The sequence below is a fragment of the Amblyomma mixtum genome, chromosome 4 (assembly GCF_055824585.1).
Source record: "Amblyomma mixtum isolate Tamu chromosome 4, ASM5582458v1, whole genome shotgun sequence".
Taxonomy (NCBI): Eukaryota; Metazoa; Arthropoda; class Arachnida; order Ixodida; family Ixodidae; genus Amblyomma; species Amblyomma mixtum.
The window spans coordinates 108,691,095-108,761,628 of NC_143015.1; the positions used below are offsets into that span (position 1 = coordinate 108,691,095).

Genomic DNA, 70,534 nt, shown 5'->3' on the forward strand with positions numbered 1-70,534 from the left:
CGATGGCCTGCAGGGGGTGATCTCCATCCGAGTATGAAGTATTTCAAGACCCGGCCGGCCTACGTGCCTTCTTGAACCAGTGTGCAGGCGGTTAGCAAAAACTCTAGAAGAGTTACTGTTCTGTGCGCGTTCACTGGTACTCACTATTCTGATATACACCCGGTGTCCTACTCTTGTAATACACACTTTTATTACACCCACAGAGAGCGGCTTCGATAGGGTAATGTTATCATTTAGAGGAAACCAGGCGCATTTTAGTGCAGCCGGCCGCTTTTGTGTCCCACAGTTTTTTAAACATATAGCGAAACAGTTGTGAAGCAGCAAATCTAAACTCTGTGCTTCGTTGATTGTGACTGAGCAAGGACTTATTTCACACCATGGATGAACTTGTACTCGCGCCACAGTGGATCCATGGAGTAGTGTTCACCGGGTGACATGGGGCGGTTGGGATTTGGTTGGTTGGTTTATGGAGCTTAAAGCTCCAAGGAGACTCAGATATGAAAGACGCTGTAGTGAAGGGCTGCGGTAATTTCGACTTCGGATGACGGTCCATGAAGCAGAGAAGGGCTGAGCTTGAGAAAGCTTAACTGTTTATTCTCATGACAAATGAAAATAAGAGCTCCGCATACAGGGTAGAACACCTATACACCGCACGCCGCCCAGGGAAGGCGCCCTACCACATGCTCTGGGAGAGCGGTTTCATTAAAATGCAGGATCTTGGCCGAGTGGCCATGATCTCAAATTGGCATTCTTTAGGGGCGCCCAGAGTGTTGCATCAATGGTATAAAACTGGGTGGACTCAGCTAGTGTGGTTAAAAGTTCTGACTACATCTGCTGCTGATCCTAAGGTCGCTGGTTTGATCTCTGCCGCAGCCACCGTATTTCGTTGGAAGCGAAACTCAAAAGGTGCAGTGTGCTGTGCGATATCAGCGTACGTACGTTTATGCACCCTAGGTGTCCCTGGGGGTCCAAATGCCGCTGCGGCATGCTAAACCTTACATGGCGATCACTAAAGGCTGGATGTTTTCGAGCTTTCACCATACTCCCCTAAATCCAACGTGCCCAAATCCACTCTTCCACTGCCTGGGAAAATGAGACTGTGCCATTCTCAAAGTCAATTTTCATCTCTGTAGACTCAAAAATTGAAACTGCACAGCATGTCCAGGAGCAAAGCTAGGCAGTATGGAGTTTAAGCGATCTTTAAGAGTACATTCCGAACCGCTTCCTCGTTGACTGGGCTGCATGCTTGTGTGCGCCCTATCTAGCATTCGCTGTTGTAAAATCGCGTAGAATTGGACGAACGATGGCTTTCGAAAGGTAGTTTGGTGCTAAGGATACTTGAGAAAAATTATCTGGCACTGGCGCTGTGTGACGGAGGCCCGGTATCGCAGTATCCTCCATATTTTTTTATTCTTAGTGGCATTAGGAAAGACTGCGATTGTACAGGAAAATGGGCAATTTCAGCCTATCATAAGCCTTCAGCACATCTAGTTAATGTTCTGAGTAAAAATAGATGACCACGGCTCCTTTTGGATACTAGGTTGCCGGCCGTCGTAATGTCAAAACCAAGATTCAGTATGACAGGCCATTTAGCATGCCATTTATTATGCCATGCTTGATCTATTTATTTATTACAGATACCTCAAGGGCCCTTCGGTAGAAGCTTTTCATGAGGGGCTTTACTGATCGCCAATATGTTCAACACTGCATTGCTGTAGACGCCCCTGCAATTGCACGCCCCTGCAATTGCAGGTGGCTTTTAAATGAGAATGTTAGGCACTCGTGCGCCTTCATCGGGCTTGTGGTGCTCGTCGAGACGGGAGAACTGCTGGCGGAAGTAACGTGCTCGCACTCTTGCGCACAGTGTACACCGGCTGTCGCTTTTGCACGTGCTTCTAGGCTGCTGAAGCTCGTCCTGCACACCGCGTCGTCAGCGAGGATAAAATGAGGATTATTAGAACGGGAAACAATAAAAAGAACATTGCTGCAGCAATGAGACGCATTTCCACCAATTGCCCGTAGAGGCACCTGTACTCCACCTTATGTAAATGGTTGCTCATACGTTTCCAGCCCACATGGTCTGCATTTGAGCCACATGGCTGGGCATTTACGTCATCCACGTAGATGAATATATCTATATGGGGTAGGAGAACCATCATTCTCGCCAACACAAGCTTGTTAGATTGACAGAGGTGTTAAGCAGGGTTTTCAAAGCAGACCCTGTGGCTTGGGAACTTTTGACCACCTCTGTACATCTATAAGGCCTCCATATGGCTCAATTCTCTTTGGACACCCTAACCAGTTTTATTACAAAGCTCACATTACGCGGTCATGTGTGCTGTGCACAGTAGTTGAGAAAAATAAGAACAAAGAGTTTTTATGCACAAGAATTGTGAATTTCTGGTTACCTGTTCGGTAAATCTGGTAAATGTTAGGATAATATAGGCAAAGATGAAAATTAGTTGAACAGAAAAGGTCTGCTTGCCACACATAATTATGCAGTAATGAATAAAGTGAAGGCTGAAACTTTCCCATACTACTCATGATCTACAGCAAGATTGCGCAGCATAAACAGCGCAAATAGAGTGCACACTTACTAAGACAGGCTAGTCGTTACTATTATCCAGGTTTATTTCTGAGTGTGATTTAAAAGTGAGCTAAGTGATAGCGAGTGAGGCCTAAGGTCACTTATGAAAAACGAACCCTGAAGCATTTATACGCGCTCCAATGACTTGGTTTAATGTTATTTAAGTTCACACACCGAACCTATTACACGAAGGCAAATGAAGTGGCAAAGACATGCAAGACAGCTGTTGCTTCTGAACAGTCTTGATATATGCAGTGTTTAGTCCCGAAGCGACACTTGGGCGAGGAGCGTTGTAATGGAGAGCTCCGGATTGATTTCGATCCTCTCAGGCTCTTCAACCTGTATTGCCGCCGTAGAGCAAGCGGGATCGAACCGGCGACTTCAAGATCGGCAGCCGCCACCACGGAGGTTGCTGAAAGTCTTTAATTGGCTGAAACCACTCACTTGTCAAGACCTTATCTGTGAATGAATTTTTTCGAAACGTGACTTGTAACATTGAGCATGCTGGACATTAATAAATTTCTTTCCAGCATCGTTTATAAAAGTAGTGCGGCGTTCCCATTAGATATTTGCGTGCATGGAAAGACACCGTACGGAAGGAGCTTTACTGCCATACAGGACTTATTCCTGTTTAGTGTGCAGAAACAAATCCTATTATGTACAACACTGAATGTGGCACATACGTGAAAGCATGCCCAGCTGTTAGATAAGTGGCTGCTAACAGCGTAGAAACCTACAATGGTGCATTGCAGAAATAGCTGCAAACTCACCTTCGCATTTCAGCGGAAGGCACCGCCGGGCACCATTAGTCGAACTGAGGGTACCACGTTCAGAGGATAGCGCCGACTCTGGAAACGTGTAAAAAGAAATTTGCAGACTAGATCGTACACAGGCTAATATACTATACAGAGTGATTTTCTTTTAACGTTACAGATTCTTCTTTTAAACACAAGCAACAAAAGCAAGTCAGCAAATCAAGCTTGGGTGTGCTATCTTCGTTCCGGCTACTGGCAAATTGCCGTCGATGAGAAAACCGTGAGAAAACCGCTTTTGTGACCCCTGATGGGCTATATCAGTTCAAAGTAATGCGTTTTGGCCTATGCAACGTGCCAGCCAGATTTGAGCGCATGATGGACGCCGTTTTGCAGAGATTTAAGTGGACCACGTGCCTGTGTTATCTGGACGACGTCGATGTATTTTCGCCTACATTTTCATCCCACCCCGCATACCTTTCCCAGATTCTTTCCCTCTTTCATCGCGCCGGCCTCCAGCTTAACTCCTCAAAGTGCCGTTTCGGGCGACGTCAGATCACTATAGGCAACGGGCAATCGTCAGGAGCCGCCACGATCGCTGAACAACCAGCGCCATCTGGCGGGCAGGCGGGGAACATATCGCAGGATTGCTCCGCTGTAGCAGACGGCATGGCAGCCTTGCGCGAGGCTGGTAGAATGGCGGTGGAAAGCGTGCCGATAGTTATATCGGCGGCATTTCGCGATTTGGAAGATTTGAATTCCTTCTTCCGAGGAGCGAACTTGAAAAAGGGCAAGCTTTTGCTTGAAGCCGGTCACGTGCACAACGTGAAAGAGCTCGTGCTTTCAAGCGGCTCCGAAATAAGGGGGAAATGCATGGCGCAGACTAAAATCAACGCGCCGCCGAAGAGCGTGGAGATCGAGGTAAGCTACGTCTGTTCATCGCTTGTATTTTTCTGGCTCGCATCTCTCATTGTTATTTCAGATTGACAACAGCAGGAGAATCATCGCAGCACGTTGCGACTGTCGTGCCGGTGTCGCGGGGAAGTGTAAGCATGCGGCGGCTGTCGCGCTGTTCGTACAAAACACTACTGGAGAATCGAGGACCAGCGCGGCGAGATCCTGGCGCGTTCCATCGGCAAAAAAAGTGTACCCCAAGCATTCGACAGTTGGCGCTCCCAAAAAGGAGAGAGGTGGGTTTTTGGAGCTTTGTTTATCCCTGTAATCAAACGCTGAACCTTTACCAGAGGCGTCAAGAAACAACATAATCCTCTGCAAACGCTCCTGATGCTGTTCTTTTTTTATAATTTTTCAGTGCGTGCCCAAAGCTTTCCAGTCACACATGTGCTGCAGTTTTTTGGTGGCATCGAATGCCCGCTAACAGATATGCTTCGTGCAGAAGCTGGCACTATTGAAGAATCGGCTTTCACACCTATCGCATTTTGCTCAGATCAGCCTCTAGAGCTTTTTCAGTGGGACAGGGACCGGAGGAAGTTCCACAGTTATGTTGTCAAAACTCGCACTGACAGCAAATTAGTTCTTGAAGCAGTTTGCTTCCCGAACAGGTTTGTGCTTCGTTCTTTTGTAATTTTCGTTACCTCAGCTGTACATTTTAGTTATCCAAGAGAAAACAGCTGCCAAAGGCGTCACTACGGCCAGCTGCACTCGGTGCAGCGGCGTGACAACGACCCCCCCCCCCCCCCCCCCCCATGCAATACCTCAGCTTTTAACATAACACTGCTACCTCTGCCCCCCTCCCCATTTGTCTTTTTACACATGCAGCGCTGCATCCGTCCCTTTGGTAACGCTTCTAACAGCATGTAGCATTGATGTTGAGAGAGCTGCAATAATTTGGGGTGCTTTCCCACTTTCTCTGTACTTCAACCTACCTAGGCTCTCAGACTGGGAGAGAGACCTGTACGCATCTCTGCAACCTGATGATGTTGCTGCTTTGTCGACTCGGACATTACACGACAGAAGCGAATGGAAAAATGAGAGATTCCCGAGAATCACTGCAACAAAGGTAATTCGCCGTTATCTATATCATTGCAGACGAGAAGAAAGGAGTACGGAATTCGACACAGACCGAAACCTAGTGAACTATGGAGGAGAACTTGAGCTTGCTTGCCATGTTTTGGCAACAGGACTTATCTCCCCTTGTCGAAACACTGGCAAGCAAATTGATGAGTCACATCCCTCATTATTTGTTTTGTGCTTTGTCCACAATTTTATTCATTACTAAAATTTATTTTCCCAGATACACCTGTATGAATGTGAGCAATGCTTCTGTAAAACTGTAAGCTTGTCTATTTAAAGTAACTAATAATTTATTACGTAAGGAAATGAGAGCTCACAAAAATCTTTTGGATCAAGAACAAAAACAACTGATTAACAAAGTACGTAAAAAGTGCTTCGGGTTCACGTTTGATTTAATTGGGGGATCAACTGTGTTCAGCCGCAGCTGATGATTTTTGTGCATATGCTTGCTTTTCCAGGCACACAGGATTCTTACATGTTGCGATGCACAGCTCTATGAACGAGCAAAAAAAATTGTAACAGAGACTCCCTTCATGGGCCCTGCTGTGCTCTATGGGCTGGCAAAGGAGCCAAGAGCGCGTGTGGCGTTTGAGTGTCAATACAATGTAAAGGTTACCCAGTTCGGGCTTGTTGTAAAGCCTGAAGAGCCATGGCTGGCGTGTAGCCCTGATGGCATATTCAGGTAAGTGGCCTGAAGAGGCATGACTGCATATAGTCCTGATGCCACATTCAGGATTCAGGTGAATGGCCTGAAGACATTTGCCCTCATATAACAAAACAAATTTACCTTCCAGAAATAATGAAGCGGAAGTCATTCTTCTAGAAATAAAGTGCCCATTTAGTCGACGTCAGAAGAAAGTAACAGAGAAGCCTTTGCTTAAGTATTTAGTTGGCGAGAGAGAGCTGCAGCTGAAGAAACACCATCAGTACTACACACAGATTCAAGTGTGTCTGCATGTCTTAGGCCTTGAAATGTGTCATTTTTTTGTGTATTCCAATGTAGACTCAGTGACAATTCCTGTTGCAAGGAATGATGAGTTCTTGGCAGCAGCAGTGCCGAAACTCAGAAGCTTTTATTTTGAACATTATCTAAAAGCACTACACGAGTGCACAAATGTTGGACAATGACAATGTATGAAAGATAGTTCAAGCATGCAATAAAGTATTTTACAAGGAATAATTGTTGGACCAATGCACTCCCAACCGTCAGCGGCACAATACAGCTTGCATGTGATTATCACTTCACATCTTTTCAACATCACAATCACCAGCCTGACTACCCCACTGCAGGGCAAAGGACTCTCCCATATTACTCCCATTAACCCAGTCCTATGCCAGCTTCATCCATTTGATCTTTGAAATCTTCCTAATGTCGTCTGCCCACTGCTACACTTGCCTTTCCTTGGAATCCACTCTGTCACCCTTATGGACCATGTTATCTTGCATTCAGATTAATTGACCTGATCATTTCTTCTTGATTTTGACTAGCATGTTATTAACTCGCATTTGTTCCGCGGCCCATTCAGCATGCTTCCCATCTCTTAATGTTACACCTGCAGGTTTTCGTTCCATAGCTCTCTGCAAGGTTCTCAATTTAAGTTGAACTCTTAGCCTCCATATTTCTTACCAAAGGTGAGGACCAGTAAGATACAGCTGTTATATGCTTTCTTCTTGAGGAATGATGTTAACCTGCCATTCATGACCTGAAAGTATTTACTGAATGCACTTCAACCCAAACCAGTTCTAGTTATTTCCCTTTTGGGATCTGGATCTGCAGCCACTACCTGTCCCAAGCAGGTACATTTCCTACTTACACTGCCTCACTACTCACTGCAAGCTTCTGTTCTTTTCTGGGGCTGTTGCACATTAGTCCTGTGCCTATTGATTTTCAGACCAATTCTGCTTTGCCTGTCTGTCATTAATCATCCTTTGCAATTCGTCTCCTGAATTACTGAGACTGTCCTTCATTCCTTTGAAAATATTGAACTCTTCATATTGGTGATGACTGATAGCACATGAAGGATTTCATCTGCATATGATGTCAACTCTTGTGGGATCTTATGTGAAATGATGGTAAATATTTTTAGCCGCTGAATAACCCTTTCTACATGAATCCTCACAGAAGCAGTTAAATAGGTTACATTCACTTCTGATTCAGTGAATTGGGCACTGGTAGCAAAAGGAGGCATGATGAGGGTAGCATTCTGAGCACCAACCCCTGTCTGAATTCCAGGAAAGCCCTTATCTGCCAGGACTAAGTCTCCTGGCTCGAGCAAATTTATGAACCCAGATTCAATGGTAATTGTGGCATCCGTTGTTCGCCCTCCAAAACCCTTTGACAAGAAAGTCACAAGACCATTAGGGGCAATGCCAATTAGGTATTTTACCGTGTGCCTCCCTTTGTAGTGGGAATACCACAGGTTCTGCTTTGCAACACCAGGTGGCACTTCAGTTTCCAACTCCGTACAGTCTATAATAACCCTGCAGTTGGGGTAGTGCTGCCTGAAGCTTGGTGGCAACGTGCTGAAGATAGCTTTACGTGATGGCCAGTAAATCCAGTCTTTGCTTGCTGAAAAGATATCCACAAGTAGCCCTTTAAAGATGCGAGCTGCAGTTCTTCTGTGCACGCCGAACAAGACACCAAGCACTGAAAATGGCAGTGCGTGCTTCAGCTTAACTAGAAATAGCAGAAGCTTGTCTTCAATTGACAATTCATTCATCTTTCTAGGCACTGCTGGCAGTAAGCTGAGCAACAAGGCAAAAATTTGAAATGTCACTGCTGTCAAGTCATAAAATGCATCTTCATCATTGCAAAGTGCACTGTACCCTGCGAAAAAAGGCTGCTTGCACACTGGCCCAGTGCTTTTTTCGCAAAAATCTGGATGACAAGAGCTGCCAAGATCTGTGGTGCACACTTCCCTGTGGCTGATGTATGAGGATGCATTTCCATTGCTCACTTCAGAAATAAAAGTGAAGTTTGTGCTGTAGCAAACACCTGTTTCTTCGGTCATTGTTGACACCTGAAATGCAAAAGTACACATAAATCACTAAAACGTTCACATTTAACATCCTTCCCCACCAAAAGATTCTACATACATCAACACGACGAAGACCAACTTCCTCTTCTGTTGCCATGGTGTCACAATCTCCTGCCTCTTCAGTGTCCGGCTGGCTGTCATCATGTAAGGGCTCTGCAGGCATATCTGCTTCTGCTGGCTCTGCATGTTCCCCAGTGTCGGCAAGCTTTTCTTGCTCCTTTTGGCGCTCCCACCTCTTCCGCTTCCTAGTCGAGCGTGAAATAAACTTAAAGGCAAGTGCAGACCACTCAAACTTTAAAACTCTCAAAATCATATGCACCAGCTTCAAGCGTACGTCTCTTTATAGCTCTCGTACTTTTTTTCCGCGCGTGTACTGAAATTTCGATCTATTTTGCTTCATCTTCCTTCATCACAAAACCTCTGCAGCAGCACTCAGCGTACGCATTGCCGCACGCATAGAATCAACAAAAAACAAGTGTTGTTTTTCTACCAATAAAACACATCCAGCAAACAACGCATCAACACCTACCTGGCATAGCGATCGTCAGAGAGAGGACCCGTTGCAGACTTGTACACGGCCGGAAATATGGAAGGGTAGTAAGATGGGTGCCCCTCCTCATTCGCTTTCACGTTGCCGACGAAGTGTTTACTGCATATTCTCGTGTGACGTGCTGGCATCCAATCTGTTCCATTGTTGCTGCGTATAGTGATTATTTTATTAGGCTTCATTCTGAAGTTAGCAACGAATATAACTGCAGGATGCAACTTACTTTTGTCGGCGAACAAGCGCGATCCAGCGATCACGTCGGCGCAGTTCGTATGGCTTGCTTGGGAAACTGTAAAAGCGGGTCCCGGGCGAATTTCCATATGTGCTGTTGCAGCCGACCACGCAACAATTCGTATTTGACCCCGGCATTCTTCGCAATAAGAGTACGCAGCCCAGCCGCGGCGATTAGATGGCATGCGGACCTGACTGCCAATGCGTGCGACGGCGAGCGTATCCTGTCTCCGCTGCGCGGCTCGCCGCGAGAGGCGCCTCCGTCGGCGCCGGAGTTACGTTCGCCCGTTGCCTATATTGGGCCATATCGTTGATTTCCAGGGGGTTCACCCTGATCCCGATAAGATCCGGGCCGTGAAAGACTTTCCCTTTCCCCGATCTTGCCACGACGTCCGAAGCTTCTTGGGGCTCTGCTCGTACTTCCGCCGATTCATTCAGGGCTTCGCCGACCTCGCCCGTCTCCTCACCGACCTTTTGAAGAAAGACGCCACCTTCGTCTGGGGACGTGATCAAGAACGAGCCTTCTCCACTTTGATCGCCAAGCTGACCACCACACCAGTTTTGGCGCACTTTGATGTTGCGGCCCCCACCGAAGTCCGTACCGACGCCAGTGGCTACAGCATCGGCGCTGTGCTCTTTCAGTGACAGTCCGGTCAGGGCCGTGTCATCGCCTATGCCAGCCGCCTTCTTTCTGCGCCCGAGCACAATTACTCCATTACAGAACGTGAGTGCTTAGCCCTTGTCTGGGCAATTGGCGAATTCCGTCCTTATTTATACGGCCGCCCTTTTACGGTTAAAACCGACCACCATGCGCTATGTTGGCTCTCCTCTCTGAAGGACCCTACAGGGCGGCTTGGGAGATGGGCATTGCGTCCGCAAGAGTATGATTACACCATGAGAGTATGAGGTTACACCAAGATGCCGACTGCCTCTCCCGTTACCCCATTGGCCAGTGTGACTTGATTGGCACTGCCAATGAAAGTTTTCTATCTCTGTCCTTGCCAACATGGGCGAAGAACAGCGCCGCGATGGTGATTTGCGATCAATTATCGACCGCCTCAATTCCACTCCGTCTGATCCCTCGATGCGGTGCTTTGTGCTCTCTGACGGAATCTTATATCGGCGCAGCCTCAATCCGGATGGCCCCAACCTTGTACTCGTTGTCCCCAAGCACCTTCGTCCTGCTATCCTTCATGAACTCCATGATCTTCCCACTGCTGGCCACTTAGGTGTATCGCGTACATACGGCCGTGCACGACGTCGCTTATTTTTGGCCCGGCCTGTTCCGCTCCGTACGCCGCTATGTTGCAGCCTGCGATGAGTGTCAGCGCCGGAAACGCCCTGCTACTCTCCCAGCTGGTACACTTCAACCTATCGACGTGCCCCCTGAACCTTTCCCTCGCGTCTGCTTGGATCTTCTCGGTCCGTTTCCAGAGTCTACCTCCGGCAACAGATGGGTTGCAATTGCCACAGACTACGCCACCCGTTACGCGATCACGCGGACCCTGCCAACCAGTACAGCTACAGATGTTGCGGACTTTTTGCTATACGACCTCATATTGCACCATGGTGCTCCCCGCCATATTCTTACCGACCGCGGCCGCTGCTTTCTGTCCAAGGTTGTCTACGACATTCTTCGGTCCTCCTCTACTAAGCACAAGCTCACTACTGCCTATCACCCGCAGACAAACGGACTTACTGAGCCTCTCAACCGCACTTAGACCGATATGCTCGCTATGTACGTTTCCACCGATCACCACGACTGGGACCTCGCTCTCCCGTATGTTACCTTCGCATACAACTCCTCCCAACATGATACTGCCGGTTACTCCCCTTCTTCCCTTTTGTACGGCCACGAGTCCCTATTGCCTTTGGACACGCTGCTGCCTACTCCTGCTGCTCCGTCCTCTGAATACGCCCAAGAAGTCATTGCCCGTGCTGACTATGCCCGTCAACTTGCACGTTCCCGACTTCTCGCCTCGCAAGCGTCCCAGCAGGAGTTCTACAACCGCCGTCACAGCACAGACTCTTTCTCTCCTGGCTCCCTCGTCTTGCTTTGGTCCCCATCTCGCCGCGTCGGCCTCTCCGAAAAACTTCTGTCCCGGTATGTTGGCCCGTACCTTGTCCTGCGCCAGGTAACTGCTGTCACTTACGAGATCGCCCCGACCTTCCCGCACGCTTCCTCCCGCCACCTTCAACGTGATATCGTCCACGTCTCTCGCCTGACAGCCTACCTCTCGCCATGCCCCCCACCATCGTCCAGTACACCGTGACGGTGTTTTTCCGGACGGGCGGCCATGCAGCGGATATTCACAAAAGACGATGTGAAGGAAGTACCTGACTGGTGTGCGCGCGCTATTGTTCGGTGCCTCCTGTGTTGTTCGCTCTGCGCTCCGGTCGCCCTTGCTTGTGACTAGTCTTTCGGGCAACGTAAGAATATTAAAACTTAAGTGGCTGCGACCCGTGATGCTGCATAAAATGCTACTTAAACGTCGCGCGGAAGTTTTTGCACACACGATACGCCAAAAAACAGGCAACCAACATGATGCAACATGCACTCACGCATCATGGTGCGACTACTAAAAGAACTGCTTATAGACATGGACTGCGTTTTTTCTGGATTTGATGATATTCGAATGCTTTGAGGTCGATGCTAACGGCTTCCACTTGACTAAAGGTAACCTTTGGGCACTCTTACCTAAAGGAAATCAACTACTGAAAAGGTGCGGGTCAACGGCTTGACACGCGAGGCAAAATGAAGATAGAACATGAAATCGACACCTCAAACGGCGCGACAGCCTTGCTTCCAGTCACCCGCGCTTTGCAGTATATTCGCACTTTGGTAGCTGGCTTGGCGCGTCCAGTTAGCACTACGACTGTTGCTGTAAGGAGCCGCTGTCAACACTCCGTCTCAATGGAATGCGGCGCCGATGTGGAAGCCAGGACTGGCGTCGGTCTGCCAGTGTCCGAAACCCCAACACTGTTGTTACGCTAGAACGGTTTGTGACTGGCTAACGCCGCTTACCTCGGAAATCATGAGGGCTGAGTGTACCACTGAGCCGGAGACGGCCAATCACGGACAAGGGAGGACAGGTTTACGAACGCGGCCTCTGATTAGCATCTTATTAGCTGATGCCAGCCGTAACTTCAGCACCGCCGACTGCTTTTGGTAAGGTAAGGTGCAACCCACAGTCGCACGGCCGTGTCCCGTTCAGAGCATAAAAAAAAACTGTTAAACATGCACGTCATAGATCGCAGTTTGCAGAATTTCGTTTTTTTTTCAGGCTAAAATATTTCACGCGCATATAGAATGTTCAAGCAATTTCTATCAAGGTTAAGCGCCGTTAACGATGCAGCATCATCTTTGCACTCGCAAACGTGCACCAGCGTGTTACTCTTTATAGCAACAGCTGTTAATGGCTTACATAGCAGGATTTCCGCCGATACGAGCCAGAAAAAAAAGAAAAAGACTACCCACGCCTATGAAGCCATGTTCACCGGAAGGTTTTGGCAGCCTTGACAGAGAACCTCTCCCTTTCAAAATATTCTGAAGAAATCCAAGGGCAATAAGCGCTCTGTCATTGGCAGTGCATGAGAAGTTAAGCCCTCCACAAGACTCATTCAGTTTAGATTTGATGACTAAGATCTACGTGGGGTTTAAATGAGCATAGACGCCAAAATTTGGTTGCATGTTTTCCGCCTTGTAGTGGTGCGTTGAGAGAAGCAGCTTGAGAGAAAAAAATCACAAGTTATTTAGCGGCAGTAAGGCGAAACACGCGCGTTGATCCAATCGTCTTACGCATCAAAGCAAAGCAGAAAGCTGGCAACCGAAGGTTTGGTTCTGTCCTCCAATGTCGAAAGCGATGCTTGTGCACACCTGCTCCACTTCCTTAGCTTCGCCGCCGCCGATCGAAGGCAGGTGGCAAGAGCGCACACGTGCGGAGTGAAGCAAACGGCGCACTCGGCCTAAGTGCAGTGGCAGTAGACTCGCCGCCCTCATTTGAAAAAAGAAGCCGACCATCGCGTTAAAGCGATCGATAAGAGGGCGTATAGGCACGCGAAGGTATTCACCTCTCCAGCATCACTCACGTTTAAAAGGCGAGCAACATTGGCGTTCCCAGAGATGACCGCTTCCACTTTCGGCACCAGGTCGGGCCGCGTAAAGGATGGAAATACTTCCAAATCCCGGGCCGATATTGCCGGCGGGAAGTGGAGCTGCATACAGCGGCAAGGCTTCTGCCGCAGTCTTGGCATAGTATCTGGGAGCCCCCTCCGGCTGTTGCACGAACACGTGGTACGCGTCGCCAGGTGGGCGTGGCGCGGCGTACACGTCGCAGCTCTCAACGAGGCTGGCGAAGGCTGCGTCGCCAGACGACGACTGCGGCGAGCTCGGCACGACCCGGTCACCTTTGGCCAAAAGGGATTCTGCACACTGTGGAAGAACACAATGCCTGCAATTAATAGCTCACGCCAAGCAGAGGGAGGGCACGTTGGAAACGAGGAGGCTGTTACGGGTTCAGAAACATGTTCAAAAATTTTGAAACATCTCTAGCCCTCCGCCGCTTAATTCGAACCCTTGCTTATTTCGTAAGCTTCCAGCACGAGTAGGGTGGTACTCAGGTTGAAACGAGACAACTACGGCCAGAGCATTTTCTAGTGGCTTCAGCGGCTCGTCCAAGCCTTTTCCTAACATATGGACTGGAAGTTTGTAATTGGTGAGCCTCAGTACTACGTTACCTCGCTCAATTTGCTGTCGGCTCAAGCATCTATAGTTTCACCCGATGAATGTTTTTCCGAGAGGTACCATGATTTGGTATTTTAACTATAATATAGATTACTGCAAAAGCCCACCTCCCGTATACCCTTCTTCAGACTTATACACCACGCATACCCAACAAGTTTGGACAGAAACATCTTTGAACTCGAAAAAGTTGATCAACGCAATTCACACGTGTAAGATTTCACTATGCCAATGACTATATCCGCAGTTCTGCCGTCGGCAGACTTGCAACTTTTTGCTGGCAACGTTATTGCTATCGTCGGAAATGTTCCCCATTTGTCTTCGGTGGCAGTCTCAACTGCTCGATGCGAGCAATGGAAAAAATTTATAACAAACATTTTGCTAGTCATTGAAAGAATGAACCGTTAACAGTAGCTTATTTTTTCCAAATCCTCAAATTTTTTGTTAAAATTGTTGGACTTTCACTGGTGCAGTGGGATATCTTCCACATCTTATAGTCATGCACCAGCTATTTGTGTCATTATTTTACATTTTTTGTTGAAGTATACGTTCAAAGCGCTGTCTACAGAGTAAAGCTTATGTGCGTATTTCTTATTCGCTACACACTACGTTTTCTTTTTGCGCAGCTCTCAAACGTGGGCAGTGGCTCCTGCGCAACTCCAATAAAGAGAAGACAGCGAAAAAGAAAATAGTGACTCCGGGTCTATAAGAACATGGACATATTATGGGCGTGTTTATAAACAAAAACATGTCTTACAGGCAGGACTACTGAAAGGTTCCTCTGTTCTGCAGTGACCCTAATTAGCACGGCTCATCGCAACGGAGACGGCGACACGAAGAATCGTTACCGCAAAAAAAAAAGACACAACAAGGGCGGCGCAGTAAACCCCTGCGCAAGACTAAAGCGGGAAAGGGTCACCTTTTATCATAGAAATTGGTTTGCCCTTTGCCCAAGGACACAGTAATGGTGCCTGGCAGTACGTCTGTGTTCCTGTGAATTGAGCTAATAACGGAAGCCCGAACTATTGTCCTTTCACTTTCCACACCCCATTAACGCTCTGCAACGCGGGATGGCGAGGAACGGTCCGAGGTGCCCGGCGACCTCATCCGGGAGACCGGGGCCGATGCAACACTACCTCAACCCTTCCCTCATTCCCACACTCCCATCTTCCTCCTAGAGCGCTGGCTAAGGTCGACCAACGGTCTCTCCAGCTGCGAGCGGTTGTTTCCACGAAGGCAGCACACTTGGAGCACAAGTGGGCGCGCGCAATTTTCCCACAGCGTTAAGACATTGCGCTGCACGCCTGCGGCACGGAGACAGAAGACGTGGCCGTCGGAGAAGGAAAAGCTTCACAGAAAGACTGTCGCTGTTGTTACTGCCCAATGCGATGGGCTGCTTCCGATGAATCACAAAAATTGTAGACGCTAATAATGCGATAACATTAGAGGTCCTGCTCACGAAAAAATCCAACGTCTGTCCGTCCGTGTCACTAAAAACCAGGTGGCACACATGTCATGGTGGACAGGTGGCAATTGCATTGAAATTATTTAAATTAATTTCATTGCCACCTGCCACGATGAGCAGGTTGCCTCCGGGCCGTGGCAACTTGCTCATCGTGACAGGTGGCAATAAAATTAATTTAAATAAGTCCGGTGCAATTGCCACATGCCCGCCGTGTCACTGCGCATTAGTTCACTGCTCGAGAGATGGACAGCGTCCCGAAGAACCATCCGCGCAGAACAATTAACCTGGGCGTCACAAGCCCGACCGGTAGCTGTGTATGAAACAATGACCTGCAAGGGAAGTGAGGCATCGCTTAAACTGCACCACTGCCGCGTACTGGTGTGAAAACTCCCCCCCGCGATCTATCAAACAGAAGGAGTGCTTGCGCCGGAGGGATCTCAAGCGCTCTTGCATTGCACTCTGAAGGAAAGGTTTGGTTCAGCTTGAAGCTTTCATTCCAGCAGAAATTGGAGTACAAGTAGTAAAAAGTGGCAGTTTTTGGGCTTAGGTCTGTTGAGACTCCTGAGGCAAAAGGCGTCATTTCCCCGTTTCGCAAGATGTTTGCAGCATTACGAAAGGTAGAGCACTCTCGTCCAATGAGGATGGTGCGCACTACATTAGTGTGTTCCTACGTGCCTGTCGCCCCGCCATTTGCTCGCAGGTGGCTCCATCCATGTGAAAAATGGCGTACTAGTAGTTAGCTTGTTTTTACCTCCAGCAGATGCGCTTCATGTCTTTTTATTCGTTTATCTATTTTTGGACCCGCGGGCACCCGTTCGAAAGGGACTGACTGGCCCCACTTTTTTGTTTTTTTTGCCGCCACCTTTTTGTATCAGTTGCTCTGTTTTTACGTCACAGTTATTTTCAATGTTCCTGTCTAGTGTATATAAATCTATTTCTTCCAGCATTGCCACTACACTGTTTATGTTAGGTCGAATGCTGGCCGGGGTACCCGAATGTCGATGGTGGCGAAATGCAAAACAACCCCATGCGCTGCGCGAAAGCCAGCGCACGAGTGGTCAAAATGAATCCGGAGCACTCCAATACGGCGTCTTCCACATCTCATGAAAAATGATGTGGTTCTCATTTTCGTTATTCTCACTACGACAGTACCGAATGGTCCTGACTTTCGCTCGCAGGTTAGCACGTTAATGGAGCTCATCTCATCGTCCTCAACACAACTCCATTCAGCACTGCTGGTTGTGTCGTCCTCTAGGTTGACAACAATAGCCAGTCCTTGGTCAACAACATCGTCGATGAAGTGGTCCAGTGTCCTAACATATTTTCCTCATTGATAACACGCTGCACGTAATTCTTCCATTTCTCAGCAGTCACTTGTATGATGCCTTGGCAAACTAGAGACTCCACGTTTTTGGAGCTTAAACGTCTTGTTTTGACTGGCCACGAAACCCTTGACATCGCTCCAAACAAGCTCTGTCGGGTTCACTTGGCAGTGGTAGAGTGGCAAGCGCACAACGAGATGGCCAGCAGCTTCGGCTATGCAGTCCACACGGTATCAATCCCCACCTGTGTTCACGTTGTTGACAAGCGTCATGAGCTCGGCCTTAATAACCGTGTCGCTGCTCCACGCAACACTTTGTCCGGACAGCCAAGTATGTATATCCTTTTTTATTCTACTCATCCGACGCACTCTATCCTGCTTCACAGAATGATTTGGCACGTTGTCCATCACTGTAACGCTGCCTTCGGGAACAACATTCGGCCCGCCTTCAACGTCTGCGTTGTCCACTGGTAAAGCGTTCGCTCGCTCACTTGAGTTAGTTTTGCCGTCTGCTTGATGAGCGCATTCGTATTTGAACTGCCCCTGCTCTAGACGCGAAGCACTTCAAGAAGCCAACTGAGATCGTTTGCTTGGAAAAAGAGAGCACTGTCGATGTAGGGCACACAGGCGACACAACTGACTCGGCCGGCGCCATGTTGGAAAATGGCGAAGCATCACTACCTCCTAGCAGGCCTCCGCAGAGCTGTGTACGTACGGGCTATGTCAGTACATTTCATCAGTAGTTGAAGCACTCTCTACCATCTAAATCTACCAATCCAAACTATGTTTCTGTTGGTCTGCTTATTGTTTGATTAATAGTGCTACACTGCTCAAATATTCGAGGGACTATGTTCTGTGTTCATGGAGCCCTGATTGGACGAGAGAGCTCTACCTTCCATACTTCTACCAACATCTTGTGAGACGAGGGGCGCCTGACATTGACTCGTGACTTTCGCGCATGCAACGCGGCAAAGCACACCGCAATTAGGGGTCTTGAAACAAGATAAATGACAAGCATCTGACATCAAAACTAAGGACAGCCAAAACAGGACACAATCTGGAGGAAAAAAAGAACACAGCAAACCGAAGCAATAGGAGCAAAATAAATTGTTTGCAAGAAACATCCAACAAAAGTACACGCGATCAAGGTATGACTCAGGTACAAAAACTGGAAATGAAAGCGAGTTATGATAACTTAAGTTTAAGCTTCACCATCGTTCAATATTGCTTGCCTCGTTTATAGTTAGAACCTTTAGAACTGATATGATCATAGCGTCATCATGATCAATGAGTTAGACAGGCAGAGCAATACGGTAGGTGTTTAACATGCAGAAGATCAGAGTTATGTTCAACAGTCCCGCAAAGGAACAGCAGTTCATAATTGGTAGCGAGGTGCCGGAAGAGGTAAGGGAATACGGGTACTTAGGGCAGGTAGTGGCTGCTGATCCGGATCATGAGAGGGGATAAATAGAAGAATAAGAATGGGGTGGAGCGCATTTGGCAGGTCCTCTCACATCATGGATGGCAGTTTATCAATATCCCCAAAGAGAAAAGTATATAACAGCTGTATCTTACCGGTACTCACCTACGGGGCAGTAACGTGTAGGCTAACGAAAAACGCAGCGAGCTATGTAAAGAAAAATGATAGGTGTAACGTTAAGAGACCGTAAGAGGTCAGAGTGGGTGAGGAAACAAACACGGATTAATCACATTCTAGTCGAAATCAAGAGGGAAAAATGAGCTTGAACAGGGCTGGTCCTTAAGGGTAACAGAGTGGATTCCAAGGGAAGGCAAGCGTAGCAGGGGGCGGCAGAAAGTTAGATGGGCGGATGAGATTAAGGAGTTTGCGAGGGACACGGTGGCTGCAGCTGACAAAGAACAGGGTTGATTGGGGAGACACGAGAGAGGCCTTTGCCCTTAAGTGGGCATAGCCAGGCTGATGATGATGATGATGATGATGATGATCATGGCGTTTAGGCAGAGCAGCTTAGGAATTGCGCTTTGGCGGAAAAGAGGAGATAGCTGAGGTACCCACAACTGACCTAGGACATCTTTTGGGAACATCTTAAGCTTGAATCCGTGGCCTGCAGGCTCCCCCCTCCAGCTGTCCTGGTCTATGTTGTTGGTCTCGGCCAAGGCAGCGCGAAAGCGTTGTTTCGCGTACGGCAGTTCTTAATCCGGCCTTCCTTGCTGCCCTGCAAGCCTGGAAACAAGATGGGCACAAGTGACGCCACAACGGAGACATGTGCTATTTACAACACTGCCATTGCATGACCTTCATTACACCCCACACTGATGTGAAAATATGGTTGCGGTTCGGCAAGCTACGAGTCCTCAATCGTTTGTTAAGTTATTACTTGCTTAGTCTTCTTTATTTTACGATTACTCTCTCAGGAGTTTCGTTACTCTGTTACTCTCTCAGGAGTTTCATTTAAAAAAAAACTGCTTGGACAAGCCTCCCTGCGGGTGGAAGCGAAGCCTTGCATACAGAATGTTCCAGCTAAAACTAAGTTTAAAAATAAAGAGGATTCTACGCGAATACATCCAACCGAGTGCTGTTAGTAGTCGCTGTTAGATGTACACATTATTATTTTTTTTCAGTCAGAATATCTCATTATTAAGTGTGATTACCTAAAGTTTTAACTACTGGCTTCAGGAACAAAGTGTTAGTATGAAAGTTGTAGACAACGTTTGAAAACAAACAGCTGAAAAGTTTACAGCAAGGTATGCTTTGCGTTGCTTTTTTTTGCGTCCTGTAAGAAGCCGCCTGCGAAATAGAAAAACACATCACGTGACCGCATCGCTCCCATGCACGCTCCCAAAGAAGTATATCTTAGAAGCGCTGTTCAGGACGGGCGTTGGAGGTGGCCGCGTGAGATGCGTTGTGTTTCGAAAGTGAACCCGCGTAACGCGTTGCTCTCAGACCGCAGCGGAAGCAGCGGTCATAAATGTGCATCGCGCGTCTACGGGAGGTGGAACAAAAATCTCCTTCCCCTAGAGAAGCTCTTCAGCCTTGCAAGAGATGATAGCTAGCTATTTGGTATTAACTAGCCTGGGTGGAAATATACTGGGCAGGCTAGACCAAGGGACTGACTTCCTACGGTACTGTCAATTTCGGTCGTGCTGAACGCCCCGTCTTTTTAAAAGCCTCGATTTCCTTCAGCTGGGACCCCGTGTAACGAGCAAATGGGCCGTTACCAGCCGTACGTGTTCAACGCATGTCATGAGTTAACATTATCTCTATTAAGGCGAAAGCCTTTAATGCCTCATACTGCCGTTAGCAGACGCGTTGGTAGCCGTGTCGACAGACGCGTCGGCAGGCGTATCGGCAGATTTGTCTGCCTTTCGGCGTGACTGCTTAAAAAGAAACTGCGCCAAGGGTGGGAATCGAACAAGGGCCTTTGGCATTTGAAGCGAAGACGCTACCACTCTGCCGCGAAGGCTCAAGGTTCGAGCATGAATACAGGCGCATCTAGTGAATGCATGGGTTTCATAAATAAAATAAAAGGAATAAAGAAATACAATCAAGAAAATAAAAAATAAAGAATGAAAATAAGAAAGTAAACAAAAATAAAAAGAAAATAGAAATGATATGAAAATCGTAATAAACAATGAAAAAAAAGCAGCAAAAATAAAAAATAAAAACAAAATATGAAAAATAAAAAGTAAAAAAAAACAAACAAACAGTGCGCCAGGAAACACTTTCGCCTTGCAGCACTTTAGAGAGCCAAAGTGCCCCCTTAATTTTTTTACTGTAATCGTTAGTGTCACAGTCATCATTATTTTTCTTACCTTTCCACGCATAGACGCGCACGTAGAGAAAGCGGCACCATGAACATGGCACAGTCTTCTTCCCTGGAGGCTGTCCGAGCTTTGCCGGGCCTCCACAGTAGCTGGAAGACGCCCGCTGCCCGCCACCGGAGCCGCTCCCCGAATGTACCGTTTTCAAGGTGGTCGAACAAGAACTGGTACAGCGGGCCGGTGGAGCGGCTAGGCATCTCCTGCACGATACCGTAGAAAGAGAAAAAGGGACCTCAGTCACCAAAGAGGGAGGGGAAGCTATTTTGCCAACGCGGATTCGATGCTTATGTGCGTATTTGGATTTGATAGCAGTGTCCTTACTGAGCGGGGTGAGCGAGACCTCGGCTGGAAGGTCAAGGAACGGTTTCTATGGAATGAAGTGGGGTAACTACAGTTAGGAGTCCTGTGTACGTTAAGCGATGGCTTACATAGGATTTAGTGTTGTGGCTGTCAACCCGTTACAAGCACGAGACACAGTTGCTGAATGCGATAATGTAGCTTCACAACCAAAGGTTTCAGCGAAATGAGCGGAGGTTTCGCATGTCTTCTACCGTTTCGAATCGCGCAGGATGTCATGGTACCCAGCCTTCCTAACACTCAAACATCGGTTCATACGACAGTGATTCTTCGAATTCGTCCAGACATCTCCCCTTGTGCCATCGCTCGTGCAAATGCACCCCCTTTTTTTCACGCACTGTCATTTATTTCAGGCATAGGAACCAGCTAGCCAGAGAAACAGTCGAAACATTTTGAATTCTTATCAGCAAAGAAGCCTGCGCCAGTCGCACAACTGTGTGAATTCATAGCCAGTTTCTGTCATGGCTTATAACTATGGAAAGAGTTTGCGAGGGGATTCATCCTCTGGCCAGGGATGCGTGATGTATTTTTTTTTGGACACGTGCACTGCCTTCATGGCTGGTGGCAAACATTGCCAAGTGTTATTTGTTTTTATAGTTTGGCCACATATAAATTACGCTCTTCCTGCAACATAGCTGAGTTGAAGGCAGAGCTTGCTCCGTCCCATTTCTTCCCTTAGAGTCCATATGGTCCATCATCATCATCATCATCAGCCTGACTACGCCCACTGCAGAGCAAAGGCCTCTCCCATGTTCCCCCAATTAACCCTGTCCTTCGCCAGCCGCGCTCACCATATTCCCGCAAATTTCTTGATCTCATACGCCCACCTAATTTTCTGCCGCCCCCTGCTACGCTTGTCGTCTCTTGGAATCCACTCTGTTACCCTTAAGGACCAGCGGTTATCTTGCCTTCGCATTACATGCCCTGCCCAAGCCCACTTCTTCTTCTTGATTTCAACTAGGATATCATTAACCCGCGTTTGCTCTCTCACCCACTCTGCCCGCTTCCGCTCTCTTAACGTCACACCTATCATATGGTCCACCGCGCTACCATTATACCACTGTCTGTCATTAATCCTAATAGACTGCGCCACTCTGTCTGAAACACAAGTTCATTGTACAAAAGTTTGCATCCGCTAGCTTAAGTTCAAGAGGCTGCTTTGCTCTGCGAGCGTTGTGTTGTGTGTGCGTTTACGAAGTTCATGCTTCATGAGCGTTTAATGTCCCATATTTCGCCGCTGTGCACTCACCGAGAAGATTCTCGATGCATCTGCGGTCTCGCCGAGTTGCACCGTCTCGCCGCCGAATGACAGAGCTCGAAGGGTACCGCATCCAAAGGAAAGCCGCAGTGCTACAAAGGCAAGCGAAGCGAGTGTTTTAAGCCTAAAGCAACGCATCTGATAAGGAGCAGAGATAGGCTAAGAACTTACTATTAAAAGGACTGTTCCTCAAACTGTCAACCTACAGCGGCACGAGCATTTGTGCCGCTCAACCTACGAGCGGCACGAACCGTGTCACTGCGCATCAGTTCACTGGTCGAGAGATGGACAGCGTCCACAAGAACCATCCGCGCAGAACCATTAACCTGGGCGTCACAAGCCCCACCGGTAGCTGTGTATGAAACAACCCCCTGCAAGGAAAGTGACGCATCGCTTAAACTGCACCACTGCCGCGTACTGGTACGAAAACACACCCCGAGATATATCAAACAGAAGGAGTGCTTGCGCCGGAGGGATCTCAAGCGCTCTTGCATTGCACTCTGAAGGGAAGTTTTGGTTTGGCTTGAAGGTTTCATTCCAGCAGAAATTGAAGTACAAGTAGTAAAAAGTGACAGTTTTTGGGCTTAGGTCTGTTGAGACTCCTGAGGCGAAAGGCGTCATAGCCCCGTCGCACAAGATGTTTGCAGCACTACGCAAGGTAGAGCACTCTCGTCCAATCAGGATGGTGCGCACTACATTAGTGTGTTCCTACTCGCCTGTCACCCCGCCATTTGCTGACAGGTGGCTCCATCCATGTGAAAAATGGCGTACTAGTAGTTAGCTTGTTTTTACGTCTAGCAGGTGCGCTTCATGTCTTGTTATTCTTTCATCTGTTTTTGAACCAGCGGACACCCGTTCGAAAGGGACTGACTGGCCCCACTTTTTTCTTTTTTTTTGCCGCGACCTTTTCGTATCAGTTCCTCTCTTGTTATGTCACAGTTATTTTCAATGTTCATGTCTAGTTTGGTTTATTGGGCTTTAACGTCCCAAAGAAACTCAGGCTATGAGGGACGCCGTAGTGAAGGGCTCTAGAAATTTCGACCACCTGGGATTCTTTAATCTGCACTGATATCGCAGAGCACACAAACCTCTAGAATTTCGCCTTCATCGAAATTCGGCCGCCGTCGCCGGGATCGAGCCCGCGTCTTTCGGGCCAGCAGCCGAGCGCCGTAAACACTGAGCCACCGCGGCGGGGCTGTTCCTGTCTAGTGTATATAAATCTATTTCTTCCAGCGTTGTCACTACACTGTTTATGCTAGGTCGAATGCAGGCCGGGGTAGCCGGATGTCGATGGTGGCGGAATGCAAAACATCCCGATGCGCTGCGCGAAAGCCAGCCGCGCACAAGCGGTCAAAATTTATCCGGAGCACGGCGTCTACCGCATCTCATGAAAAATGATGGGGTTCTCATTTTCGTTACCCTCACTGCGACAGTACTGAATGGTGCAGACATTCGCAAGCAGGTTAGCACGTTAATAGAGCTCATCTAATCGTCCTCATCACAACTCCATTCAGCACTGCTGGTTGTGTCGTCCTCTAGGTTGACAATAGCCAGTCCTTGGTCAACAACATCGTCGATGATGTGGTCTAGTTTCCTCAACACATTTTCCTCATTGATAACATGCTGCTCGTAATACTTCTGTTTCTTAGCAGTCACTTGCATGATGCCGTGCCAAACCAGAGGCTCCACGTCTTGGAGCTTAAAGGTCTTAAAGGAGCTTAAAGGAAGTAGCGCTCGTCCTTGTCTGTTCCTTCTTCGTCCTTGTTGTCTTAGCGCTTGAAAAATGTTAAAGGTCTTGTTTTGACTGCTCACGAAACCCTTGACATCACTCCAAACAAGCCCTGTCGGGTTCACTTGGCAGTGGTAGGGTGGCAGGCGCACAACGAGATGGCTAGCAGCTTTGGCGATGCAGTCCACACGGTATCGGTCCCCACCTGTGTTCACGTTGTTGACAAGCTTCATGAGCTCGGCCTTAACCATGTCGCTGCTCCACGCGACGCCTTGTCCGGACTGCCAAGTCTGTATGCCATTTTTGAGGCTACTCCACCGACGCACTCTATCCTGCTACACAGAATGATATGGCGCGTTGTGCATCACTGTAACGCTGCCTTCGAGAACAACATTCGGCCCGCCTTCAACGTTTGTGTTGTTTACTGGTAAAGCGTTCGCTCGCTCACTTAAGTTAGTTTTGCAGTCCTCTTGGTGAGCGCATTTGTATTTGAACTACCCCCGCTCTTGACTCGAAGCACTTCAAGAAGCCAACTGCGATCGTTTGCCTGGGAAAACAGCGCACTGTCTATGTGGGGCACACAGGCGACACAACTGACTCGGCTGCCGCCACGTTGGAAAATATGGACGCATCACTACCTCCTAGCAGGCCTCCGCAGAGCTGTGTACGTACGGGATATGTCAGTAGATTTCATCAGTGACTGAAGCACTCTCTACCATTTAAATCTACGAGCCCAAACTATGTTTTCAGTTGCTGTGCTTCTGGTTTCATTAATAGTCCTACACTGCTCAAATATTCGAGGGACGATTTCTTGTGTTCATGGAGCCCTGATTGGACGAGAGAGCTCTACCTTCCGTAGTGCTGCAAACATCTTGTGAGACGAAGTATTATATGGCGCCTGACATGGACTCGTGACCTTCGCGCATGCAGCGTGGCAAAGCACACCGCAATTAGGGGTCTCGAAACAAGATAAATGACAAATATCTTGCATCAAAACTGAGGACCGCCAAAACAGGACACAATCTTGAGGGAAAAAGGACAAACCAAACTGAAACAATAGGAGCAAAATACATTGTCTGCAAGAAACATCCAACAACCAAAGGTACAAGAGATCAAGGTTTGACTCAGCAAATAAAACTGCAAATGAAAGCGAGTCAAGATAATTTAAGATTAAGCTTCACCATCGTCCATCCAATATTGCCTGCCTCATCTATAGTTAGAGCCTTTAGAACCGACATGATCATAGCGTCACTCAGTCACTCAGGAGATGAACTGCAAAGCATGATCAATGAGTTAGGCAGGCAGAGCAGTACGGTAGGTGTTGAAGTTAACATGCAGAAGACCAGAGGAATGTTCAACAGTCCCGCAAAGGAACAGCTGTTCATAATTGGCAGCGAGGTGCTGGAAGAGGTAGGGGAATACGTGTACTTAGGGCAGGTAGCGGCCGCTGATCCGGATCATGAGAGGGAAATAAATAGAAGAATAAGAATGGGGTGGAGCGCATATGCCAGGCTCTCTCATGTCATGGATGGCAGTTTATCAATATCCCCCAAGAAATGTATATAACAGCTGTATCTTACCAGTACTCACCTACGGGACAGGAACGCGTAGGCTAACGAAAAACGCAGCGAACTATGTAAAGAAAAATGATAGGTGCAACGTTAAGAGACCGTAAGAGGTCAGAGTGGGCGAGGAAACAAACGCGGATTAATGACATCCTAGTCCAAATTAAGAGGAAAAAATGGGCTTGGACAGCGCATGTAATGTGAAGGCAAGATAACGGCTGGTCCTTAAGGGTAACGGAGTGGATTCCAAGGGAAGGCAAGCGTAGCAGGGGGTGGCAGAAAGTTAGATGGGCGAATGAGATTAAGGAGTTTGCGGCGGATACGGTGGCTGCAGCTGACAAAGAATAGGGTTAATTGGGGATACACGAGAGGCCTTTGCCCTTAAGTGGGCATAGTCAGGCTGATGATGATGACGATGATCATGGCGCTTAGGCAGAGTAGCTTAGGAATTGCGCTTTGGCGGAAAAGAGGAGATAGCTGAGGTACCCACAACTGACCTAGGACATCTTTTGGGAACATCTTAAGCTTGAATCCGTGGCCTGCAGGCTCCCCCCTCCAGCTGTCCTGGTCTATGTTGTTGGTCTCGGCCAAGGCAGCGCGAAAGCGTTGTTTCGCGTACGGCAGTTCTTAATCCGGCTTTCCTTGCTGCCCTGCCACGCCTGCAAACAAGACGGGTACAAGTGACGTCACAACGAAGACATGTGCTATTGACAACACTGCCATTGCATGACCCTCATTACACCTCACACTGATGTGAAAATATGGTTGCAGTTCGGCAAGGTACGAGTCCTCAATCGTTTGTTCAGTTATTACTTGCTTAGTATTCTTTATTTTACGATTACTCCCTCAGGAGTTTCATTTGCATTCGAATGTGCTGAAAAAAAAAACTGCTTGGACAAGCCTCTCTGCGGGTGGAAGCGAAGCCAGGCATACAGGGTGTTCCTGCTAAAATAAATGAAGTTTAAAAGCAAAGAGTATGGTGTACTTCTAACCGAGGCGAATACATCCAACTGAGTACTGTTAGTAGTCGCTGTTAGATGTCCACATCATATTTTTTTTCAGTGAGCATAACTCATTATTAAGTATGACTAGCTAAAGTTTTAACTACTTGCTTCATGAACAAAGTGCAGCATGAAAGTTGCAGACAGCCTTGAAAAACAAACAGCTGGAATGTTTACAGCAAGGTTTGCTTTGCTTCGCTTTTTTTTGGGCCCTGTAAGAAATAGCCTGCGAAATAGAAAAAAATAGCTGTGGCTTAGCTCTGGTTAAGCCTGAGTGATTGCGAAAGCAATAGCTCCCTGGCTGCGCTTGGCTCTGCTGATGGTTTGGCATGGCTTCGCGTTTTGTGCAACTAAATGATTTACTCTGGACACAACATGGTTTCTAGTGTTTGTTTATTCCAATGAACACGCTTTGGTGGTCCGTAAAGTAATGACTCTTGGTCTGAACACTGGTAATTACATTGAAACTACTCTCGCTCACTGAACTTGTAGAACGCCACCGGGCTCGCCATTCTGCTGCATATCCGCGTTGCTTAGCCAACCGCTCTTGCCTTTCCTCATCTGTCTCCTCGGCACGACGCCGGCGTTTGCGCGCATCACATCGCTCCAGGGACGCCTTGTACAACTCCTCAGAGATGACCAAGGGGAGCGCGCCTGCGGCGCCCCGTTTATCCTCTCCTAGCGAGCGCCCTCACGCGGCGGGCTGAGGAGGCCGTCACGTGGTAGCCGCCGCGCCGAGCGAAGGAACGACTACGGCAGAAGAGACGAGTTGGGGCCATGCTCTCCTCTGGTCGTGACGTCACGCTGTCACGTGGTCGTGCGCCGCAGCTGCGCCGGAGCGAAGGAACGACCTCCACCGACGGCAGAAAAGTGCTAGCAGGATTGCTTTCGCAATGAAAACACACCACGGGACAGCATCGCTCCCGTGCATGCTCTCAAAGAAGTAGATCGTCATCTTAGAAGCGCTGTCCACGATGGGCGTTGGAGTTAGAGGTGGCCGCGGGGGATGCGTTGTTTTTCGAAAGTGAACCCTCGTAACGCGTTGCTGTCAGACCGCAGCGGAAGCGGCGGCCATAAATGTGCATCGCGCGTCTACGGGAGGTGGAACGAAAATCTGCTTCCCCCAAAGAAGCTCTTCAGACTTCCAAGAGATGAAAAGCTAGCTATTCAGTATTAACTAGGTTGGCTGGAAATACACTGGGCAGGCAAGGCCAAGCGACTGACTCCAAACGGTACTGTCCATTTCGCTCGTGCTCAACGCCCCGCCTTTTTAAAAGCCTCGATTTCCTTCAGCTGGGACCCCGTGTAACGACCAAATGGGCCGGTACCAGCCGTACGTGTTCAACGTATGTTATGAGTTAACATTATCTCTATTACAGTGATCGTTAGTGTCACAGTCGTCATTATTTTTCTACCTTTCCACACATAGACGCGCATGAAGAGAAAGCCACCCCATGAACATGGCACACTCTTCTTTCCTGGAGCCTGTCCGAGCGTTGCCGCGCCTCCACAGTAGCTGGAAGACGCCCGCTGCCCGCCACCGGAGCCGCTCCCCGAATGTGCCGCTTTCAAGATGGTCGAACAAGAACTGGTACAGCGGGCCGGTGGAGCGGCTAGGCATCTCCTGCACGATATGAGAGAAAGAGAAAAAGAGACCTCAGCCACCAAAGAGGGAGGGGAAGCTATTTTGCCAACGCCGATTCGATGCTTAGGTGCGTATTTCGAGACTGTAAAGCAGCGAGTTGTAGCGAGTTCGTACAAAGTGAATTCTGGAAGCATACCCAGGCAGCACGCCAAGATTGTACCAACAATGGCTCATTGTTGGAATACAGTGGCATCAATATTGGGCTGGCATTGGCATGGGAGCACATTACTACATTTTCCAACCTTGGCCCATACTTCATACCAAGATTGTCCCATTGTTCAGCCATTGTGGCACTGCCAGCATGGGCATATCACTGGCCTTTCCACTCAAACTTCATTGGTCCTGCGAGTATCAGTCCAATGTTCAGCCATGCTGGTACTACCACTATGTACTGAACATCAGCTATTCCGTTAATGTCCCATTGTTGATGCCAATATTAGTCCCATGGATAGCCATTCTGGCCCTACAAATATGTACTGAAATAACCCACTGTTGATGCCAAGATTGATATGTTCAGCCATTTGGCACTGTCAATGCAGACTAAGCACAGGCTTTTCCATTCATGACAGTGATGCATACAACCTGTCACATCAGTGGCTTAAAGATTGGCATGCCACTGCCCTTTTCTATTTACGACTCGCCAGTAAAGCCTATGTTAATTTTTATCTTCAGTGGCCAACATTAATGCAAATGTTCACTCGTAAGCAACCATGCAAATATTCATAAAATGAGACAACCAAAGTATTCATGAAAACATTTATTTTATGAAAAAGTCCAAATAGAATTAATCGTTAGCGGCCGGGAAGGGTGGTGGCAGGGGCTGTAGGGAGGGAGGGCCCTCAGGAAGTGGAAGAGGCCAGGGGATTGGGAGGCACACATGCGGGCAAAGTGCAGGGGGCTGTCCCCGCAATCGCAGGTGGCGTGCTTGGTTGGAGGGGGGAGAAGACTTCGGCAAAGCGTCTCTTCCTTCCATCACATGAACCGGGCAGCCAGCTGCAAATAAAACCTTGTGCCTCTGATGCGTCAAATGCAGTTTTTCGCAAATGGCATCTGCACAGGAAAAGTGAACAAAGAAAATAGACATTATTTCCAAGCACACAAAAATCATGTCCATCATTTTTGAAAATTGTAAGAAAATAAATTCCAGGATATGGCCAATGAGAAAGGCTGTACTGAACGGCTCCTGATTAATTTTGGCCACCTAGAGTTCTTAATTTAAGATGCACCGACATCGCTTAGCACACGTGCTTCTTTGCATTTAGCCTCCAGAGCAACGCAGCTACTATGGATGGTGTTTGATCCCTCACTTGGAATCAGTAGCTGAGCACCTGAGTCAAGAAGGACGTCAGGTAAAAAATATAGTAAACAGATATATTATTACGTGCCTCATAATCAAGGCAACATACAAAACGTGGACACAACTAAACAATGAAGTAAAGAATCACTAGAGGGGCCTCAATCCATTGACACTGACTTGTCGTTGCGATTGACCACCTTGTACCTGCTAAGTGGCATCATAGATGCCCATAAATAGAAGGCAAGTGACTGCAGCTTCTATTACACACCGCAGGTTCGAAGGGCATTTTCAGCTCCAATAAGCTTTCCAAACAATTAAAATAAAACTGTGAAAGCATGTTAAATAAAGGGAACATGAAAAAATAATTACTAAAGCTAGAATTTGTTGCCATCATTAAATACTTGTAAATGAAATCAAAACATACTTCTCTTTTCTATAAAAGGGAGATAACGCATCTGTCCAACTTCCATTTATGAACTGTGTTGCGCTTCAACTGTCATGCACAACAATGAATTTTAACCTGACTCTAAACTCTTTAATGTGGCTTGCAAGGCATGGGGTTTGTCAAGTTGCGAGGACAGTCCACCGCTGTGATATATCGCACCTTGCGGAAAAATTTTACACTGTAGGTGTACTGTCTTACACCTGTCAGTACACCTTACACTGTAGGTGTAAGGTGTACTGTCTTGTTCCCTTATTGCATCAGGCTTGTAGAAGAAATAGGGCTAGGGGTGGGACAAAGGGGTGGTCAAGGATAGGCAGAAGAAATGTTTGCCCTCGGGTGTAAAAGACACGACCGAATAAGCGAGGAAGAGTAGAAAGATATGGAAGGAAAAGAGAAAATAAGGAGAAAAGGACTAGTGTTGAAGCAGCGCCTCCTCTATACTTTCTGTGCCTGGGCGAACGCTCTCCTCAGGCCGTCAGGCGCTGGTTCCGCCGCCGCTCGCGGCTGCCGCAAGGGGGCGCTGTGTGAGTAGAATACGTCGCGCGCGGCGGGTGCCTCGATGCCCGCACTCCTCGAGGATACGAGAAGCTCGGCTACTGCTGATCGGCCGCGCGCAGTACGATTCTTGTTTCTTTTTCAAGGATCAGGCTGGGGGCACTTCTGCCGTGTCATATTCAGCTGCAGGGCCAATTATTACGTTCGCGAAGAACGTTTATTGGTGGTTCATGCTTCACGATATCAGCAACACGACGCAGCCCATACACCAACATTTTCCGGATGCTCGCCAATTCGACGACAGTGCTGATCCGCGGCTTGAATGGCTTGAAGTCACTTTCCCTATGTATTTAGAAGGGCTAAAAAAAAGATCTGGGCATACCCGTGAATTTCTCACAGACGAAACCTATCAGGCAATTCTGATCACTGCCTATTTATTCTACAGTGGCGTGTGTCAAATATCTGCAATAGGATCGTTGCTGAATTTTTGGGTGGGGACGAAAAAGAACTCTTCAGTCTGCATGCTGACTGAAGAGTTCTTTTTCACCCGAAAATTCAGCAGTGATCCTAATGAATCCCTGTTTGGTAGTTTGCGAATGTCATCCGGGTGTAACGACATGTTGGATGTTCGGGCTGCATTGTCACGTCTCGAAAAGCTACTGAATACCGGGATCGCTGCGCGTCTAATTCAGTATTCAATATTGCCCACAAAGAATGGAATGCGCTTCGATGCCAAGACTACCCGCTGACGTCCTTTCTTCTGCGCAACCAACTTCTACTTCAGCTCCGAAGCCTCCTCTGACGTCGACTGTGCAAGGAGCGCCGAAGCTGTCGAGAGCAAGATTGGTGCTTCTGAGGCTTACTACCACAATTTTGCCACAGCACCTGCCGTCGCTTCAGATCTCGGCTACCGCTTATGTGGGCGGTTACATTGCACGAGTTGTTGGCGAGCATATGGATGGCGAGAACTGCCTTACTTTGTGTACAAAGCCGGTTAGCAACCAGCCACTCCTTCAGTTCACCCGCAGCCAAGACCGAGATCGGCTGCTCTATCCGTCAGATCAACTTCTCTTCTTCCTCGACACATTAAGAGCTTTTGCTGACCGCGCCCTGCAGGACGATCAGACCTTGAAAAAGCCTATCACTACATTAGTAGAGCACGCTGTCCCAGCCCTTTGTGCTTCAAAGTTGCTGAAGTGCAAGAGCGATGGCATCGACGAGCTCATGAACCTTATATCGGTTCGTTTCCTGAGGCCGCTTCTCTGCAACTACGCTGTCGCAGACCAGTGGAATGTTTCTGGTCAGGAATTCTCTCGGGGCTCAGCCATCGGCCAACGAAGCCGACACTGGAATTCCAGGAGTGGTATGTTCTAGAGCGGTGGTACGGGTGCGCTGTTTTTTTTTAAAGTGGAGAATGCAGGCATAGCCGACTCGACGACGCCTGTCACGGAAGACTGGCCTTTTGCGTTCCCTCCTGCTCTCCCGCGCGGCGCTCTGAGGGAGCTGAGCGGGTTCATGCGTCCCCTCTGCCCCGTCGTCACCGCGTTGACAAAAGCGCCACAATGATGAGGGAAAGGGAAGAAGTATGCTAGCTGCCGGCCCGTCCAGGTTGCAGAGAGCGGTTGGACAGTCGGGAGGAAATAGGCAGTTGAAGAGGTTGGGTGGTGTGTTTGCGGGCGTGGAGGGCCGAGTTACCGCGCCGAGGCACGCGTTCCATCGCACAAGGCCCGCCGCCGTCGAGCCATCGTCGCATCCACAACCACCCGAACCAGAGTCATCGCCGCAGCCCCCGTATGTGAATTGTCCGTTGGACTTTCTGCTTTTCTAGCTCTAACTTTTTGTATATTACTTCTTTTCATGCCCTGTACGCCTTCTTGTTCTCTCTAGTTGGATTTGTGTGTTCTTTGTATCCCAATCAACCAGTGTACATTCATTGGACGTCCGAGGTATGTCCTTTACTGCATATACGGATATCCGTGGGAGATCCGCCGACGTCCAACGGCTCTCGCACGGACCTCCGACGGAGGTACAAATATAATTATTTAGACTGCCGACAGATATCCATCTCGGATATCCGCCGGCGGATCTTTTGAGGATATTTGCAGGTAATGCATTCTTCACCATTATGAGGCAAGCCAGAACTACAACCACCAATCAGTGCACCTCCCAGGGCCACTGGGCTTATTAAAAGCCCGCAGAGTGTCTGAAATCGGACATACACCTTGCTGTATGTAATCTGCATGAATCTGTAAAGCAATCGACCAAAATGGCAAAGCATATCAGTCGGGATGATTTTATTATGACATAAATGCCGTCTTCAGTCTTCATGAGGAATTCATCAAGCCGGCCATACACAGCAGCAGGAAGGATACTGTACAGACCATGATGAATTTGTAGACAAGCCGGGGACGTCTTCTGCAGAAAACAGTAAACATTAAGTTCAGAATATGTCATTAAAGCAAGCGAATTTGACAGACACCATTCAGTTGTATGCAGTAAGTCCACCGTGCCAAGTAAATTAGTCATCTGCCGCTCCGAAAGCATGTTTACATCTTGAACAACTAGTAAGTTGTAAGCAACAGAGGTGAGAATATTTCTTGCAATACAAAATATTTTGCTTTTCCAAAAAAAACTGCAAAAACAAATGCCAGACTGCAAAGCTTTGTACCAGTTCATGAAAAATGCGTGTACATTGCAAGCTTGAAGGAATTGGTTAGCGCTATAAAAACACGGAAAAGGGATAAACACACAGGACAACTGTTTAATCTCAGAAGAAACATGACTAAATACACACATTTGACTTCATATCATACACACGAGGGAGGAACACACGCGCTGACAAGAATGAAGGAAAAACAGGTAAAAACTATGCGAGCTTACAACAGCCGAAGATTACTATTCTTGAGGTAGGTTAATTCTGTTCCCCCTAACATCACTGAAGGGGAGCTGACGCATTGCTTATCTGGAGCAACGTGCATTGCAAAATTTTCGATAATTTCTCGTTCCCGTCAGTTTCTAGCCCTACCTATTACTTTGGTGTTCTTTAGCAAGGGTATGCATTTACAGTGTGCGAAATGAGGTGCCAGATTCCCGGACTTTGGAAGTTGTTCACTTGATCTTTCGTGTTCCCGGAGCCTCTTGTTAAGGCATCTTCCCGTTTGCCCTGCGTAAGTTTGTTGGCAGCTGAGGGGAATGCTGTAAATGACGTTTTCGTCACACTTTACATAAGTGTTTTCGTGTTTGGTGTTGCACCCAGGTTTCTTTTTGTGGTCTTCATTCTCGTTGACCTTTTTACACATTCCAATGAGCTTATTGGGAGCTGAAGAAACCACCTGGACTCCATACTTGTTAGCTGTCCTCCTTATTCTGTGGGAGATATTGTGAACATACGGCATCACGGCAGGGCGTCCCTCGTAGCTCGTTTTCTTAGTTTTGTGGGACCCAGTAACTTCTCTTAGTAAGCTTTCAGCAGTACAGCAAAGTAACTGCTACGGGTAACCGCTCTCCTTCAATCGGGAGACCTGTTGGTCTACGCTGTGAATTATCAGTCATTCCAGAATTGTAAAGCGAGCTGTAGCTACGTCTTGCCTGAAACCAGCTATAAGAAAATCTTGCCCCCACTCGATAATTCAGAGCGTAGACCAACAGGTCTCCCAATTGAAGGAGAGCGGTTATCCGGAGCAGTTACTTTGCGGCATTGCTGAAAGCTTACTAAGAGAAGTTACTGGGTCCCACAAAACTAAGAAAATGAGCTACGAGGGACGCCCTGCCGTGATGCCGTAGGTTCACAATATCTCCCACAGAATAAGGAGGACAGCTAACAAGTACGGAGTCCAGGTGGTTTCTTCAGCTCCCAATAAGCTCATTGGAATGTGTAAAAAGGTCAACGAGAATGAAGACCACAAAAAGAAACCTGGGTGCAACACCAAACACGAAAACACCTATGTAAAGTGTGACGAAAACGTCATTTACAGCATTCCCCTCAGCTGCCAACAAACTTACGCAGGGCAAACGGGAAGATGCCTTAACAAGAGGCTCCGGGAACACGAAAGATCAAGTGAACAACTTACAAAGTCCGGGAATCTGGCACCTCATTTCGCACACTATAAATGCATACCCTTGCTAAAAAACACCAAAGTAATAGGTAGGGCTAGAAACAGACGGGAACAAGAAATTATCGAAGCTTTTGCAATGCACATTGCTCCAGATAAGCAATGCGTCAGCTCCCCTTCAGTGATGTTAGGGGGAACAGAATTAACCTCCCTCAAGAACAGTAATCTTCGGCTGTTGTAAGCGCGCGTAGTTTTTACCTGTTTTTCCTTCATTCTTGTCGTCAAATGTGTGTATATAGTCATGTTTCTTCTGAGATTAAACAGTAGTTAGAAAGCGCTTCGTCCTGTGCGTTTGTCCCTTTTCAGTGTTTCTATAGCGCTCACCAATTCCTTCAAGTATGTATTTCCAACTCGCCCCAGTAGTAGCTCTTTTGTCTTTTACATTGCAAGACACCACAGCTACTCCCACAGGCAGTCACTTCCACACTGATGGTCAAAAAAATTCAAGTGCAAGAGTAGGGATCCTTACCACATCGTTGCAAGCTAGCTAATGACTTAGGTTGGGCACAGGTACACTCATAGAGAAAAGTTTGCTGGATGTTGATTTTCCGAAAATATTTATTTTTGCATTGCCTCGCCAGGCAGTCAGCTGAAATTTGTTCAATAAGATCGAGTATCCATGTCCCCTCCTGGTTCTAGGCTTTTGATTAAATTGCTCTGGCTAACAGCACAGAGAAAATGTTTCACAAAGAACTCTCATACCACAAATTTTTATCCATTATTGTACAAGTACACTGCAGTATAGCTAGATACCCTCCGCTGCACAGAGCAAACAGAAGGAAAGTATCCGTTATGTGACAGGGTCAAACTTGCACTGTAGTTCAAACTTACCTGAAGGTTGCTGCTGTAAGCTGCAGGTACTGTATAGCTGCTAGCTTAGGTCAGTCACATCCACACTGTATGGACAAGAAAATAAAGTATGAGAGAGCACCTTATACTGCACGTTGTCAATGATGCAGCAAAACACAATCTCTGTCGAAACTACAATGCCCACAGGGTTCACTGATGAATCACGCATGAGGGCACTGACAGCATATTTGATGATCCACAGCTGCACAGGAGTAAGGAAGAGAGGTCTGGTCACAATCCAGGAACATGTGGCTCTAGGGGTGCCATATATGGTCCTGCTATCTGGCTCAGCATTGAGCCCTGTGGGCATAACATGTTTGGCAAAGTTATACCAAAGCACTGCAAGAGCTCATTGCACTCAGTGATTGGGAAGTAAGTGAAAAATGTGACTGAAGCTCGCAAATTTAACACAACAGTTAAGCTTTCCTAAACAACGCTACTGCACAGTGCAAAGTACTGTGTAGTGAGTGGATGGTTGGAGACTTCCATTTGGCAAGCCTAATAAATAAATTAATAAGCTGTGGAAGTATGCACAACTTTTATATGACATTTTCAACCTACCTGTGCTTTCCACGGCTTGGCATAATTAATGTAGGCACCAATACACTCGGTAGCCGGGCCACATCCACACTGCAAAGGCAACAGAAAAGTAAGAAAAACTAAGTCGCGAAGCACTGAAAAACTAACACCGTCCTGGCACTATGCTTTTCGTGCATTCTGTTTCATCGTAATTATGAACCTACGCGCAACTGCCTTAAGATTCACACCATGCAACTACACACCGTCTCCATCCATGGCAGAATTCTGCAGGGGTGGCAACGAATCACCTCCTTTGATGAGAAACGTAGGTCAACTTTTTTTCACAAACACGAGAAACACGTTTGCGGCAGCTAATGCATAGTGCTTGCAACTTCCACTCCGTGGCAAACAAGTAGCGCAACAGAGTACAACTGCGTTAATGCGGTTTAGTCATCCCACAGCAACACCCTGAAAGTAATTTTCAAGCACAGTTACTTACCTCGCAAGTGTTAACACCATGGCCGCTTCTTTCATCCAAAGCAACAAAGCATGTCTCGGCAAGGGGTCAGGCGACACCGGAGCTTTTTCACGAGAGCCTCAGAATCAAACGAACGTCTTTTCGAGCGCGTAGATGACACAACACATTTGTAGCACAGCCAAGCAACCACAGAGCGAACAAACCGCACATTGCAGCAAAAGTAAAGGTCGAAAGGAGCACCACGCGACGAAAACCAACGAGACCATCGCGCCACAAATATTGTCTTGGCTGTTGGCTGATAGATTGGATTGGGTTGACTTTTAGGCTTACCGCTCTGCCGCGGCCCCTGGTAGGAGTTTATTAGGGTTTGTTTTCATGGAAGGCAGCATGCATGGCTACATGCCTCGGTTACCTCGAAGGAGTGCTGCAGGATAAAAGGGCGTTAATTATGAGCACTGGCGCCAGAAAGCCAAGCGATTCGTTTAATTCTGGTTCTTTAACATCAACACCATAGTTGAGTGATCTTAATCAATCTGAATATTAAACTAGTTGGTGGTAGAAATGTGATTGTGTGAATTTTGGCATTGGCAAAATAGAATTTGTTTTAAAATGTTCGTCTGAGGGAAAACAAATTATATATGTCATGTAAGCTCACATCCCAAGAGGGATGTTTACGGATACTCCTCGGACATCCGCCGGCGGATGTCCGCCAGCCATCCAAAAACGAACGTCCCTCGTACATACACAGAATCTCCGATGCGTATATCCGAATATGGACATACGTAGGCATGCCCTATGGACATCCCAGCCTGGCACTGGAGATTCGGACCTTACTCGGATATACCACGGATATCCGTGGTTGACTGGGATTGTCTGTCTCCTACGTGTCGCGTTTCGTGTTTTGTATAGTTTTTCGGCTACTCCTCTGTTTGTTTTTACATGTTTTTGTGTTTTCCTGCATGCGATTAAATATTTGTTTCAAACCCGCAACCCCTTGAGTTCCTTTGGAGTACTGACGCACCGACACACGTGCACCACGCACGGGCTGACCGACCTCAAAAAAATAAATGTTGTACAACGCTCGCTTTTAGGCCACAGGAGAGCGTAAAGCGGCCCCTGTGCCTCAGCGGCTTGCACCAGGCAGCCGGTTGACGGGCGATAGTTGTGACAATAATTGGCGTCCGCGCGACAGGACCGGTCAGCCGCGTGTCGGGGCTGAGGCTCCGAAGGGACTAAGGAGAGGGTCGTGCTAGTGGTTAGATATCCACTGTTTCCTGAGCACGATGGCAGAGGTCGAGTTTGACAAACTGGTCGAGCAGGGAAGAAGCTTCGGCTTCGACGGGAAAGAACTGTTCTCGTGGATTGAGCAGGAGCGTGCTAGGCGCCGAGAGGAGAGAAATGCAGAACGCACTTGGCGCAAGGAGGAAACCGAACGCGAAGCACGTATGAGAGATGAGGAGTTGGAGAGGCAACGAGAAGAATCCAAAATAAGAATGGCTTTACTTGAAAAGTAAAAGGAGGTGTTGTTGTTGAGGCGGGAACCCGCTAGTGTCTCTGGAACGGACTCCAGGTCCGGCTCGGAAGAGAGAGGGGCGGTTAAAGAGAACAAAGTGAACCCGCACAAAGTTATGCCTATTTTTAATGAACAGCGCGATGACCTCGATGCCTATTTGAGGCGTTTTGAGCGCGTGGCAGAGAGCCAAGGTTGGCCACGGGATCAATGGGCCACTTATTTGAGCCTGTGTTTGAGCGGCGAGGCTCTAAACGTTTTTAGCCGGATGTCCGCACCCGATTGTACGAGCTACGACAAGCTGAAGCAAGCTCTGATGCTGCGATTTCGGCTGACCGAGGAAGGATTCCGAGAGAAGTTTAAGGGGGCATCGCCCATGAATGGAGAAACGTGCTCCCAGTTTGTGACTCGGCTGAGGAACTTCCTCGAGCGGTGGGTAGAGCTTTCCAGCACCAAGAAGGAGTATGAGGCTTTGTTTGAGCTGATGGTGGAGGACCAGTTCCTTTCGAGCTGTGCGGCACCGCTGGAGCTCTTTCTTAAGGAGAAAAAGGACCCTACCCTGGAGGAAATGATAGAAAGAGCGGAGCAGTACGTGGACGCTCACGCATGGGAAAATTTTTCAAAACTTGAAGCGCCAAAAAGAGATGCCGTCCTCAAAAGGGTTAGAGCCACGAGGGAGTGGTAGCGCTGCGGAGGCGGACGCCACCGAGGAAAATGGGAGAGCAGCTTCGCAGACAGAGAGGATGACCAGGCAAACGCCGTGGTGACGAGGGGGCAAGCCCGGGAGAACGGAAAACTAAGGGGACTGAGAGTGTCGGTCAACTCTGAAAACGTAAGCCGCGAAGACCTATGCCAAGAGCAGAAGCGTGACCCCACGCTGCGGGCATGCTTTGACCGAGTGGATCGGATGGTACACAGCAGAAAGGGGGATAGCTACCAGTTTTTCTTCCAAGGCGGAGTTCTCCAACGCAAATTCACGTCTAAATTTGGAGGGGAAAACATTCAAGTGGTCTTAGTAGAACGTTAAGTTGGGCGAGTTGGTATAGGTTCATGGTTGAAAAACAGCGCACAAAAGACTAGACACAAGAGTAAAGGCGACGACAGGACAAGCGCTTGTCCTGTCGTCGCCTTTACTCTTGTGTCTAGTCTTTTGTGCGCTGTTTTTCAACCATGATTCAAGTGGTCATTCCCAAGAAATTTCGGACATCAGTGCTCGAACACGCTCACGGCAATGTAATGGGAGGACATCAGGGCCCCAGAAAAACAGTGCGCAAAGTTCGAAGTGAATTTTTCTGGCCGGGACTGCAGGCCGACGCGAAACGTTTTGTCATGTCCTGCGGCTCCTGCCAGCGATCCACTCCCAAAGGCCACACACGAGAGGCACCCCGTGCGAAGGTTCCTGTCATTGAGACGCCCTTTCAGAGAGTGATAACGTCAGGGTAGACTAATGGGCCCAGGCGGGTTGTTTAGATTGCTGTCACACCCTTCTAGTGTCAGTTTTTTGTGTGTGTGTGTGTGTGTATGTGTCCGCTGTCTTGATTACATGCAGTGATCTTTTGTATACCCTTGACTGTGTCCACTGTGATGACGTTGTGTCGTAATATAAATGTAAGCTGTATGCTGTTACGATGTGACACGTGTCATGTGATGCCCGGATTGGACTTCATGTGGACGTCGACAGTGAGTGCAGTGCGGTGCGCGTGAACTGACAAGCGTCCGCGAGATCGAGTGCAGATACTCTTGCGTGTGTGAAGAGACTGTCGTGACTGTGCGGTGGTCAAATGATTGAATAGCCGCTTGTATGGCTGTAGGTTGTAACATGTACGCCACTTTTGAGTGCTCATTGCTTTTTGTGTGTGTTTGTGACGCGGAACAGTTAAAACCTTTTTTCCATGTTCTCGTTGTTGATAGCGATTTGGCGTTGGTCTGTGCCTAGCAAAATATTATGGTATAATATTCTTTAGTGGGGGGCTGTGTCACAGACCAGTGGAATGTTTCTGGTCAGGAATTCTCTCGGGGCTCAGCCATCGGCGAACGAAGCCGACGCTGGAATTCCAGGAGTGGTATGTTCTAGAGCGGTGGTACGGGTGCGCTGTTTTTTTTTTTAAAGTGGAGAATGCAGGCATAGCCGACTCGACGACGCCTGCCACGGAAGACTGACCTTTTGCGTCCCCTCCTGCTCTCCCGCGCGGCGCTCTGAGGGAGCTGAGCGGGTTCATGCGTCCCCTCTGCCCCGTCGTCACCGCGTTGACAAAAGCGCCACAATGATGAGGGAAAGGGAAGAAGTATGCTAGCTGCCGGCCCGTCCAGGTTGCAGAGAGCGGTTGGACAGTCGGGAGGAAATAGGCAGTTGAAGAGGTTGGGTGGTGTGTTTGCGGGCGTGGAGGGCCGAGTTACCGCGCAGAGGCACGCGTTCCATCGCACAAGGCCCGCCGCCGTCGAGCCATCGTCGCATCCACAACCACCCGAACCAGAGTCATCGCCGCAGCCCCCGTATGTGAATTGTCCGTTGGACTTTCTGCTTTTCTAGCTCTAACTTTTTGTATATTACTTCTTTTCATGCCCTGTACGCCTTCTTGTTCTCTCTAGTTGGATTTGTGTGTTCTTTGTATTGTCTGTCTCCTACTTGTCGCGTTTCGTGTTTTGTATAGTTTTTCAGCTACTCCTGTGTTTGTTTTTACATGTTTTTGTGTTTTCCTGCATGCGATTAAATATTTGTTTTAAACCCGCAACCCCTTTGAGTTCCTTTGGAGTACTGACGCACCGACACACGTGCGCACCACGCCAGTCATGGGCAGTATCGAAGATACATGTATCTTCGATACTATCTTTCGATACATTTTGTGTATCGGTATTAGGTATCGCGTGCTGAAAACTAGAGTATCGGAGTATCGGTATCGAAAATACATTTTTAGTGTATCGTGTATTTTACGATACTCGATACAAAAAAAAACCTGTAAAAGCGCTCGCTCAGGCGGTAGTACAAGACGGGCGGCAGCACCTTCGCTGCTTTTTAGCTAACTCCCAAGCTACCACTTCTGGATCAGCGTTTTTCGGAGTTGGAAATGGATTCAGCCGCAGGTTTGACCATCTTTTGAAGATGAAACCGAGTGCAGAAGAGGCAATAGTTGCTGCTGTTCTACACCCCTATTTCAAGTTGGTTGCGAGCAAAAATGAAAGACTTCCGCCGTCATGCTCAGAAGCTTACAGAAGAAGCTGTTGTCGACTATGTCAGCACAACACCCCAGTCAACCACGGATATCCGTAGTACGTACGATTAAGATCCGAATCTCCAGTGCCAGGTGGGGATGTCCGTAGGGCATGCCTACGGACGTCCATATCCGGACATACGCATCGGAGATTCGGAGTATGTCCGAAGGACGTTCGTTATCGGATAGCTGGCGGATATCCGCGGACGGACGTCCGACGGGTATCCGTGAATATGCCTGTAGGGATCTGAACTTACATCACATACATATTTTGTTTTTCCTCATACAAAAATTAAAAGAAATTCTATTTGCAAACGACAAATTCAGCCGATCAAATTTTTATACCGGCAATTAGTTGCATATTCGGATTAATCAATTAACATCACTCGAATATGGTGCTGATATGAAAGAACCTGAATTAAACTAATTGCGGGACTTTCTGCGATCAATGCCCTTTTCTCTTCCAGCATTCCGCCGAGGTAACCGAGGCATGCTGCCTTCCATGAAAACTAAACTCCTACCAGAAGCCGCGGCAGAACGACAGGCCTTAAAGTCGATCCAATCCAATCCGTCAGCCACCAGTTCCGTCGCGGGCGGCGCGGTGCCCAACAGCACGATCTTTGCGTAGTTTTTCGTGGCATCGTGCTTCTTCCAACCTTTATTTTTGCTGCAGTATGCGGTTTGTTTGTTCTGCGGTTGCTTGGCTGTGCTATAAATGTGATCAATCACCTATGCGCTCGTCAAGACCTTCTTCTGGACCCGAAGCTGTCGTGAAATAGCCCCGACGTCGTACTGCACCCGACTCTTTGTTGCCTCGGATGAAAGAAGCGGCGTGTTATAACTTGCAAGTAAGTAACTATGCTTGAAGATTACTTTGATGATGTTGCCGTGGGATGAGCAAAGTGCTGTGGAAGTTACAAGTACGATGCGATAGCTGCCGCAAACGTGTTTGCCCGCGTTCGCGAGCCTGTCGCGAAGCTCCGTAAGCCAGTGCATCGCGCCTCTCTCGTTCTACACTACGAAAAAAATTGAGACGAGGTGTACACGTGCATGGTGTGAATCTTGAGGCAGTTTTACGTAAGTTCTTAATAGCAATAAAACAGAACGCACGAAAAGGATAATGTCGGGGCTGTGTGTGTTTTGCAGTGATTCGCGACTGATTTCTTATTTTCTTACTGTCTTTGTGGTGTGTATGTGGCCCGCGTGCGTAATGTATTGGTGCCTAAGTTATGCCATGCCATGGAAAGTGCAGGTAGGTTGAAAATAATGTAAAATTCGTCTACCTTCACAGCTTATCGACTTGTGTCAACATTAGGCTTGTCAAATGGATGTTTCCAGCCATCTACAGCACAGTAATTTGCGCTGTGCAGTAGCATTGTTTTGAAAACTGAAGTGTTCTGTTAAATTTCCGAACTTCAGCCACATGTTATTCACCTATTATCGCTGCGTACTAACTACAATGAGGCTATGCAGTGCATTGGTGTAGCTTTGTCAAATATAAGGCTCAGTGCTGAGCAAGGTAGCAGGTCCATATATGGCACACCTAGAGATACATATCCCTGGATTGTGAGCAGACCTCTCTTCCTTACTCCTGTGGAGCTGTGGATCATCAGATTTGTTGTTAGTGCCGGCTGGGTGCTTCATCAGCGAACCTTGTGAGCGGGCTTGTTTCAACAAAGGCCATGTTTTGCTGCATCATGACGTCTACGTTATGTTGACAAAGTGCAGTACAGGTTGCTCTCTCATATTTTGTTTCCTTGGCCATGCAGTATGGATGTGACTGACCTATGACCTATGTTACCTGAGAGTACAGCAGCAGCTTACAGGTAAGTTTGAACTACGGTGCAAATTTCTTCCTTTCATATGATTGATACTTTCTTTTTCTTTGCTCTGTGCAGTAGAGGGCATCTGGCTATAGTGCAGTGTACTTGTACAGTGGTGGATAAAAGTTTTCGGGATGCGAGTTCTTGGAAAAAAATTCTGTACTGTGCTGTTAGCCAGAGCAGTTTAATGAGGGGAGATAGATGTTCGAACTTATTCAACAAGTTTCAGCTGACTGCCTAGTGAGGCAATGTAAAAATAAATATTTTTCTGAAAATCCACGTCCCACAAACTTTTCTCTACTGAGCCTTGTGTTAACCACTAAGTCATCAGGTAGTTCTCAGACGTCGTAGTTATTTCTTTAACGTGAAATCCCAGGTGGCTCGCATGTATCTCCGTGAAATGTAATTAACCGCCACATCATGAAAACCAGTCGATGGCATTGGCTGGAGGGCTTTTGTTGAGGGGCATTCGCTGCTGCATTCTTGAATTGCATCCTACTATAGTGCCAAAAGTTCATATTAGATGAAGGGAACATACCAGCCTCTGTTATGTTCCACTACTTCTTCACAAGCTTCTTAATGAAATGTTCTTGCTTAATGCGTGCAAAGCTGTTAAACTGTCTATTTTCAAATTCTTCCAGCCCTAACACTCCTGACTGTAAATTGTCCCACGCCGATTTTCTTTGTGCCTTTACAAGTCTTTTTTTTTTTAACTTCATAGCCTGTTTGAAAATTTATCTTCATTATTACTATTTCAGTAATATGCAGGGAAACATAAATGTAGTGTTATCTTTTCTCATGCAACCGGTGGGAAAAGAATTGCGTGCTCTCGTGTTTTGTGTCTTTTTTTTCAGACCTTTGCAACCCGAAGGTAACATACCTCTGCAAGCCGTGGTTGGCACGGTGACATTGTAGATTATTAGCTTGATTTTGTTGTGTGTGCTATATGCATTGTAAACTCTTGTGCACCTCTTATCTCATCATAGAGTTGCATTACTATGTGGCAGCAAGGCTGGAGAAACTATGGGTCAAAATTATGAAATTCTCTTGATATTGTCTCTCATTAATGTTTTTACTTACAGTATCTCGCACTTAAATATTTGCTTAACCTTTCAGTAAAAGTATTCTATTTGTGTTTTGGTTTGTTTTTCAGAGCATCCCTTTTTGGAATACCAAGTTCAACCATGAGAGTACTGCCTGCACGCAGTAACCTTTCCTATTGCATGAAACTTCTGCCGGTATGACGTGAATAGCCTGTTGTGCTACTGTTCTGCTTTAGCAGGTTGCAATACAGAGCAGCAGTCTACATGTAAGTTCGTAGTGTTAAAATTTCCAACTCCACAAATGCATTTTTCACTTTTTCCTTTGCAGTGTGTCTGTGGATGGCTCGTGAAATTCATTGTTGCAAATGTGCCACATCGTAGTGTGAACAGGTATGTATTAGTTGCAGTGTAAGTGCATGTTGCTCACTATCACAGCCTGTCCACTTGTTCCCTCAGTATTGCTGCACGGACGTGGCCAGCCCATTCAGAGCAACTATGTAATAGTTTGCACTACAAAGCAGCAGTCTACATGTAAGTTCGAAGTATGTTGAAATTAATTTTTCATCTTTTTCTTTGCAGCGTGTATGTGGACAGCTCGTGCAATTGATTGTTGCAAATGTGCCACATCGTAGTGTCAACAGGTATGTATTAGTTGCAGTGCAAGTGCATGTTGCCCACTCGCAACCTGTCCACTTGTTCCCTCAGGGTTGCTGCACGGACGTCACCAGCCCATTCAGAGCAACCGTGTTGTAGCTTGCGCTACAGAGCATTGGTCTACATGTAAGTTCGAAGTGTGTTGAAATTATCAGCTCTCCTCATGCACTCTTCATCTTTTCCTTTGCAGCACATGTGTGGACGGTTCATGCAATTGATGGTTGCGAATGTGTGACATAGTCAGCAGGTATGTTATAGCTATAGTATTTTTATTATGATCTTCAGTGGCAGTATCTTGAATTGCAAAAATCATGTACCCTTTCAGTGACAGTGTTTTTGCATTTTTGTTTGTTTTCTTGGGGAAAACTTTTTTACAACAGATTCAACATGAGAATACAACCTGCATACAGTAACCCGTCCTATTGCATCGGACCTCTTCCAGCGTCAAGCATGAAGAATGCCTCTTGAAGGTTGAAAGCATGCATTAATGCCTTTAATAAAATTGTTTGATTTTACGACAACTTGCTTTGTGTTTGGTTGCTTCCTATAAATATATGCGTACGATGAGGCCTGTGCCTGATATAGAACACTTTGTGGGCTTGTATATAAACTCATTTAGTATATGACAGTTATATTAGTGGCTGCAGTCACCAAGGCCTGCAAAATGCCAATGTCCTCTTTAGATCCGCGGCGGATATCCGCGGATATCCGTATCGGATGTCCGTGGGAGATCTTTTTAGTTATAAATGTACCTCCGTCGGACGTCCCTCGGAGATCCGTCGGAGGTCGGCGGATCTCCCACGGATATCCGTACATCCGTTAAGGGACGTACATCGTACGTCCGCTGGACGTACGGTGGTTGATTGGGACAAGCCGCGCATTCTCAGAAGGCGTTAGTGAAGCTTGTGGGTTTCTACGTGGACACAGGCCACCACCCACCGCGGGTTCGAGCTTCGCGCGAGCCAAGGGCCCCGATCAGCCGTCACCACACACACACTGGGACACCGCGGCGGCGCACTCAACCTCCGCTGGGAGGAGAGCGATTCGCCGCAAAGAAATAGGCCTCCCAGTTCACAAAGGAGACGTTTATTCACGTCGTCCTCCAGCTGATACACACACACTCAATAGTCACCCCGTCCCGGGGGCGCGCGAGGAGCAAGGCTCCGCTGCGCGCACGAAGCGACTCGAGTAATGCGCACCGCTAGCACGCCGCTGCAGGAGAATGTCCCCGCGGCAGTGCTGTGATCTCTCTCTCGTGTCGACCGTTGGGCCGGTTGCGAGAGAGAGTGGGCAATCAACGCAAGGTACGCCTGTCGGAGGTCGCTGGACCCCGCTGGACAGGCTCGAGCCGCTGCAGGTCAGAGGACACGTGCGGGCGAGCTCGAGTAAGCACTGATCCGAACGGCAAAGGCCGGCACGGACAAAACAGTAACGTACGCACCTTACGCTGTCTCGGAGGGATCTCTCTCTGGGCCCCGCTCGGACGGTCGCGCAGTGCGCGGCCACCAAAGCGGGTCCCGGAATTCCCGCCAAAAGGCGCCAATGGCAAAGGCCATTGGGGAGCCGGGGCGGAGCTGTGGCCAAATGACAGTGATTAGTCACCTAGCCGCCTCTCCACCGCCTGAGGCGGGAGCAAGGGAAAGAGGAGAAACAACGCGGTAGGCCGGCACAGCCGCGCAAAGGCGACGGCGGAAAGCCAGATTCCCACAAGCTTCAATTTCTCAATTATTTACAAGATCCTCGAGTTGATGTGGCTATGCTTCATTCTTATCCACTGATAAGAGGCGCCTTCGTCAAGTATAATACTGCGACGTGCTCGTCTGCTCCTGTAGAGAGGCTTTTTTCATTTGCCTTCCTTATAGCGCGCCCACATCGCGGGGCTCTTTCGGACCGGCGGTTCGAGCAAATGTTGTTACTTAAGACCTTCAAGTAAACGTAACGAATATCTTTAGCCTAATAAAAACGTTCAGCCATTTTACTTGTTGTTGTTTTAATTCCAGCTTTTCAAGAATAGTTTCAGCTTCAGAAGTTTGTTATCGCAGTACTGGCAAACTAACTGTTCGGTTCCCAAGGGCACGGAGCTTGCATCATTTAGTTTGATCAAAGGCACAGGCCATCGGGTAAGTACTCTATAGTATCGAACCGAAAACGTTTCAGGTTTATTCATATAGCCAAGTGCTCACAGATTGGTTCGTATAAGGAACTTTGGGTTAAATGATTTTTCGCTAGGCTGCTTACGGAAGCAATCACTGCAACATATACCGGGTGTCCCAGCTAAATGTAACCAAACTTTTAAAAAAGGCGAAGTGTCCAGGTCTAGTGAAACCCACTCAGGGTTGTTCATAGTCACGTGGCCTAGTCTTGAGTATTTTTTCGCTCTTAAAATTTAATTACTTAGTTAAGCTTAATTAGCTAACTTTTTAATTATCAACTTCAGGAAGAAAGTGTCAATGCAAAAGTTTTAGATCACCTCGAAAAACGGATAGTAGTGCTGTTTCCGTCAAGTTACGATATACGTAGCTTCATTTATTGGCCTTAAAAGAAAGTTATCACGTGACCAGCTGCTCGCTCACTTCTCTGCCCCAATGTGCACCCAAAGTCTCATCGAGGAGAGGACTTCAGAAAAAAAACGTAATTTATTCTCTAAGGCGCGTCTTGGGACGTTGAAGTGGCACAGTTGTCTTGTGGAAGCTTTTTCTTATTGTGCGGGTTATGGTTAAAAGCGCGGGAAAAAAAAACTACTTCACGTAAATATTACCTTGCTGCAAAAGTCTCAGTAAGTTGTTTCTCGAAGCGATCTACAACTTTTTCATTCACACTTTGTTCCTGAAGTCAATAAATAAAAAGTTAGTTAATTAAGCTTGACTAATTAGTCAACCTTGAAGAATGAAAAAAATACTGCGGACTAGGTCACGCGACTCTAAACAACCCTCATTTGGTTTCAGATGGCTAGGACACCCCGTGTTTTTTAAAAGCTTGGTTACATTTAGCTGGGACACGTGGTATATGGCTTTAGTCCAAATTAAAGTTCTAACAAGGCCAACTGCGCAGACAGCGGAGCTTCAACAGATCCATGCGGTCGGATTCATTTATAAGTCCTTTCAGGAAAAAGTGCTCCATAGAAATACACTAAAGGTTACAGAAACCACACGTACATTTCCTAAGTTCTCCAATTATATTACCGGAATTATTGGACAGTGATTTCAGTTATGTAAACTTTGTTAGTCGTAATATAACCTATATTATATTTGATATTTTAGTGATGTATCGAAGTATCGAAGATACAGTATCAAGTATCTGTATCGAAAATTGATTTCGGTACTGCATCTTGTATCTGTATCGGAGATACAATTTTCAAAGGTATCGAGTATCGTATCGAAGATACTATTTTGAAGTATCTTGCCCAGCCCTGCACCACGCACGGGCTGACCGGCCTCAAAAAAATAAATGTTGTACAACGCTCGCTTTTAGGCCACAGGAGAGCGTAAAGCGGCCTCTGTGCCTCAGCGGCTTGCACCAGGCAGCCGGTTGACGGGCGATAGTTGTGACATACGCATTCAATGTCAGTGACAAGCATGACGTAGTTAAACATTTCACAAAAAGCCCCTTTCGCGAAAGTACGCGAGGCTCTGAGGATAGCGTATGTTTTACTGCCGTGTAGACTGTATTGTGCCTCCACTGTATTACTGTATTATGCCTCCACAATAAATACTTTTTTTTCGAGTTTGAGTAAGTGTTGACTCACAAAGCACAGATATTGAATATATGAACCTCTATATCTGCGCAGCGTTATGTGCAGGCAGATGATGCAGCGTCTCACGTTACATAGCTGGTGGCACTGACAGCAGGGCGCATTTTTCGCGCGTACCATACACGATCAAGTTGAGCGTCAACGATGCGACTCGAGACACCATGCAGTATTGCAGAAAGTGCGCGGCAGATCAAATGATGAAACCAGTTGGCAAAACTCCACATTTTCTGGCGCCAACTCTGGCTTCGGTGGCGACAATGGTAACTCTCAAAGACTTTACGAAGGAAACGCGGGATCAGTTACCGCTTTACGTGCTACTTACATGAGTAAACAACAGCACGCGACGGAGCTCTTTCAGAGCCCAAGCTTTCAGTATTACCGTATTTTCCGGTGTATAAGACGCACCCTTGTATAAGACGCACCTGCCATATATGCAAGCTGTCACTGAAAAAGTTCGCATATAAGACGCACCCGTGTATAAGACGCACCCCAGTTTACCCAGTTAGGCTAGTGAGGCTTAATTAAACACGCTTGCGCGACTATCGCGAAATGCACCGTACCTGTGAGCAATCCTTAAGCAACGCTAAGTGATCAAAAAAGGCAACACTCACGCCATACCCGTCCACGTTTTAGCAAAAAAAGAAAAAACGATACAGCTCCCCATATGTCCATAAAATTTTATTTCTACTTGAAACCTTCGAAGTCTCCATCTTCAGATGCGCTATCAAAAGGTTCACCCATTTCTGGAAGCAACTCGGCTGAAACATGCACTACGTACACGAAGCAAAAAACGTTGCAAAGGGTGACTAAAAAAGAACGCCGGCTTGTCTTGACAATGGTGAAAAGCACGATTGTCACCATCTTTTGGCGCTTCTCATTACTTTTGCTTGGGGCCTCCGAAACAGCCGCGCGTTTGTGATCCCGGAAGTCGTCATCCCCGCCGTTTGATGACTAAGATCACCTAGAATGTCGCGCACGGCGGTCCCGGTATTGAAGTATTAACCGTGTTACAACTGCGTTATTGGTAGTGATATTTTTTATGTGAAAAAAGCTTGAGCATGAACCGGAGTAATCGATGAACTCGCAAAAAAAGATGAAAAATTCGCATATAAGACGCACCCTTGTATAAGACGCACCAGCAAGATTTTAGAAAAAAAGCCGCGTCTTATACACCGGAAAATACGGTAGCTGCTGCCAAGCACTGCTTTCAAATAACGACCATCAGACAAGCGAACTTAAAGGTGACAGAACAATTTTCCACGCAGTGGATTTAAGCAGGCGCGCGCTGTCATATCAGCGCAGCAGACGACGCGCGAGCGCATTGCACAGCAGTAGCAGCGAAAGACACGACTAAAATGGTCCGGTTACCCTTAGCGACAAGTGCTTCTGAGCTCCCTTTTAAAAAAAGTTTTGATTGTACTTGAAACAACATGAATGCAGCCAAAAACTCAACGACAGAACAGCTGCGAACGGTCTGCGTTTCTATGAGCGACGGCGCGGCAGTGATCCTACTCCGGTGGCGGCGAAAGGCCGTACTAGCCCCGACGGCGGGCTCCCATTGTTCGCCTCTCGTTCTCCCAGGCACAGAAAGTATAGACATAGAGTAATATAGAAGTAAAGAGCGGACACTCCCGTAGGCCCCAGCGGCCGACTTTTGTGCACAGCGCACCTAGCGGACCCGGGGAAACGCACTGGCCTCAGAGATGATTGGCTAAACAGGAATCTTGGAGGCTCTACTGTCAAAACCTGGTGGTGGGCATCTGCCCTTGACGCAGCTTTGTTGCCTCTTTGGAAGTGCTTAGGAAGAGCCGCCGCCGCCGCCTTTAAGGCCGACAGCTGCAGCTTCTTGTTGGACAGTTCACGGGGTGGAAGAAACAACCGTCGCAGCACCACAGCAGTACACAAAACGGACGTGCCCACGAAGCTTGCAGACGCCGCAAAAAAATACAGCCGCTCACACCGTCGGTCCGTCGCACACTGCCGCCTGGGCGTGCTTGCCCGTTGGCTTGACGCACTTAAAAGACGCCGCTGTTGCTGACGTAACTGCGGCCGTAGGCGCGCAGCGCACGTCACTGCAAGCCAAGATATGCCAAGACCATACTCTTTTTCTTTTTTTTATTTGCACGTTCAGTGCCATCTGGCGGAAACGGGGAAGCGCCGAACTCGGCCGCGAAAGGGCCCGAGTGTCCGCTCTTTACTTTTATGTTACTCTATGGTATAGAGGAGGCGCTGGTTGAAGTAAGTGAGTTAGGAAAGCTGAAGGGACAGGTGAGTCCCACTTGGGTGGGCGAGAAAAGGCTTAGGACACGAGGGAGGTGGTCAGGGAACACGAGTAAAAAACAAGTGAACACGGGAAGAAGAGTAGAAAGACTTGGAAGGAAGAGTGGAAATAAATAGAAAAGACTGGTGTTGAAGTAAATGATTTCAGAAAGTTTAAGTGACGTGGAGAGTCCCACGCGGAACGGCAAGGAAAAAAAGGCTTAAGACACGAGGGTGGAAGGCTACTGGTGGGACAAAGGGATAGTGGAAAAGAGAAGAACGATGAGAAGAAATGCGAGCGCTAGAAAACACAGTGAGCACGCGAAGAGTAGGAAGATTTGGAAAGAAAAGAGAAAATAGTGAGGGAAGACTAGATTTAAAGTGAGTGAGATCGGAAAAAGGCGAAATCAGGAGACGCGAACCACGTGGGCGGGCGGCGAAAGGCCTAAGAAAAGTGGCAAAAACTTACTTTTGCGGCCGTCGGTCCAGGCTCCTGAACAGGCACGAGGATAACCACACCAGGTAGTTGGTATGGTGGAAGGGCCGAGGAACACTTGGTTAGGAGCGGTAATCCAAAACACAGGGCTCCAGGGCACAGGGCGCACACGATCAGCGTAGGCACAAGATGGCGGAGGGCCGCAAGGGCCAGCGGCACACGCCGCGGCCTCGAGGCGCGCACGAACTCGACGGAGCGAGCGCCGCGCGCGACCGACCGCGTTGACTGCTAGGGCGAGACTGGCAGCGAAAACGAGGCAGCAAGCAACAGAGAAGCGAGCGACGCAGTTCCGCTCCTTCCGAAGGCTCCGGGAATAATAATAGTGATTATTGTCGCGGTAGTGCGCTGGGGGAAGGGGGGGGAGAAGTGTGGGAAAGCTCAGCCTGGTAATTGCCTCCACGTGGGGGTCACCTCAACCGGGCTTTGCTGGGAAGGGGATAATAGAATAGGGAGAAGAAGCGGGTCGGGGTCGTGACTGGGCACAGGGCAGGAGAGTCCGGCGCGAGGGCAAGGCAGAGGCTCCGGAAGACTGGAAAATCGCACGCGCAGTCCGTGCGGCGCCAAACGCGACCGCATCGCGATAGGTCATCGGTCGTATGACGTTTACGAAGAAGAGCTAATCAGAAGGCCGAAAATTTGTTTATTTTTTTGTGCTCCTCGTTGCTCTGCCCTCTCCCCCTGATTCACGCCGAAGGAACAGTCTTTTCTGAATACACCGAGGACCCGTCGAAATTGACCAAAGGGTGACCGTCAAAGTGACGGCTAGTTTTTACAGTGCAACTGTAAGAAAAGCGCATAACACTAGGACCGCTGATAAGCTCCGTTTACATAAACGCGAGAGCAGCGCATCATGTCAACTTTCTCGTGCATCCCACTCATGTAAACAGGGAAAATGCGCCAGGAAAATGCATTATTCCCACAGGCAGGGCGCAGATGGCCGGGCGCCGCCGCCACGATACCCAAGTGAAGATCGGCCCTAAAAGGCCTAAATTTTGCCCCACCTGTGTGCGAGAGGTATGCACAGGTAGCTGACGACTTCGGGAAGCCAGACACGGCTGGGTTGACGGGGTTGCAGTCGAAGATACGTGGCTCCAGCCGAAACTTGGCGGAGCCGATGCACTGACGTTCTCTCGCTCCGCGCGCTCACAGCCCCCCCCCCCCCCCCCCCCCCCCACCGTACAGCTGGGAGGAACGCCACCACCCGTTCGGCGCGATGCCTTGCCCTTTGAACGCAACGCTTTTTGAGGAAAGGAAATTCTCTGTCATCTCGGTGGACACCCGAACTGCACCGTACAGGAATCTACTCCACCTTGGGGGATTCCCCTAAACATTTGACCAACACAGTTCCCACTTCGAGTTATTGATCAATTCGCTCTCGTCCTACCATAAGCTTGCCGTCCTGGTTAGCTCAATTGATAGAGCGACTTCTCCGGTGTAGCGGTGGTCCTGGGTTCGAACCCCGGACCAGGACGAATTTTTCTTTAACTCCAAAGTTTCTGAGAAAGCTGTATAGCTTTCCTTTGTAGCCGTTTGGCTGCGTTCGGGTGGATGCAAATGAGTAATTACTCCCTTATTACAAATATACTCCACCTTGGGGGATTCCCCTAAACATTTGACCAACACAGTTCCCACTTCGAGTTATTGATCAATTCGCTCTCGTCCTACCATAAGCTTGCCGTCCTGGTTAGCTCAATTGGTAGAGCGACTGCTCCGGTGTAGCGGTGGTCCTGGGTTCGAACCCCGGACCAGGACGAATTTTTCTTTAACTACGAAGTTTCTGAGAAAGCTGTATAGCTTTCCTTTGTAGCCGTATGGCTGCGCTCGGGTGGATGCAAATGAGTAATTACTCCCTTATTACAAATCTACTCCACCTTGGGGATTCCCCTAAACATTTGACCAACACAGTTCCCACTTCGAGTTATTGATCAATTCGCTCTCGTCCAACCATAAGCTTGCCGTCCTGGTTAGCTCAATTGGTAGAGCGACTGCTTCGGTGTAGCGGTGGTCCTGGGTTCGAACCCCGGACCAGGACGAATTTTTCTTTAACTACGAAGTTTCTGAGAAAGCTGTATAGCTTTCCTTTGTAGCCGTATGGCTGCGCTCGGGTGGATGCAAATGAGTAATTACTCCCTTATTACAAATCTACTCCACCTTGGGGGATTCCCCTAAACATTTGACCAACAGGAGGGGTTTTTGTAGACTTGGTGATAGCGCGAACGTATATAAGGGGAGGGTAAAGTGCGTGTTTGGAGCCGCCTCCAATGTGTCTGATGATAATTGTCGACGAAGGGATACGGTGGAGGATAGAGCCGACTCTCGGCTTTGCAGGCCTGCGCCATTTCACTGAATTAGTGCATGCGCACCCGCTAGGTCAAGGAGTCGGCGAAACGCGGAGCAGGACGTAGTAAATCTTATGCTTTAAAGAAAATTGCCATGTCGGGATTGACGTCCGGAAGGAGCACACGCTCTTTGAGGTACACCGCACAGCAGGGTTTCAGATTAATTACACCACCCGGGGCTCTTAAGCGCTAAAAACGCTCAGCACACGGGCGTTCATTTCGCCTCTATCGAAATGCGTTCGAAGTTTTTCAATCGCCTCGCAGTCGCTAGATACAAACGTGGGTGTGGCTTTAGTGGATTAGATTGGAAACCCTTTATTCACCGGCAGGAAGTATTCACCGGCAGAAAGCAGCTGACCGGGGTGGCGGTCAGACCTGTGATGCAGCAGACGGTGCTAAGAATCATTGGCTCCGGACAGAACGCCGTTGGAAACTGAACCTAGAAACGTTTAACGCAAGAACCTTATCCAGTAAGGCAAATTTAGCAGTACTGTTGGAGTAATTAGCGGGTATTAATTTGGATGTCATAGGGCTAAGTTAGGCTACGAGGACAGATGAGCCTTATACAGTAATAAAGTGCGGACACGTACTGTGCTATCGTGGATTAGTAGACAGACGAGAACTAGGCTTAGGATTTCTCATCAGTAAGCATATAGCTAGCCACATAGAGGAGTTTTATATCATTAATGAGAGGGTGGCAGCTATCGTAATTAGTTGTAATAAGAGGTATCAGCTGAAGGTGGTGCAGGCGTATGCGCCTACAACAAGCCATGATGACCAGATCGTTGAAACTTTCTATGAAGACGTGGAGTCGGCGTTGACCAAAGTAAAATCACAGTACACTGAACTGATTGCCGACTTCAATGCGACGGTAGGCAAGAATCAAGCTGGAGACCAGGCGGTAGGTGACTATGGCATAGGTTCTAGGAACAGCAGGGGAGAGTTATTAGTAGAGTTCGCAGATAGAAATTATTTACGGATCATGAATACCTTCTTCCGCAAACGAGCCAACAGGAAGTGGACTTGGAAGAGCCCGAATGGTGAGACTAAAAATGAAATAGACTTCATACTGTGCGCTCACTCTGGCATTGTAGAGTGCGTGGAGGTCCTCAGAAAGGTCCGTTGTAGCGAGCACAGAGTGGTAAGGTCTCGTATTAGCTTAGTTTTGAAAAAAAAAAATAGAGGAAATTTTTGAAGCGAAAGTCTATTAAGAAGTTGGCATTAAGGGGAAAGTAGAGGAATTCAGAATTTTGCTGCAGAACAGATTTTCCGCTTTAACTGAAGATGACGACCGTAATGTTGAAACAATGAATGATCGCCTCACAGATATCATTACGGAGCGTGCCGTGGAAGTAGGCGGTAGGATGGTTCAACAGGATACCTGGAAGTTATCTCAGGAGTCTAAAGATCTGATTAAGAAACGGCAAAGCATGAGGACGTCTAACTCCATAAAAAGAATAGAACTCGTATAGCTGTCGAAGTTAATAAATAAGCGTAAGGTAGCTGACATCAGGAAGTCTAACATGCAGGAAATCGAGCATGCTCTAAAGAGGGGAGGTAGCTTAAAATCAGTGAAGAAAAAACTAGGCATAGGTAAAAACCAGATCTATGCGATCAGAGACAAAGGGGACAATGTCATTAGCAATATCGATAAGATAGTTAAAGTAGCCGAAGAATTTTACGCAGATCTAGAGAGTAGCGAATGTAATCGGAACGTTACTGAGAGAGGCAGTCGAGTACAGCAACGAGACATCTCGCCAGTAACGAAGGAGGAAGTAAAGAAAGCCTTAGGAGCAATGCAAAAGGGGAAAGCAGCTGTTGAGGATCAGATAACAGCACATTTGTTGAAGGATGGAGGAGAGATTGTGCTCGAAAAACTAGCCATGCTGTAAAGAAATGCCTTGTGACCTCGAGAGTATGTAGAGCTTGGAAAAACGCTAACATTATCTTAATTCAAAAGAAAGGAGACGTCAAGGACTTGAAGAATCACAAACAGATCAGCTTATTGTCTGTTGCCTAGAAGGTATTTACTAAGTAATCGCTAATAGGGTAAGGACAACCTTAGACTTCAATCAACTTAATAATCACGCAGGATTTCGTAAAGGATACTCCACAATGGACCATATTCAGGCTATAAATCAGGTGATCGAGAAATGGCCAGAATATAACCAGCCCCTATATATAGCGTTCATTGACTACGAGAAAGCATTCAACTCGGTATAAATCTCAGCAGTCACGCAGGCATTGCGGAATCAGGGTGTAGAAGAGTGTTATGTGAAAATATTGGAAGATATTTATAAGGATTGCACTGCTACTATAGTTCTCCATAAAGTCAGCAATAAAATTACAATAAGGAAAGGTGTCCGGCATGGAGACACGATCTCCCCTATGCTATTCACTGCCTGTTTACAGGAGGTATTCCGGGGTCTCAAATGGGAACAGTTGAGGATAAGAGTTAAGGGAGAATACCTAAGTAATCTGCGATTCGCTGATGACATTGCATTGCTAAGCCACCCAGGACATGAAGTGCAAAGCCTGATCAATGAATTAGGCAGAGCAGAACGGTGGGGCTAAAAATTAACATGCACAAAACCAAAGTGATATTCAACAGGCTAGCAAGAGAACAACAGTTCGCAATTGATGGAGCGGTGCTGGAAGTAGTAAGAGAATATGTGTGTTTAGGGCAGGTAGTGACAGCTGATCCGGGTAATAAGAGGTAAATAACTAGAAGGATAAGAATGGGGTAGATCGCTTATGGGAGGTTCTCTCTGATCACGAAGGACAGTTTACCAATATCGACCCTCAAGAGAGAAGTATGCAACGGCTGTATCTCACCGGTACTCACCAATGCGGCAGAAACGTGGAGAGAGAGAGGAAAACTTTATTATGGCACGTGTGTTTAGACCCCCTTTGGGTCCCTGGACCACCGCACTGTCCCACTCTACGTCGGAACGTTCATGTGGTGTTTTTTCATGACGTCGGCACCCCAAAGCACCGCAGCAATCAGCGATGGCGGGTCCACAGACGAGAGCACGACCTCCCAGTCCTCCCAACTTGATAACGTGGCCTGTCCCTGCGGGTGAGGATCAGCAGGGCAGCCGAAGTCTAATAAAGGGGGTTCAGCTTAAGTTAAGGACAACACAGGGAGCTATGGAAAGAAAAATAATAGGTGTTAAGGTAAGAGATCGGAAGGGGGTTGAGTAGGTTAGAGAACAAACGGCGGTTAATGACATCCTAGTTGAAATCAAAAGGAAGAAGTGGGCTTCGGCAGGGCATGTAATGCGAAGGCAAGATAACCGCTGGTCCTTGAGGGTATAACGGGGTGGATTCCAAGAGAAAGCAAGCGTAGTAGGGGGCGGCAGAAATTTAGGTGGGCAGATGAGATTAAGAAATTTGCGGGAATACGGTGGCCGCAACCGGCGAAAGGACAGGGTTAATTGGAGAGACATGGGAGAGGCCTTTGCCTTGCAGAGGGCGTAGTCAGGCTGATCATGATGAAGATGTGCTGATAGCGGTGTTCGTTTTGATGATGAAGCCTGCTGGCTTCGCCTTCTGCGTCATCTAGAGCTTTGTTAAGCCATTGGTGACGCTTTCTCGCACGAGCACGCCGAATCTTGGCTGCCAACTGTGGTTGGTCTGACGGCCCCGCATCTGCCATGGCAAAGGTGCTGCTTGCAGCTGTTGCGCGCAGTTGTGAAGTGGCGTCACTCCACACCGACCATATCGAGCCTGCCATGACTCTGAGGTCCTGCAGTGGGTTGTCGTGCCCTTACACCGCTCAGCCCCGCATATGGACGAAAGACACTGCAGGACAGTGCCGAGTTGTGTGGGGTGCAGACCGATGTCTGGAAGATGAAGAGCAAAGGCCAAATAGTAGCTACAGGGAGGAGCGTCATCAGGGTGGATGGATGGAAACAACTTTATTACACACACACAAAAAAAAATCTTCCAGGGTGGTCCCCTACTGGTCCAGGAGTCCACGGGCTTGTGCTTCACGTAAAGCCCGATCCACTAGCCATTTCTGGCCGGCGGGCTGAGCGGTCCGTACAGCAGCCTCCCAGGAAGAATGAGTGGGATTGGGGATGGGGTAGGTACGAGCGTGAGGGTTCGCATAGTGGCAGGCGCTGTGGCAGAGAATTGTGTACGAAATGGTTGGGAGTGGCTGGCGACGAAGGGACTGGCCAAAGGCGAAACCCCGGCTGCTGCACAGAGCGCGCAGTCCTGACATAATGTGCCACCCAGTCTCGCGATGGCCAAAAGGGGGGAGCAAGGATGTGCCTGCATACCGGCCGTAAGGTTGCGCAACTCTCATAATTTTTTCACCCCTTTCCTAGACCTCCTCGATCAAAGTGTCTCAAGTATTTCAAGAGCCGGCCGGGCCTACCTGCTTTCTTAGCACAGAAGGAAAAATGAGTCGTGATGAACGATTGTGATCTCTAATCAGTGCGTTTAGGAGGATAGGGAAATATCTGGCATCAGTGTGCATGTGCTTAGTGAAAACTCCTACCGAGTTGTTCTGTGCACGTTCACTGGTACCGACTTTTCTGCTATACACCCTGTGTCCCCCTGGCCGAGGAAGTAGCTATAGCGCTTGCTGCCGCCCACGCCAATTCGAGAATAATCATCACGGACTCCCGAAAACCATGTGAACATTACTTGGCAGGGGAGATCTCCCCCTTAGCTGCTTGTATTCTACGACGGACTGCCACTGATCCAACACCCAAACGAATCATTTGGGCTCCTGGCCACCAGGGCTTACGAGGTAATGAGGCCGCTGACGCGGCTGCCCGAGCGCTTACTCACCGGGCTCCTCATCCCAGCTCTTCTGGCTCGGAGACTAACCAGCCGCTGCTGCGATTCAGGGAAATATTAACACATTATAGCGACAACCACCGCCTTTTCCCGGCCCCTGCAAAAGGGCTGAGTAAGACGGAGGAGCGAACTTTAAGGCGCCTGCAGACTGGTACTCTACTCTGTCCTGCAATAATAAAACATTACGATCCTAACACGGATGGGCGACGCCCACACTGTGGGGAGACCTGCGATATCTTCCACATGGTGTGGGCGTGTACTCAAAATCCCCACCTCCCCCCTTCCCCTACCCCTTCCAGAGAGGCATGGGAGACAGCCCTCCTCAACTGCTCCTCGCTTGAGTCCCAAAGGGCTCTGGTGGAACGGGCGATAGACGGGGCCTCGTCATGCGGTGTCCCGGACTAGGGACGCCGACCATGTAGCGGGGCCATTCTGTGGCTCCCAAACTCTTTTTCACAAAATAAAAGTTTTCACCACCATCCCTCTTGCGAAACGCCTCTTTTATTAAATCTACGGTGAGCGGCTTTGATATCGTAATCTTACCATTTGGAGCCAAGTAGGCGCACTTAGTGCAGTCGGCCACTTTTGTGTCCCACTGTTTTCTAAACATATAGTGAAACAGTTGCGTACCTGCAAATCTAAACTATGTGCTTCATTCATTTTGACTGAGAAAGGACTTATTGCACACCACTGGATGAACTTGTACGCGCGCCACAGTGGATCCATGGAGTAGTGTCAACCGGGTGACACATCAGGCCGGTGGGATTTGGTTGGTTGGTTTATGGGGTTTAACGCCCCAACGAGACTCACGCTATGAGAGACGCAGTAGTGAAGGGCTGCGGAAATTTCGACCACCTGGGGTTCTTTGCACATCGGATGACTATCGCTGAAGCAGAGACGGGCTGAGCATGAGAAAGCTTAACAGCTCCAGACCGGATCGCTACCGATCCTGGGACTGATGCATCGCATGTACCCCGAGACCTACCCGACCGATACGTGTAGAGTCTGCCGGAGGGAGCCGGCAGATCACACGCACATCTTGTGGGACTGCATCAGAAATCGAAAGGAAGCAAGATCAGGAACAATCCCGCCGCGGCTGGAGGCAGCCGCGAAGAGCAACGACCATGACCAACAGCTATGGGCCGTCGAGCAGGTTCTCGGGCCGCTCGAAAGGCAGGGACCCAGCGAGCCGGCAACGGCGAGCGGAGACCCGCGCCGAGTAACGGCAGCCTCGTAGACGACGTAGGCCCTCGTTTGGGCGCGCGAGCGCCCAACTGCAGGCACAAAAAATTCAGGGGGCACTTTGACTGTCTAAAGTGCGTAGAGGCGAAAGCGTTTTCCGCACCACTTTCAGTGCTTCTGTGGCACTGGTGGCGTCACATGTAATTGAGTACTAATTATTAAGTGATGACAAATCACTAATTAATGGTTAATTACTGATTAATGCCTGAATACTAATTAACTGCTAATTAAGCTTAAGCTTAAGCTTCGCCTTTAGGAGTGGAACGCGACAGCGTGTTGTAGCGCTGCCAGGGAGTCCACGGAACGCCACCGCTCGTTCGGCGCGATGCCTTGCCGTTTCAACGCAACGGTTTTTGAGGAAAGGAAATGGCGCAGTAAATCTCTGTCATCTCGGTGGACACCTGAACCGCACCGTAGAGGAACGGAGGAAGTGGGAGTGAAAGAAGAAAGACGAAGATGGCCCGTAATGAAGAAAATGAAAATTGTATTTGAGGAAAGAAAATTACGCAGTAACTGTCTCACATATCTCGGTGGACACCCGTCAAAATTCAGGGAGGGGGGGTGCACTTTTTGGACCTAAAGTGTGGTCACTGATGTGTGTTTAAGATGTTAAGCTTCGCCTCTAAGAGTGGAACGCGAGAGCGTCTTGCAACGCTGCAAGGGAGTCCATAGAACGCCATCGCCCATTCGGTTCTACGCCTCGCTCGTCGGTAAATTGGTTTTTGAGGAAAGGAAATGTATTTCTCTCTCATATCTCGGTGGACACCTAAACCTCGCCGGAAGGGAAGGGAGGAGGATGGCAGTGAGCGAAGACACCGTATTCACTAGACGTGCCTTTGTTCATTCCAAACCATCGAGCTGGCATGGCAGAGTGGATAGCATGCTCGTCTCGCACTCTGAAGACCGGGGTTCGATTCCCGAGCTCGACCAATTTCTTACTAGGTTTTATTTATTTATAGGGCCTGACTAGAGAAGTTAATTAGGCTAATTGGGTAATTAAGCAATTAACTAAGCTCAGTCCCACTTACTTGGAGCATCACTATATGGTCCCTTCAATTGGTTGCATGGTTACTAGCCAAAGTACAATTGGCCCCGTTTGAAATTAGCGCACTGTGACGTCACGACCGTTTCGACCAACTGAAAAGCGTGACATTCTCTGTCGACAACTGCTGCTTACAACGATGAGACATTAAACGATTTCGCCTTAATAAAGTTTGTTCCAATCCAATCCAATTAACTGTTTATTCTCGTGACAAATGAAAATAGGAGCTCTGTACACAGGGTAGAACACTTTTATACATTGCATGCCGCCTAGGGAAGGTTCCCTACAACATACTCTGGAAGAGCGGCTTCATTAAAATGCAGGATATCTAGGCCAAGCGGTCATGACCTCAAATTAGCATTCCTCAGGGGTGCCCACAGTGTTGCGGCATCACGGTATCTACACAACTCGGTGACAACACCTACTGTGCTTGAAAGCTGTAACTAGATCTGCTGCTGATGCTAAGGTCCCTGGTTCGATCTCTGCCACAGCCACCGTACTTCGTTATAAGTGAAACTCAAAAGGTGTTAGTGTGCTGTGCATTGTGAGAGTACCTACCTTTATGCACCTTAGGTGTCCCTAGGGGTCGAAGTGCCACTGCGCCACGCTAAACCTTAAATGTCAATCACTAAATACTGGATGCTTTCAAGATTTCACCATACTCCCCAAAATACAACGTGCCGAAATCCACTCTTCCAAAGACAATTTTAGTCTCTGTAGACTCCACAGGAAGTACAGGAGCTAAGCTAGGTGGTATGGAGTTTCAGCGACGTTTAAGAGCACATTCCGAACCGCTGCCTCGTTGACTGCACCGCAGAAGTGTGTGTCTGTCACCCAGACTTCGCGCACTTTTAGTGGGAAGCTCCCAGACACCCTTAGAGCGTGTGGGGGTAGCGGTCTCGGACTCGAAGGAGATGCCCTCGACTCAGCGTGGCAATCTCAGCGGAGACCAGCTACCAAGTGACAAGAGGTTTTTGGGCGTTCGGTGCCCAGCTTTCGCTGGTCGCAAGCCAGAGAATGGGTCGAAGCCAGAGGTTTACAAAACAAAACAAAGTTTATGCAGCAAAGATACGATACAGAGGGTTACACAATCACTAGTACAAGCACATACAAAGTGATTAACAAACGATGCAACTTGTGCAAAGTTAAACTCGAGAGAGAATACAATTCAACGGAAATATTACACCTAAAGTGCACTAAAACAAGCGAGAGAGATAAACAAACAAAACACAATTTGTTCACCGGGCACTGCGGCAGTCCGACGACCAGAGTTCCATGACGATGCCGTCCCGCAGACTGGCGAACGTTGCCTCGTTGGTCCGATGCTGGCCGAGTGGTGTTTTCCCCGGGAGTCGAACGGGCGCGCTTCTCCGAAGCTTAAACGGCGGTCCGGACTGACTGATAGCGGTCAACGTCCTTCTTTATAGGCTCGCTCTCCCGTCTGTTTGTTGTTCGCGCCCGAGTAGGCGCGCACATACACGCAGCCTTGGCAGTGCTGTCTCCCTTTCCTCTTCTCACCGGCCGCGCGTCCCCATTGGTCAGAGGTCGGGGGTCGCATCTCGAAGTTTCGAGCGTGTTCTTGAGTGGCGCCGACGCCGACGGGCGAGGGGGACGTGTCTTAGTGCACGCAAGGCTACGCCCTTTCCCCCCGTCAGCTGTAGAACCGGCTCGCATGTTCGAGAATAATCGGCGGGGATGACTCATTTCCTCGGCGTACGCCGCGGCGGTGGAGAGAGAGGCACGCGCTCGGCGGGGGCTTTCCCTCTACCCCGTCGGGCTCGCGCCGGCGAGACGCCGTGCGCGCGGCGGTTTTTCTTTGTTTGTTCCTAAAATGCGCCGAATTTTGTGACAGTGTCCCCTAGCTATGCCGCATCCATGGTGGCAAAAGCGTGTAGAACGGGACCAACGATGGCTTTCGTAAAGGTAGTTTGGTGGTAAGGATGCTAGAGAAAATAATTGATGGGAGATTTTGGCTCTGCAAGGCGAAAGCCTTTCCTAGCGCACTGTTTGGCACTGATTTCTTTTTTTTCCATTTTAATTGTGTTTTTTTATTTCTGTGTGCTGCAGGCTCGGTATCTCAGTCTCCTCTATACTTTTTTAATCGAAGTGGCATTATTGAAGATTACGTACGTATTGGTAGTTGTTGCTCTCAATAAAAATAAGATTCCAACGGCTCCTTTTGGATGTTGGGGTTCCCGGTCGTCGTAATGTCAAAACCAAGATTCAGTATGACACACCATTTAGCACGCCCTTTATTATAACATGCTTGATCGGCAGTATATTCAACACTACTTTGCTGTAGACACCCCTGCGATTACACGTTGTGAAAGGCGCCTTTTAAATGAGAATGTGAGACACTCGTGCGCCTTCATCGGGCTTGTGGGGTTCGTCGAGATGGGAGGACTGCTGGCGGAAGTAACTTGCTCGCACTCTTCTGCACACTGTACACCGGCTGTCGCTGTGGTACGTGCTTCTCGGCTGCTGAAGTTTTTCCTGGACACGGCGTTGTCGTCGAGGGTGAAATGAAGATTATTAGAATGCGAAACACTGAAAAGAACATTGCTGCAGCAAAAGATACTCATTCCCACCAATTGCCCGTAGAAGCACCTATCATCCACTCTATGTACGTGATTGGTCAGAAGTTTCCAGGCCACATGGTCTGCTTTTTAGCCACATGGCTTGGCATTTACGTCGCCCACGAAGATGACTATATCTATACGGAGTAGGAGAACCACCATTCTCACCTTTCACAACCTTGCTAGATTCACAGCGGTGCTAAGGGGGTAACTGTTCAAAGCAGACCCTGTGGCCTGGGAACCATCTATGTACATCTATAGGGCCTCCATATAAGCAATTTATAAGTTGGGTGTTCAGAAAAGGTTCAGTAACTGCCTCACTTCTCTTTGGACACCCCAACCAGTTTTACTACCAAGATCGCATAACGCGGTCATGTGTGCTGTGTATAGTAGTTGAGAAAAATGAGAAGCAAGAAATTTTATGCACAAGAATTGATCTCTGGTTACCTCTTCAGTAAATCTGGTAAATGTCTAGATATTATAGGCAGAGATGAAAACTAGTTTAACAGAAAAGGTCTGCTTGCCACGCAGGAATGAATAAAATGAATGCCTCAACTTTCTCATACTGCTCACGACCTACATGTATACAGTGTATACAGCCCGATTACACTGCATAAACAGTGCAAATAGAGTGCACGCTTACTAAGACAGGCTGGTCGTTGCTATTATCCAGGTTAATTCCGGAGTGGGACTGAAAAGTGAGTTAAATGATAGCGAGGGAGGCCTAAGGTCGCTCTTCTGCTTTGAAACACGAACCCTGAAGCATTTTTACACGCGTCAGTGACTTGGTTTTCAGTGACTTGGTTTAATGGTATTTAACTTCATACACCGAACCTATTACACAAATGCAAATGAAGTGGCAAAGGCATGCAAGACAGCTACTGCTCCTGAACGGCTTTGGTATATCCAGTGTTTAGTCCCGAAGCGACACATGGGCGAGGAGCGTTGTAATGGACAGCTCCTGATTGATAGCAATCATCTAAGGCTCTTCAACGTGTACTGACATCGTACAGCAAGCGGGATCGAACCCGCGACCTTGAGATAGCAGTCGCCACCACGGAGGTTGCTGAAAGTCTTAAATTGGCTGAAACCACTCACTTTGTGTCCAGAACTTTTTGTGAACAAAATTTTTCGAAACGTCACTGGAAACATTAAGCATGCTGGACATTAATAAATTTCTTTCCAGCATCTTTTAAAGTAGTGCGGCGTTCCCATTAGATATTTGCGCGTATGTAAGGACAGCTTACTCCCGTTTTACTCCCATACAGGCGTATTGCTGTTTACAGTGCACGGACAAATGCTATGATGTACACAACACTGAATGTGGCACATACTTGAAAGGATGCCCAGCTGTAAGATAAGTGGCTGCTGACACAGTGTATTAACCTACAATGGTGCTTTGCAGAAGTAGCTGCAAACTCACCTTTGCATTTCAGCGGAAGGCACCGCCGGGCACCATTTGTCGAACTGAGGGTACCACGTTCAGAGGATAGCGTTGACTCTGGAAAAGAGTGAACAGAAATTTGCAGAATACATCGTACACAATCTAATATACTATACAGAGGGATTTTCTTTTAACGTTTACAGATTCTTCTTTTAAACACTACGAGGGATACTTCGGTGTCTTCTGTGCAGCTGGATTGTACAGCAACAAGGCGGACAGAGAGGGTGACACAGCCCAATGATCAAATGATTATGTAACAAATTAAGTAATAGCATTTCATTGTCTGATTAAACGGGTAAGATTATATCAGAAAGGCGAGCACAGTTTTTTCATTTTCCTTAGATGCCAATGGGGTTAGAAATGTTGAACATCAAAATTATGCATTTCAAAGCTTGATGAGTTAGCCTTCCGCGTTGCATATTTATGAAACGTCGGTGCGCGTAGTACCGTCGGCGATATCACCTTAACTGCGTTTTCCTCGCAAAATACGTAAACGGTTTGTCTATCTGTTGCATTATAAATTCAAGTCATCTCATATAAATGTATCTTTGTTGCATTATAAGTTCAGGTGACACCGTTACAGAAATGTGCGACGCGAGAAAGACAGCTCAATCAGCTTTCAAATACGTATATCTCGAACGTCATTACCATAAAGACAAAATTAAAAACTGGGCTCATCTTCGATGCAGACGTCCTTTAATCTCGCAGTATAATCTTGACGCATGTAATGTCTGCCCTGCTGTACAAGCACCGGCACAGACCGCACTGAAGTGTATGAGTTTAAAAGGAAATCTGTGAGCGTTAAAAAAAATTGCCTGGTATGTACTGAGTACTCATAATCAATGACTGTTTCAAACGAATTTTTGTATCAGGAAACGGTAGATCTTAGTATGTAATGACAGAGGCACTAACCACGTACCGCAATTGGCTGATTTTGATGCCTTCTTTTCCCATGAGAACAGTCTCGAAATTGCATGCGGATTACAATCGGATACAATAAGTTAGGCAGCGGTTCAACTCTGCGGAACCGAGTTCCACGTGGCGAAAGCTACGCAAGCAAGCGATGTCTGCCAGGTGGTCAGAAGTGGCTTGCCGCAATGTTCGAAGATGTAGTTTACCATACGTACGCTCCTCAGCGCTCAGCGCACAGCTCTGGTTATATATGCCCCATACCTGACGTCACAACTGCGAACTAAATCATGTGACAACGTGATTACCACGTGGCGTTTTTACCATACGTCTGTGGACAAATTACAAAGTGAAAATTTAATGTCAAAGTTCAAAATCAAAGTTCAGGGTCAAAGTTGATGGTCAAAGGTGGTCAACCAAGTAAGTGGTCTACACATTTTTAAGAATATATGCATTTCAACACTAGCCAAGACTTATCTTACAGTTGTTTCATGGTCATTCGGAGGCTCAAAACGAAATGTGTCCCAGCTATAGTAGTGTAGCTTTCGCTACAAAACCGCAAGAACGCTTCTAAAGGCTCAGCGTCACTGCCATCACAAGATGGCGGTTAAACCTATTTACGTTTCCATGGTTCGCATCGAGTTATGCCCTGCTACGTATATAGACTTCTAGCGCAGCGCGTACAGCTACCGCTCACCGCGTAGTCTGCGCCGTCAGTGGGCATGCGCAGATCGCCTTGAAGGCGGCAGATGGCGCCATGTGCTGGCCAGCTAGGCTCACACCTGCCGTGTTGAAAAACCAATCTGCGCGTGCGCACTGGCTGCGCGCGGTAAGCGGTTCAGGCTATGCTAAAAGTAAACAGGAAATTGCTTTTCCGTTTTCGCCAGTATGAGTATGGGGTGCACGTTAGAATAGGGTAATGACGGTATTTTGATTCGAGCAAAATAGGCATCGCAGTGTAAAAACGCGCTTTTACAAAAGTGTTTCAAATAAGACAGCAGACATAGACCCTCCTCCCCCCCCCCTCCCCCATGTCCAACCCGTTTCTTCTGTCAGGATTGAACAAAGCAGAATATTTTAGCATGACTTCACGTATGACGGGACTGTGCAGCCTTCTTTGCTTTCACGGTGCAAATGTGTACATAAGAATAATACTAAGCCCTGCGCCACAACGCTCTGCCCACAATCTGAATGGCGACACTAAAGATGACACGTCATTGGCAGGGCGCACCTATTCGCTCAAGCAATCGTAAAGCTTGCTTTGCGACGTAAAACGCCATGGCCGCTTGAGGTGGCGGGACAGAATCTCGGGCAAGGCGGCCGCATTTTTTATAGCGACTAAATACAAAAAGCCCGCAGGCTATGAGTGCACGTTAAAGAAGAAAAGTTCGTTGAAATTCTTCTGGAGACTGCGGGATGGCAAAAGCAACGATATCGGGCTACGGACCCTTTCCCATACCTGTTGAGGATTGGATGGATGAACCTGGCAGGAGACAGGAGCAGTCAGCTGCGGTGGAAGATCAGATGACTCTCAGTAACAATCACGACTTTCCCTACTTTACTATTCCGGCGCTAAATTAAAACAATTATCGGAGCTCACTCTTTTACTTTTCCGGCACTAAATTAAAACAATCATTATTGGAATTCACTTTTTACTGCAGTTCGCCTTTTCCGACGCCTTTAGTTTACCTTTATTTATTTATGCACTCGTATTGACGCAGAATCAGGTGTATTTTGTTTAAAGGCAAACAACGTTTTACTGTTGTGCGCGGCTCGTATTTACAACTTACGAATGTCATTACGTCCTTTTAGCCTTCTCTTCTACACAACGAAAGCTGAATTCGGAATGTGATTAGTCCAGTCGTTCAAGCAGATCTGGCCGTATTACGCCTACTACTTCATCGGTAGTCAGCCACGCGCCACTCTATGAGACGCAATGTTCTTCAGCAGCTCACGCCTGCTCTGTATAGCTGCTATCTTAAAGCCTCGGCCGTAATGATCGCTAATATTCTTGCAACCCACAAGGCCCGTTCACACTTGCCCATAAATCCGGCGAGCGAAGCGGAATCGGCCGCTTTTGACGCCGAGCGAGGCGGAAAGCGGAGCGGCAAGGGCGATCGGGCTGGTCCGATTTCCGCCGCGCGGCGACAAACATGGCGGCGCCCTTCGAAGCCGGACCGGTCGCTTCGGATTGAATTCTCGTTGTTGCTGCCTTTTTCAGTGCGCTTACAGACCAGAAATTCGGCACAGGTCTTTCTCTTCGTCTCAGCTCGCCTCTGAGAAAAAGTATGATAAATTTGCATTATTTTTTTTATTCAGAGTGACGATTCTGCCGCTTCAAGGCTAACAGCAGAGTCGGTTTGTTGACAGTAATGGTTCCCGCCCTGACAACCAGGCGGCGCCACTATGGGCTGTTTTTTTTTTCGTCTGTGCTAGCATACCCTGAACTAAATGTGATAATGTGCCAGCGTTTAACGTACGTAAGCATGCATACGCTTACGGTACGTACACAGCGTAAATTTATGCTCTTTTCTCACTATATCTTTGTATGCCACTAGCAGCGACATAGTATGTAAAAGGGAGAAACAGCAGCGGCGCGGCGGTTCCGCCTCGCCTGCGCGCGAAGAACTGAGAACAGGTCCTTGTTGTTGCGGCGAGCGAATCCGCTTCGCTCGCCGGATTTTTAGGCAAGTGTGAACGCGCCTTCAGTGGTTGCTGTGACAGGGCACCCCTGGGTAAACAAATGCAATAAAGCCTGGAAAGCAGCACTCAGTGAAGGCTGGTTTAGATGCGCCTCCAGTGGTGCTGAGGTTCTTCTTACAGAGAGTTGCTTTTCTCCCTAATCCGCCTTTTTCTCAAGAACTGGTGCCCTCGGGGGGTGGCGAAATTTTTTCGCTACTGACTGAAGGCAAACACGCGGGAGACGATGGCACGATCTGCTTCTATGAGGTGCCAGCTACACCTGCGAAATGATGTGTGTTGACAGCTGCCACCATTTGTCGCATGCACCTGACACTAACCTGAACTGCGCATGAGCAGTAGGAGCTGCGCTTTTCGACCATTGGACCTGGAGGAGAAGAGGCGCGCATGCGCGGAGCGGCCGTGTGAAAACGATGGACTCTGGCGCTGGGTGGATGCTTCGCGATGCTTAGATAATACTACTGAAGAGGCCGGATGCATATACTTACGCTCTTATTCTCCCTGAGAAAGCCTATAGGAGTTGGAAAGTCCTCGTCGCGGTTTCCAAAGAGCGCCTTCGGCCCGTGTTTCCACATCGAATGCGCCGACAGCTTCTCTGCGAAGGCGAATGCACACGGTTATTAGACAAGAATGCGCCACAATATAGGTCGGCCCAACTTTACTGATTGGTTACTTTACTGGTCGCGCCAATTGCACGTTGACGACAAACTTGTGCTTCTATATACCAGGCGTTTCAGGAAAGCCCATCAATTATTTTCAAAGATTTTTTTTAGTACAGGTTTTATGTGGCATAGTGCACTCTAAACATTAATTAACCTAAAGAGGAGTAAAAAGAGTAAACTGTCCTTTTTAGCTCCTTGTTATGGGTTGTGTATGCAGCGCAGGTCCTGACGTAGGTTTCTATCTCTAAACACACGGAATACGTACGGTTGGCTACAGAAATAAATTCCCTACCCAAAATACGCGAAATTCGATCCCTTACGAAGATTTAACCGAGGTTTCAATCTTCTCTATTTGCTAACCTCAAGACTTCTGAAGCCGCCATTTAAAGGCCACCTCCTATTTTCTAACTACATCACGTCACTATGCTTTGCAGTGGGAATATTCCTCTATTGCCGAGGGAAGACATTCCTTATGTTTTGTGATAAAGTCTACTCCACAACTTGGCCAGAATACCTTGCCCATTAATAGGCTGTGCAATAGGGAACAGCTTACTCCCTTTTTTACTCCCAAATATCCTTATCCGTGTTTTGGAGTGTAATGCCGGTGCTGGTGGCCACCATAAAGTTAGTAACTCTAATAATTTTCAAAGACTACAAATGGGCACCTGGTTCCAATCAAGAGATTTCTAGCTCGCCATTAGGAATAACCGCACTAGTTTCTTGAAATTTCTCGCTGAATTCGAAAACCGCGCGCCTGCGGTGCTCGCCCTCAGCGATGACCATCAAACTGTGTCAATCCGTGGCGCACATGCCACGTGACCACCTCTGCCTCGCCTCGGCTGGTGCAGGCTGGACAGGGAGTGTCACCTGGCATATGCGCCACGGGTTGACGCGTTTAGGCGGACATTGCTGAGCGTGCAATCGAATTGCGCAAGAAATGGCCAGAATTTATTGAGCCACAAGGCCGAAAGTAATTTTGTTTTCAAAAACTAATATAGTCATTGCACTAATGGCCCGCAACAAATCTTGAATTGCAACAAAGTGCCTATCTCTAGTTAAAACTGGAGGTGTCCAGTTATGTTCATTTACTTTCTCCAAAATGAAGAGAAAACTGGTTTTCAAGGAAAGGATAGGGTGCAGTAACTCACTTATCTGTGGATTAATTAATTTTACTAGTATAACATGATGCGCCTCTTTTCTGGTGTTCGCAAATACTAGCATAACTTAGCCGAGAAAAGCGTCTATCTGCCTAAAAAAAATCCACTTTGCATGAAACGCCAGCACCCATTTGCACTAAGTATGTATTACAGTCTAGTTTTCGTTAACTGGCTCATTTGGTCAGAGGACAACTCAAGCATGCATTTAAACAGATACCGCCAACGGAAAGATGTCAGCTAGCATTTATGCTTTTTTTTTTTCACTGAGTGCTTTAGGTGTCCAGTTAGGCGCATTTCCTTTCCTCAAAATCAAGAGAAAGCTGGTTTTCAAGGGAAGGACACGGTGCAGTAACAATTATTCATTTTACTAGTTTGGTTTGGTTTACGGGCGTTTAATGTCCCAAAGCGACTCGGGCTATGAGGGACGCCGTAGTGAAAAGCACCAGAAATTTCGACCACCTGGGGTTCCCTAATGTTAGCCATTTCGCTCTCTTTCTACCCCCTTGCATATTTATGTAACTGATCCTGGCGTTAAATTTCTTTTTCGTAGTTTTCTTTCTGGGCCTCCTAGTAGCCATTTTGTTGGGCTCAGCCGCCATTGTTAAATTTACTACTTCGCTTCTACTTACCCCTACGCCC

At 47.9% G+C, this 70,534-nt stretch overlaps 2 protein-coding genes and 4 long non-coding RNA genes across 17 annotated transcripts in view; 2 read left to right on the forward strand and 4 right to left on the reverse strand.

The window, feature by feature from the left end:
• Positions 1-578: 578 nt before the first annotated feature.
• Positions 579-51,310, reverse strand: LOC149347789 (uncharacterized). 3 transcript variants are annotated; one of them, XM_089587455.1, is made up of 8 exons: positions 50,986-51,310; positions 25,924-26,085; positions 22,124-22,224; positions 20,547-20,717; positions 18,759-18,919; positions 13,279-13,621; positions 3,358-3,435; positions 579-1,915 (listed from the first exon to the last, which is right to left on the reverse strand). In XM_089587455.1, exons 2-5 carry the CDS (start codon positions 25,943-25,945, stop codon positions 18,782-18,784), a joined length of 432 nt encoding a protein of 143 aa, XP_089443581.1. In that variant the 5' UTR covers positions 25,946-26,085; positions 50,986-51,310; the 3' UTR covers positions 579-1,915; positions 3,358-3,435; positions 13,279-13,621; positions 18,759-18,781. The 3 variants fall into 3 exon arrangements, with proteins under 3 accessions (XP_089443581.1, XP_089443583.1, XP_089443582.1); XM_089587457.1 differs by having other exon boundaries at positions 20,509-20,717; XM_089587456.1 differs by lacking the exon at positions 13,279-13,621.
• On the forward strand, positions 4,008-5,353 carry LOC149347790 (uncharacterized). Its single transcript, XR_016292211.1, has 3 exons — positions 4,008-4,260; positions 4,322-4,529; positions 5,230-5,353. It is a non-coding gene; the product is annotated as an uncharacterized LOC149347790 (long non-coding RNA).
• LOC149347791 (uncharacterized) lies at positions 7,286-9,058 on the reverse strand. The gene is made up of 2 exons (XM_089585679.1): positions 8,941-9,058; positions 7,286-8,656 (listed from the first exon to the last, which is right to left on the reverse strand). The coding sequence occupies exon 2, from the start codon at positions 8,412-8,414 to the stop codon at positions 7,338-7,340; it is 1,077 nt and encodes a 358-aa protein (XP_089441805.1). The 5' UTR covers positions 8,415-8,656; positions 8,941-9,058; the 3' UTR covers positions 7,286-7,337.
• LOC149347792 (uncharacterized) lies at positions 32,589-36,564 on the reverse strand. Of its 2 annotated transcripts, XR_016292655.1 has the most exons (4): positions 36,289-36,563; positions 35,832-35,900; positions 35,253-35,317; positions 32,589-32,724 (listed from the first exon to the last, which is right to left on the reverse strand). It is a non-coding gene; the product is annotated as an uncharacterized LOC149347792 (long non-coding RNA). The 2 variants fall into 2 exon arrangements; XR_016292654.1 differs by lacking the exon at positions 35,253-35,317 and having other exon boundaries at positions 36,289-36,564.
• Positions 41,032-45,027, forward strand: LOC149347793 (uncharacterized). 7 transcript variants are annotated; one of them, XR_016292662.1, is made up of 9 exons: positions 41,032-41,834; positions 42,756-42,812; positions 43,963-44,118; positions 44,181-44,242; positions 44,309-44,349; positions 44,432-44,493; positions 44,558-44,632; positions 44,697-44,753; positions 44,887-45,027. It is a non-coding gene; the product is annotated as an uncharacterized LOC149347793 (long non-coding RNA). The 7 variants fall into 7 exon arrangements; XR_016292658.1 differs by having other exon boundaries at positions 44,309-44,493; XR_016292659.1 differs by having other exon boundaries at positions 44,432-44,632.
• An 11,366-nt stretch (positions 51,311-62,676) lies between the features above and the next one.
• The window catches only part of LOC149347794 (uncharacterized), a 10,836-nt gene continuing 2,978 nt past the window's right edge, over positions 62,677-70,534 (reverse strand). The window contains exons 2-6 of one of the 3 annotated variants that reach the window (XR_016292664.1): positions 68,565-68,671; positions 68,397-68,443; positions 66,836-66,883; positions 64,447-64,524; positions 62,677-62,940 (exon numbers count right to left, since the gene is read on the reverse strand). This is a non-coding gene — a long non-coding RNA (uncharacterized LOC149347794). Of the gene's footprint in view, positions 62,941-64,445; positions 64,525-66,835; positions 66,884-68,396; positions 68,444-68,564; positions 68,672-70,534 lie in introns of those variants that run through there. The other 2 variants (XR_016292665.1, XR_016292666.1) reach the window with 2 other exon arrangements.

Bases quoted from the DNA above. Each gene is read 5' to 3' on its own strand.
- LOC149347791 (XM_089585679.1), bottom strand. From the start codon at position 8,414: ATGTGTACTTTTGCATTTCAGGTGTCAACAATGACCGAAGAAACAGGT.
- LOC149347789 (XM_089587456.1), bottom strand. From the start codon at position 25,945: ATGTTCCCAAAAGATGTCCTAG. The intron at 22,225-25,923 runs GTCAGTTGTGGG...TTGCCTTTGTAG, and splicing joins GTTCCCAAAAGATGTCCTAG to CACTGCGGCTTTCCTTTGGA. The intron at 20,718-22,123 runs GTGAGTGCACAG...GGTATCGTGCAG, and splicing joins ATGCATCGAGAATCTTCTCG to GAGATGCCTAGCCGCTCCAC.